This window comes from Struthio camelus, chromosome 3 (assembly GCF_040807025.1).
Source record: "Struthio camelus isolate bStrCam1 chromosome 3, bStrCam1.hap1, whole genome shotgun sequence".
NCBI classification, from domain to species: domain Eukaryota; kingdom Metazoa; phylum Chordata; class Aves; order Struthioniformes; family Struthionidae; genus Struthio; species Struthio camelus.
This window is the reverse complement of record NC_090944.1, coordinates 118,279,793-118,351,881: the sequence shown is the minus strand read 5'-3', so window position 1 is coordinate 118,351,881 and position 72,089 is coordinate 118,279,793. Positions and strand designations below refer to the sequence as shown.

Genomic DNA, 72,089 nt, shown 5'->3' with positions numbered 1-72,089 from the left:
GAAACCCCCTCTCCCTTCACAGAGCAGAGCAGTCCTCCCTTGGGACTCACCTCCTGAAGGACAGAGCAGCCAGCATGGGTGCTCAAAGCACATCTCCTTGGCCTCGCACCCTCAGGGCTGATTCTTGAGCTGGAGCTTATATCCACAGTGTCCTTAACATGCCAGCTACAAACAAACATAGGAAAGAAACAGTGAAAGAGGGAGATGAAGCAAGCTGCGTATCTCCAGCTGACACCTAACAGAAGAGCCGATTATCTTTGTAAGGCTGCTTCAGGACGGTTACATTTCAGACCTGACTTTACAGGGCTAGATAACTTTACATAGTGCAGTGGAAGGCTTATGTGTAGGAAGCGTGAAGGAGCATGGAAAGGAGAGAGAATAAATATATATGAAGGACAGAAAGGAATGAGAAGATGAATGTTGAATGTAGAGACTAAGGAAAAAGAGATGGGACCTAGGGTAAGAGGGGATAGAGATTTGGGGGAGGCAGGAGGGAGGAACTAAGGCAAGGTCATTAGAAAACAGGTCAACAGCAGCTGAGGTGAATCAAAGGGAAAAGGGAAATTGGGTAGTGAGGGGAGAGGAAGACAAAGGGGCCAGGAAAAAGCGGAGAGATGTAACACTGAGGGTAGAAAGTGTGGGGCTAGTTTCGTTCCCCCCAGGTCCGTCCCCGTGAACAGCCCCGTGGGGTGAGGTGGGCTCAGGGGTGGCAACAGGCGCAGAGTCAGGCCCTGGCTTCCGTTTTATTTGTGACACTGGCCATTTGTTGCTGTTTTTAAGGCAAACAAACAATTTTTAATTCGTACATTTTATTGCTGTCCTTTTTCTTCTTTTGGAGATTGTCTGGGAAATGAGCATACCTAAAATCTGCCTGTAATTGCCTGTACGTGACTGGGCTGCATGAGTTCCCTACATCGAGTGTTCTGTGATAATTCCTGACTGCATGAGATAAAGTTTTGGTGGCAATGTTTTGGCTTGGTCAGGGATGTAGCCCTCAGGGCATTTAACAACCTGGAAGCTTGATTAACACTGAAGGGAACACTGAGGACCTTTAGCTCACTACAATTTTCAGTTCTCATGCATCAAATGCGTGGAGACGTGGCGTGAGTGCACAGAGAGGAATATTTAATATCGATGATGTAATAATGTGGTATTGGTTCAGTGGCTCTCTAGCATTATTCAACACATCTTTCTCAGCAGAATGATCTTGATGAAATGAGATTTTAATAAAAGCAAGCAGTACAGTGTATCGTTAAGCATTCAGAGCAACATCCACATTTCCTTTCTAATGCTGTGGTGCTGAAAACACATCCCATTTCAAAAGTGAATGTTTAACTACAGACGTAATTTGCAAGAAAAGAAATCTTGTATTTATTTATTTATTTCTGAAATCTGCTGAAAGCATGCATATTAGCAGAACAGCCTTTCTTGCAAGGTTTTAATTTTCTTTTTTTTCAAAGAAGCTGCATAAGAAAGTTGTTCAAGTGATTTCTCCCTAGCTATTCTGCTGAGTGATTCCTAATTACCCTCAGCATTTGAAAGGTGAGCGGTACTCTTATATAATCAACATTAATAATTCAGCTTAGTCCAAGAAAGCTTATTGCAGCTAGTTCTTTGATGCCAGAAAATCTCCACTGAAGTATTCATTCTCAATTTAATACATAAGCTCCTGATAAAGCGAGGCCAGTCGAAGTTTTTTAACTTGGCTCCTACAGTTAAAAATGTTGCTGAAATTATTTCAGGTAGGCAGTGGTAAAAGGGTGTTGTAAATTTTAGCAGAAATCTACTTCTCCATTCTGTTTCTGATTCTCAGGGTTGTCATCTTTGGGCTTATGGAAGGTTTCCTAGAAATTTTGTGTATGTACATACGCTTTCTCTTTCCTTTCTTCCTGTATGCCTTCTTTCTTTCTGAATGGCCTCCCTGGCAGAAATGCTGCTGTATCACAAGTGATCAGCATAAAGGGAGGTGAACAGTGGTGTTCTTTATAACACAAGCTTGCAAGGTCACAAGAGATTTCCAGAGTGACTTCCCATCACACTGAGCCACCACAATCTACTATTACAAAATCAACACAGTTACTGGAAGATAATGATCTTGTGCTCTTTTATTAATGACAATAACAGGAAGAATGCACTAACAGACTGATCCTGTCAAAACTAGAGCACGAAGAAACTCCAAAGAAACAGAAGTATTTTACTAGTCTCCCCTATTTTATATTGGAAAAGATTTTCCATAAGAGTGGGTTTTATGAGGTCTATTAGTAATATGCAGAAACGTAGACGTTTGTCTCAACACAGTCCATGTGATCTAGTATGAAGACAGATCCTCTGAAGGCAGTTATTTCTTTGACATCACTGTGCTTTCTAAGAGCTGCTACTAGAGAGGGATGGATGGATTTCTGTCAATCACCAGTCGAAGTTTTCATGTTCTAACTTATTTCCTTCTACAGAAGCTATTTTTAAAAGGATGAGGGAGGACAGTTATGTCCTGGGGGCAAAACAAGGAGATGGGAATGTAGCATGAAGATGAAGATACCGAGTGTGACAGGCAAGAGTCCTTAAAGGTCCAACCACACATTTGCAATGGGACCGTATTTTACACGGACCTATCTTAGAGATGCTAGCTGGCTGGAGAAACAAAAGTAGCTCCCTTCTCTCATTCTATTATGTTTAATTATTGCTGAGATTTACGGTTGAGAAAATGAGTCAAGAGTGATATTTGCTGTTTGAACACCTGAAAAAAAAGTCACTCTGTCTCCAACATGACTAATAAAAAACATCTCAGGGAATTATTTTTCAAGAAAAATAAAAAGGTGCCTCTGTTTAAAATGCCTAACACTGCAAATGTGTTCTGTAGAAGTGCCATCATTTCTTAAAGGTATCATAGAACCCATCTGTTTAAAGCATTTTTGATTTATCCATGGAGAATGAGCATTCTGGTGAATGTTTCTTCACACTTTCCGTTTCAAGACTGAACATATCCACTTATGCTGGCTGAAAGAAGTCATTTCTAATAGGTAGGAACATAGTCCTTGCACTTCTCACTTTTTCCATCTGTCGGATGGGCATAATATTTGCAAACCCTGCAGGTGAATTGAGAAGATCACTGGGTCGTGAGGTTTTTTTGATACGTTGGGATGTAAGTTGCTCCAGAAGAACAAAATACTCCAGATGAGACAATGAAATTCTTCACCTGGCCCAACTACTTTTTTTCCTTTTTTTTGTTCAAGAATTGTCATTAAGTTTTTGAGAGTTTATTAATCACGATGTAACAGTTCAGGTATTAAAATATTACTATGAATGTATGGCTTTTAAAAGAGTCCAGAAAACTTGTTTGGAACAAAATGTTTATTATAGGCTATTTAAAGGAGTTCATTTCATGCTAGCCGATTCAGCAGTATGCTTTACCAGCTGTGGGCTTGTCATATGATGATGTGTAATCAATCAATCATGTACCATTTGTGGTTATTCTGCACATGAAGCCAGATTTATTTGTTTCAGTGTCCAAACTGGGATGCGTTTTTGTCGCACTTTTCCAATGCTGAACTGTGGATGAGACCTGTAGTTAGTCTCTGAGATGTCTGTCTGCTCAGGAAATTGTGCAAAGAAAACAAACAGCCTCCTTAATTAGAAGGCTATATCTGCTCCTGATTTGAATGAACTAAAAGTCCCTTTTCCCTCAAATTAATGTGTTACTACTCACATGAGAACTGAGATCATTGTCAGTGGGGATTACTGGTTAGTGCTGTGAGGGAGGACCCAGCAGAAAATCCTGTGACTATCCCTTGTTATCTTTGTGAAGAAGTAATCTTCGTGAAGGTTCAGTGGCCTAGAGGGCTACCAATATGGAAGAGGCAAACTGTGGTTTGGAGCCATGTTTATGGTACTGGTGAAGCCTTGGGAACCCTAAATCCGCTGTGCTTTTGAAGCGATAGTGCTGTATGCCCCTTTTTAAAGAAGAAACATTAGTCATTTCCTATAACTACTTCTCATGAATGATTTATAAAAGTTATGGCTATCGGGAAAAGAACTGTGCAGCACAAATTTCAGGAGGCAAGAAAGAGGAACGATAAGATTATACGCAGAAAAGATGTAATTAGGAAAATTGCTGTTACTCAAAGAAGTCCCTCTGCCCCATGGAAGATGTGACAGTTTTACCTACTCCTTTGCATTGTGCATTTATTTCTCTGAGTGCATGACATTTTTAAGGGTTGGAAAATATGAGTGTGGATTGGAAAGGAAACTATGGAGTTCACTGCAACAGTCAAAACCAAAGGTAATTATTAGTTGTGTATGAACATGAGCTAACGCGGAGCCTGTGCTTCATACCATTTCTTACTGGCCAGAAGCAACTGTGAATAGACAGAAAATGATATAGTGCTGCAGCCAGTGATCTAGTTATACGGGTAAATTAATCATCAGTTTACAGAAAGCTGCTCTTCTTCCATGTGGTTGCATTCTTAGCACTGTGCTTTCCAATCTTGTGACTTTCTCTTTGAGCTGAATAACAGTTAATTATTTTGTTAAGTCCAAGTGGAGATGTGTTGATTCCTCACTACGCAAGAGTCATATGATGCTTAGCAAAATGCTAACGTTTTTGCATCTAGAGAGTGGGGCTGTGAAATACAGCATTATAATCTCAGGCAAACAGACCCACTGGTTTCTATTTATGTCTGTGTACATATGACCTCTGTTGACTTTGAAGTGTAGCAGGAAAGTGAAATTCATTTGCTATTTGAGTTTCGGTAGTGCCCACAGAGAGAGAAAAGAGTCCCTTTGAGATGAACCTGTAATAAAAAGGCAGTCACTCTGCCTAAAAAATAAAATAAAAGTAGTAGTGAAGTTAAATGGGAACTGGTGAATGAATGGAGTTGCTCAAGGTCATAGAAAAGAGATGAGATAAGCAAGGCCTCCTGAGTTATGCTTGGTAGACCATCACACTTGCTAGTCCATCATGCTTCCTTAACATTAGAGTCATCCTCTTGTGCAGCCAAGTCATAGATTCTCTCTTAGTGTATGAAGACAAGTTTCTGCTCCAAATCCAAAGGCAAGCCTTTGAACAGTCCTCTCTTGCATGCAAGAGAAGCATCACATGCAGTAGTCTCTGGGACACAAGCATTCTCTTATCCTTGATTTCCTTAGTCAAGATGCATCCAGTTTAGCCATGCTCCAGCCATTTGGCAGATTTGAACCGTGCTGATGAGCACAACACAGGAATATCTCATCTGAGAATCTTACTTTGGGGAGGGAGAAGAGGGGATACGGGAGTTTGATTCAAACTACAATTCAGCGTCCTCGGTTGCTTTCTTTTAAACTCTGGTATGGTATTTACACCTGTGGGCTGGTGGAAATGGCAGCTCCTCTAGGCTTAAGCAGCAGCTGTCTGCTAGTTTTGATAAATCATTGGTGTCTACAGTGGTAGATAGGTATATAAGTAATCCTAGCACTGGGATCCATTGGCTATCCATCTGAATAAGGGAAATACTCGATTTTATCCATAGATATGTTAGTTTACACAGGAACTCAGTTGTTCAAAGAGCAGCCGTTGCCTCATCTGTGTGAACAAAATCTGTTTGGGCAACTGTTGTCTTCAGCAGAAAACAAGTAGTAGCATGAGCATGGTCAGGAGACCAGAAGATGTGAGAGTTAGGATGAATGGACATCTCTGTGTGCTCACACAGATGCATGCTCACACACCACTTTCTTCAACGCTTGACTATCTCTAATAATGTAAGCTGACCACAAGTGAATGTGACAAAACGTTTGGCTCTCTCTGTGTGCATTTTGCTCGGCTCCACTGGAGCGGCTCCTAAAAGCAATTTGTTGCTAATCATTCTGAAGTAATGAATGAATGGAAAAGTATCTTATTAGAATGATTTACTGTTCATTGTGCATAATAAATGAGTAGAGTTATTCACTGGCAGTCACATATCTCTGGCTAATGCTTTTCAAGGTCATTCGTACCAGTCACCAGTCTCTCATCACATATACTGCAGTAGGAAGCCACGTGCCGAGGACATGGCATTGTTTAAAGAAGTAGGATCAGGTCAGTCCGTTGGTCTGGGTTTGTTATTCACCCTGGTCCCTAAACAGCACATCACCAAGGGCTAGAAAAGGGAAGATCAAGAACAGATGGAAATGTAATGAGACTGTTTAAGTTATTAAACCATCTCAGCCTAAAAGAGATGAGCCGTCAGTGTTAGTTGGTCTCTTGGGGAAATCAGAGCGGAACAGTTTGTTCTGGGGTGTCCTCTCGTGCCTAGATATTACATTACCCAGGTTGCATGGCATCTGCAACAGTTTCCTCTTGGTGCAAAACCATCTGACTGGAGGAGAATTGGATTGCAAAATATTATTAGCATTTTTATTATGTGCTACTTCAAGTTCTTCAAAAAATCCCCCAATTTGGGTTTTGTGTTGTAATTTCCTCCCTTAGTTCCAGAGTCAGACAACACCAGAGCAGAACAGCAATGTGCCATGTGACCTCAGCAACAAGAAACGTCCAAGGGAATTAGACTATTGTAATGATCTGGAAGGTATACTTGCACGCTGCTTGCTCCCTGGGGCTGGAAGAGACTTTAACTGTGCATCACCCGTCCAGCACAGCTATGGAAGAGTCTGCTGGTGGCTCTGTTCCCTGCCTAGGTGGGTCTGAGCACCATGAGAAGTGCCAAATAAACACAGATCATTTGAAATGTATTAAAAAATATGCTTTGTGCTTTGCTGAAGAAAACACAGACTGTATCACCCGATAGAATACTGCATGCAAAGGAGTCGCTGAGGTCAAAAGCTGTGGGTAGGAGCACAAGTGAGTAACATGTTGTCCCAACTTGAGAAGATTTTTCCCTGGCAAGGGGTCTGTGAGTCAGCTGATGTAGACAGGTACAGACCTGATGGAAAAGGCAATATTTCTTGCTCATTTCCCATAGGCATGGGACGACTACCACCTGGAAGACAGGAAGTGGTTAGAGAGCAACAGAAAAAACTGCTTTCCCAATGCTCCTTTCTCTCCTCCTTCCATGACTTTGGAAAATCACTCCTTTTTGGTTCATTGCACCTGGCCCTTGTCTTGCTTCTTCGGTGTCCTTGCAAAGGCCGCAGTTTTGAATGACTGTGTTGCTGCCATGGTTAGGAATCTGTGTTCTGCCTTCTCCCGTCAGCTGAGCCAGGTATTGGTTCATTATTCTGAAGGATGCTGATCTTAAAGAGACAAAGTATTCCCACCTGACAGCAGACAGCTGTTTAAATATAGTCAGGAGGAGAGCTGAGTAAATTGCACCTTTTTGCAGCACACCCCATGCCCCAGTCTTTATGCAGGTTCATTGATAGTGGTCCTGTTACCTGTAGGGCCAGAAACTCAGCTTATTCGTAAGGATGAGTCTAAAGCCATGCAACTCTGTGACTGTTTATGCTAATCCATTTCTGTTTTCACTGTGGGTTCAGAGCAAATTCAGGTGAGTGCAGATTACTGTTATGACCTTGATCCATTTCAGAAGCCTTGATATACTTTCATTCTATCCTTTGGAAAGTAAACTACAGAGATGTTGACTGATCTACATTAGGGAGGGTGACTGAGTGAATCTACCTTGATAGAAATTTAAAAAAAAAAAAAAGTGCGTGCAAGGAACATAGCTTTTTTGGAGGCCATGCTTAATCCACTAACTGTCTCTCTCCGCTGGGTTAAAGTCAGCCCTCACAGCATCATATTGAATTACTTTCCTTGGAAAGTTTCCTGAATATCTCCTGTGGAGATTGCAGCCATGGGCTGCACCACAGTGGTTTCTGCACTTGCCCAGCTCCTATCCTGTGTGTGCAGATTGTGTTCGTGTCTTGGGTGCTGCAGCGGTGAGTGCAAAAGACAGGAAAATGTCAAAGGCCCATGCTGCTGCTCTGCATTAAAACCAGCTGAGGATTTATTTTTGGCAGCCTGTTAATAAATAAATGGACATTGAAAATACAGGTTATCACAGAGTACAGCAACATCCTCTCCTGCCCTTCTGCACTCAGCTCAATGGAGTGATAATAATCCAGGCTCTTTCTCCTTTCTCTACAACCTTCCACTTCTTCCAAAACAGTTCAACCTGAATTCAGATTGCAGTGAAACTGTGGGAGTTCAGTTTGCTCTCTTTGGCAGCTCTTCACCCAGAGCCCCTTTCAGAACCAAAACCAGAACCGAATCTCCTTCTCTGTTTCCTCTGAAGGATTACTGCTTTCAGTTGTGGGGAACAAACCCACGTGCACATTTTAATTTTTTCATTTTCACTCACAAAACCTTTCCTGCCCTGAAAGTCCCAGTAATACCAAAAGCAACAATGGGGGCCAATGCTACGAGTCCTACTGCATAAACATATCTCGAGTACAAAGCCAGCACCTGGGCAAAGCTGATGACTGCAGCTGTCTGTCAGAGGCTTAGCTTGTTGTTATCAGAGTCCAGCAGGCAAACTGCACCCTTGACTTGGCTGCTACTCAGCTCCAGCTCTAAAATCCACCTTCTCATCTACCTCTGGAAAAACACAGAGCTAAAACAGTGCAAGCTACATGCTAGTTAGGAGTACAAGCAGGTGTTAACGCACATGTGAGGAGGCATGAAGATGGAGTTTGAAAATATGTTAGGTCATCCCTTCTCATAAGGCTTAACTGCGTTCTGGAAGTGCCCTCCTAATGTTAAGTCACATCACTGTTGCTCAGCTTTCTCACTGCACTTGCCTCATCCTACTGCATCACTGGCACTGCCCTTCCTTCCTCTCCCCTTGGCATATTAAGTCATTGGTACTTCATTTCCTGTCATAAATTCATCTAGTGTTGCCAGTGATGGGTTTCCCTTGTCAGGTCAAGCCAGCTGAGCTTTTCTAACATGTCCTTCATCGCCCAAGTTACGCTGCTGGGGCTTGCTTTCATTTTATACCTTTGGCCAATCAGTGTCTTTGTGATGCTCTCACAGAAGAGAAAAGGCCACTGTATAAATAGAAATGGGGCTGCTTTGCCTACCTTTCCTGACTTCATTTCTGTCTTTAGCTGTTTGAGTGGACAATGTAGGTTTAGTCTCTGTTCTACATAGATGTGCCAGTAGAGGAGCGGCTCTCCATCTTCTCTGCAGCCAAACTTGCAGCTTGGGGAAGTCCGTGGTTTTCCATGCTTCTGCAGACCCAGCTCTTTCCCTTCTTTCCCACATCTGCTCAGCCTCCTTGTCCTGCTAGACTGGCCCAGAAGATGTCTTCTCTTCTTCTGGCCATCACCTCACCTTCTTCATTCCACTCCAGGAGAGCTACTGCCTCTCTTCTTCCTCCCCAGCAGCTCTGAGGCCAAGTTAATTAAGGTGAACCAGGCCCATCAAATTCTTTCCAGAGTCATCCCAGGGCTCTGAGTTTCCAGACACTGGACTGACACCCCTGGGTAGTCCAAGCTGCTGCTTAGGTACCCCGTGTTGGCTGGAAATTAGCAACAGGCAGAGCTCAGCTGTGTAGGGTGTAACTTAGATAAACAGTCATTTAGTTGCTAATTTTCAATCTGTAAATCACACAAGTCTTCAGACGGGAATGAATCTCTTGAAGATGACGAATGAAAGGGATGTTTCTGTCAGCTGTTAGATGAGGAAGAAATACCCCTGGAGTAGCTGTGGGGTGTTCTGATCATCACACTACACCAGGACAAACCTTGGCAAAGGTTATCACACTGAACAGTGATGGAGAAAAGTGAGATGACCTTTTCAGACTGTCTTACCCATTTAGCTTGAAAGTTTTTAATGAAATTCCTAGAGGAGGATCTTTATTGGATCAAAACTGTTTCATCTGGTTATCACATGATGTTTTATCATATGATGCAATAGCAGAGAGGAGAAGAGTCAAAGGAAGGAGTGAACATTGTCAGCTCCTCTCATTCTTTATACCAGACCAGTAGAAAGGGGTCATGGCAGGAGGCCAAGTGGAGGGAAAACTTCAGGACAAAAGGGAGAGAGAGGAAGTAATTGTAACCTGCTATAGCAGTAAAAGATAACAAATTCAAGTAAAGTCAGGCTTGCATTGCAGCCAATTATTCTGCCAGTAAAGATATGAAAGCAACTAATATCTTCCTTTGCCCTAGGGTCTATTTCTCCTTGCTTATAACACCATTACTGAGAGAGATATGACATTTCAGGACAACTGCTTGCTTCATTTCAAAAGCAAGAAATAGTGGGTTGCTCCATCTGCCTTAAAGAGGTAGGTAGAATAATTTCAGCTGAGGAGGCTTGATCCCGAAGTGGAATATGAAAAAACGGTATTGTAGCTTGACTGGCAGAAAAGCATAATCAAAAGAATCTGAAGGGGATGTAATAACTAATTCAAGGTAATGATGTTGAAAGAGGCAGTGTTTCTTCTTGTGATTTCTGTAATGATGGAAGTAAATCCATGTCCAGCCCTGGAATCCATAGTTAGAAATGTTCTAAATCATGAATTGCTGACAAAATTCTCATTTTCTCTTATTTTAATAAGGAATCACCCACTGAGTGGTTTAAGTTTTGTTTGTTTCCCCTTTTCTGTTTGCTGCAGAGTGATCTAGATTTTCCATACATTAAATTTTCAGTGATAGAATTATGTTTTACTTAAGCTCACTAAATAATTCCACTGCAAATTTCAGGGCTACGACTTCTATTTTGAACAGCAAGGAGTCAAGAATATTCCAAATATTTGTCTGCCCTCCCTAGGCAGGATCAAACTCCAGATTAACAATGTACTGTGGATTTTAGTGGAGAAGCCTGAGAGTGAAGACAAACCTTGTGTTCATGTCTCACACTGGACATTCAAAAGACACTTTGCAAAAATTTCAGTTCCTCTGGGATGCTGTATCTAGTGTTGTTCTTACAAAAGACTGGATCTGTTGACCAAACGAGGCCATTGAGGCTAGACCACCCATGATTCATGACTTGTGTCATTTTCAATCTTTTTATTATTTACCAGAGGGTGAATTTTACAATACTAGCATTCAGAAAGTTCATTCTTCTCCAGATGACGTTATAACTGTCTCTTTACAGAAATGATACTTGCTCCCAAGTCAGTTGTTCATGATGTGACGTGATGCTGTAAGAGAAATAATTTCAACAATTCAGCTGCACAGTTGCTGATAAACGCCTTGAAGTCAGAACAAATCCATTTATCTGTGAATTTGTATGGGCTATATAAGAAAAATAAGAGCTATAATGAATTAAAAGAAATTAAGTTCTACTAGATGTCCCCTGTATTGAGGAGAAGATGCCTACCTACGCCAAATTTTGAAGCGTGTGTCCAATTTGGGATTCTGAGCCTCAGACACTCTCATAGACTTCTAAAGGACTCCAAGACCAGGCACAGCACGCTGGGAAATTATGTACTCTTTCACTCAACAGTTTTCAAAGTTCTGACATCTGGTTTTAACGCTCAAACTTTAAAAATACTGGGAGTGCAAGAGACCACCCAGAATTGCCACCAGCTCAGTGCTTAGGAAACTCCTCTGTTTTTTCTGATATGACTCTTTGTTTCTAATTTTGAGAAGAAATTCAGCCTGAAGCTGGAAGAACTTTGTGAAATACTACTGTGATGAGCAGCAGAGCAAATACTGACATGAGAAGGGGCACCTCAGGTAGTGATGACAGTGATGAGGTCAATACCTTGCCTTTTTTGCAGGGATAGCAAAAGCCTTACCTTACTTTGTTAGCTGAAGCAATTGAAGCATCACAACTCTTCCTTGAGACACAGCATGTAAATGTTCTTGCAGCCATATTATGGATCAATAAACTGTTGCTTCCAGAAGTTAGTGGTCTAGTTTTTGAGATGGTTGGTGATCAGATTCTGGAAAACAAGCCATATACAAGATGGCCAAATTCATGCAGTGGTTCAGCAGTGGAGAGGGACTGACAAAGTTAATGCCTGTATTCTGAGATTTTACTGTATGGCTACACTAATTCTCTGTGTGCATGCCGCTACTTGATGGAGGGATGGTAAGAGGAATAAATCATTAACATTGCAACTGAGTGCAGCTTTTTAATCTATAGTCTCCTACAGTGGGAGAAACCAAATGGTTTCAAGAACCATACATTTCTAGAACCATACATCGTGGTGGAGACAAGCTAGCTCGATTGCTCCATTGTTCTTTTCTTTCTCTAATTTCACTAACCGTAAATCACTCCTGCACACTTTTTATATCTCCCCAGCACATGCAGAAATAATTAAACAGCTCTGGAGGGAAAGCGGTTCCCTTGATAAACCAGTTCTCTCCTGGTACTTAAACACTGTGGAAGACTGACAACAAATTGACTCTGACAGGATTAAAGGTCCTTAGTCAGTGATTTTCTGGAAGCTCAGCAGGCACCTGTTGCCTTTTCAATGCTCCCCCAGCACGCCAGCCTCTCTCAATGCAACTGCTTGGGTGCATTGCCTGAGCACTGGCTTTCTCATCTCAAGTAGAAGGAAACCAAATTTGCAAAACAGAATAATTATTATATGAGGCTAGAAGGACTCACCATGCAACAGCCAGTTGCTGGGCAGAGTTCAGCAGCCAAATCACTGGCTATGCCGTTGCAGCGTGAAATGTTGGACAGGAAGCGCAGCGCAGTGTAACTAGAAAAATGCTATTGAGTTGTGCTTTCTACACCGGTGGTGCTGATAGGCCTTCCCCCCCGCCACCTCCAACTCCTGCTTTCTAGGTCAAGGTGATGGGAATCTGGAGGTAACCTTACGTGAAAACCAGTGCGACTGTGTGAATGGAGAACAGCTAACTTCCTCACAGTACTAACCTCTGATCACTGGTTTATGCACTTGTGTTTCAGGTTTCTCTGACAAGCAGCAGTACTAGATTTTTTTTCTTTTAATCTTTTTTTCCCTCCCTCTCTTCAAAGAATGAGCTGCTCTAGAGCAGAGCCCCACTGCTTGTATTGAGTGCTTAGCCACTAGGCACTCAACAGTAAGGCTGGCTGTAGCAACCTTCATTAGACTGCATTATGAAATAGTTCATTCCCTCAGTAATTTTGAGTGCGTATAATGGAGTGCCAATATCTACAGCTTAACAGCTGCCACCTGAACCCACTAATCTCTAGCCACATGGGTTTGATAAGGAAATAAAGGCAAGTCTTGGATTCATGTCACAGCTGTGTTGAGCCAAGGTGTTTTAAGTGAGTATTTTAGGGAAAAGCTGCTTGCTGGTTCCTGGTGGTAAAAACAATGAGTTTGTTTGCTGTGTTTGTGGTATCTTGCTATTGTTGCTCATGGCAGTAGGCAATGAGCAGTCTGAACCATCTAAAGCTTATAGTTGGCATCAGGTAAGGCTCAGGATGTTACGTGTTTGTCATATTCATGAAGTTTGTAAGTCTGCTGGTGTGTTTGGGTTGGCTTATCCTGGGAGAGAAAAATTGATGAATGCTAATGTTCTCTGGGGTGGTTATAGGAAACCAAGCTCTACCATTTTTGGCTGAGTTCTACGTCCATGTTCCTAGCTGAAGAGGGGTGTGTGTGTGTATTCAGGTACTATGTGCTGTCATAGCTGCTGTGATGTCTCTGCAGGTGTAGAATAGCTAGGGGATTTACTTGAGGATGGTTCAGTGGGGTATTTTCTTTCCTGAAGTCAGACTGGGCCTGGTGAGTGAAACTAGGACTGGCAGCAGGATGCAGAAGCAGTTATTCCATGTAATGCCTTTGAGAGATGAGGGCCTTCTACAGATCGTTTTCTGTTTGCATTGCTATTTTGTTAAACAATTCATTAAGGCCTGTTATTCTTAACTACACACATGACTAATGTCTTAATGATGGGACACAAAAATACACATATGGAAACTCCACCTGCTTTAGTCTGTATTTTGGGTGTCTTATGTAAAGTACTGGGGTATGTGCAGTCAAATCTAGACCTTTTTTTTTTTCTCAACAGTGGGGTAAACTAATGCATTCAAGTATACTATGTTTGAGCTGTAGTTGTTTATTTTTGCCAAACATATTTTATTTTGCTTTACTTGCTCTGTAATGCTATTGTCTTGTTCTACTAGCAAATCGAAATAACCTGGGTGTAGATAATGCAGAATGTGTAGAATTGGGAGTGGACAAACCTGCCATGTTTTCCTGGGACTGTTTATCTCTTGGTTTTCGAGTTTATGGCAGAGAGAGAGATGTAAATAAAAGACAATCTCCTCTCGTTAACAGAGACTTTTGTTTCATTCTGCCTCTGAGAGCCCTGATGGCAGCAGAAACTGTTCTGAGGCTCCTAAGCTGTGGTTCCTCCATGATCTGACTTCTAATAAAATACCTGCAAATTATCAATGGAATGGATGGAAACTGGCGTTTGCGTCTTGTGGCTCTGTTCTCTGGAGTCTACCTGGGTATGGGTACCAAATGAAGCATTTCTCTTGAATGGGATTCTGTGTTCCCTCGTGAAAAGTGATCTGAGGAAGCCTTAGTGAAAGGGAGGGATCCTGCTCTATCTTGAAAAGAGCTTTTCAGATGGGGCTAGATCTTTGGGAATGAAGTGGTGCTTGCATCCCTCCCTCCAGCCATCTCCTTGGCGCCATCTGTGAATGGCTTTCTGGGACAGAAGCCTATTTCAGGAAGTGGGAAAATTGTTAACATCATCCCTGTGTACGTAAAGGGGAGTACTACTGAGCTGAAATGAATAGAAGATGTCACAAGCGTGCAATGCATTGACAAGAGTGTTGTCTGAATTCTTGTCATATTTCTTTTTGTTATATTGCACACAAATCCGATAAGGGCCATGAAACCGGAGCTTAGGTTAGAGAGAATGCCTTCTGGTGGCAGACCTCAGGTGTTCAACCTACATGAGTTCTGGGAAGATGGTGGGGAAGCTGGCAGAGGGGAGCAGTTCCTTAGGTGGAAGTGGTGAGGAAAAGGTTAACAAGAATCAGTACATGGAAGCATAATTCAACTAGCTTGAAGTGAGCACTGGGCACAAAGGCATAATATGGTAATCCATCACTGGAGCAAGCTGCCATGGAAATTGAGGCTATTTTATCTTGTTTTTAAATCATGAGTACCTGCCTAGCCTGAGGATGAATTTTAGCCTAATTTCTTTGGAGATGAAAATTGGTGCAACTCTCAGTGGAGTATGAGGGTTTGTTATCAACCTAAGGTAAATGCTATGAACTGATAGCACAGCTGGATTATTTCATGGTAGTGTGTAGCATTCATTCGGCTATTTGAGCCGGATAGCCATTCTTACTCTAAAATCCAGTTCACACTATCAGGATGTTTATGGGCCATAGCGTATGAAGTCTTTTATAAAAGAAAAAGATGCTGCTGCATTTTTACATCTGACTGCCCTTTGTTTTTGCAGGATAACAGCATTTGTACTAACATGAAATGAAACTTTAAGTTCAACAGATCTTGCCAAAAATCTGTTATTAGAAGTTAAAAACTTGTAGCGTTCTGGTCAAATTTCCAGTTGGAACAAGGCAAAGATTTTTTTGAGTATTCTGCATCTGAAAGTCCTTGTGCTTGGAGGGGGGGAAAAAAAAAAAAGGATGTTGAGTAGGACAGCTGGAGTATTCAGGTCAGTTGTCTATAATTTTTTCTCTTCCCAAAAAAGAAATTAGAAAACTTAAAATTATTATGTCAAATTATCTGAATAGCTTTATTTCTAGCTGTTGATTGCCGTAAATTTATAATGTTTTTTTTCTGATGGTTTTAAAGTAAAACGCTTAATGTAGAAAAAGCCTAATAAGAAGGAAATTTATCTTGACATATGCTACTTCTAACTCTGTAGTCCTGAAGAGTAACTTTGCAGGACATTGTTGCATTATTCACAGAACTGAGAAGAAATGTGGTCAAAGCACATACTTCTTACTTTTGGAATGAGGTTACCTGAATTCTATTTTTTTTTCCTTCTTCACCTCACCAAAAAAGAGATAAAGAATAACTTTGAGTACATCAAAATCTGTCGCTTTGCATGGTCTGGAAGAAGCATAAACATGAAGGCAATTAAGATCTGGTAGCCCTGGCTCTTTAAATAAGCTTTCCTGCCAAACTATTTTTAGATAGAGAACGCAGGGTTTGTGGTACTGCATTTGAATGATTTCAGTGCCACTTGTAATGATAGTTTCAGCAAACTGCTCCTCTTCATAAGAGTGACATGTCTGGGCAATGCCCTTTGCTTATGTTCCTCAGGATGGTAGCTCTAGAACTGATCAAGGTCATAAAGAGGTTGTGGTTGGTTTTGAGCAGCGTGCATCCCATGGCCTTTTGTAAAGCTTGCTGCTCTTCCCATGGGACTACAAGAAAAGGCAGGTCCAGTAGCTAAGGAATAGCCCTAGAGAAAAGGTCTTTGTGTGTCAAGCTCTGGGTTTAGATAAAGTCTTTCTCCTTTTGTTGAAATTCCCTTGATCAGAGTAGGCTTTCATAAGCAAGGAAAACGCTTGCTATAAATCTCATGTAATTCAAATTTCAAATGTAGGCAGGCAACAAAATAAATCACGGTGTTCAGAGATTACCGTTAGAACTAGCTGTACTGTCACTTGGAATGGCTTGTTGGTGGTGTAGTTTGACCTTAGTCAACAGGAAGCAAATGGATTGTAAAATGTTGATGCATATGAACTGATTTTTAGAGAGCCTTTCACTGAAATGACCTGTAATGCTTATTACAGTGTTTTTGCCCCCTCCTATCTACCTGCCTAGGAGCCAGGCCGGGCTGGGGTGGGGTGGGCTCAGGCTGGGCTGGCCCACAGCGCACTGGGAGCAGTTGATGTGGGGGTCTGTCAGCTGCTGCTTACTTCTTCACAAGCTGTTAGCTGCTGAGAAATTCTCTGCCTCAAGTCGTCGTCCTCAGCACAGGAAAGAACAGCTGTAAGTGCAGCATGACTTCAAATCACAACCAAAAAATTCATGAAAGTTTAAAATTTTCTATAGGGTGAAAGGGCTAGGTGATAGATTTCTCCCTATGCCACAAAGTTAATGCTGAGCTCTTTGTCTTTTGCACTTTAATTAGTGTGTGTATTGTATAGTAAGCATATGTCTGGCACTAACACCCTACTATTGGAAAGGGTAGTAGCTCTGCTGGATGGAAAAACATGCCATTAAAAAGTGCTGACAGCAGACAGTGAAAAACCACAGAAGGCAGTGTATTTATGAACCTGGGCTCCCTGCAGTGTGAAGAGGTTAAAAAGAAGGGGAGAGACCATTCATAAAAGAGCAAAGAGGTATCACTTGCTGGTAAGTCATTTCCATCTTAATTGTTTCGCATGGTGTGGTAGGGAGCAAACCAAAATGGAACAGTAAATGGATGTGTGTGACTGTGTAGATCAGGTAATAATTACTGTCTTCTCAGTTAGCTGTATTTACGAGGAACATGCACATCTAGTATAACTTAATTCAATTAACCTTATTTTTGTTAGTTAGCCTTATTAAATACCAAAGACATACAGTGAATGAGTGTTTCCTGCTACCTCCTTCATTTAGCTGAATAAGAATCAGTTTTTTGGTGGCAAAGCAATGATTATCAACTGTTTCTTGAAATCACAGCATAAGTTCAGGAAAAAGGGTCTTCAGTTACATTGCTGTACCTGCGTTCTCTCCTCACAAAGTTTGTGTCCCAAGTCACAACCTTTGTCTCTTAACATACGAGCTACTTGAAAGCTATTTGTTTATGGTTATGCTTAATAATATCATGTACTTGAAATAAGATTAATACCCCAGATGTAGAGCGCCTTGGAGGTGACAAAAGCTCAAAGCTTACTGAAGAGCTATGTTGATTATTATTTCATTTGAGACTTGAAGTGATAATTGTCATGGTCAGAGCTCAACTTTCTAGAGTGCTCTGTGCAGCTACAGAAATAAATGTGTGTCTCAGCGTGTGCACTGATTTTTATCTTGAACCACCTGTTAAGTGGTACTCCAGGGATGAGTCACTGTCATGTACTGAATGAGTTTGCTTTACGGGTCCCTGCATTGTTTGTTGCAGAATGACTGAGGAGTAGGGGGGTTTTGTCCTGTAACATCCTGCCTCATTCACCCTACAACACCCACAAGAAGATTCTTGAAAATACCTCAAAGAGCAAGTTAGGGAGTGGCAGGTCACTTAGCAGCAAGCTGAAAATGTCACAGTATAACTGAGGCTGGAAGGGATTTTGGAGATCATCTAATCCAGCTTGCCTGCTCAAGCAGGGTCACCTAGAGCAGGCTGCCTGGGACCATGTCCAGATGCTTTTGAATACCTCCAAGGGTGGAGATTCCACAACCTCTCTGGGCAACCTGTTTTGGTGTTCAACCACCCTCACAGTATTTTATGTTAAGATGGAGTTTTCTGAGTTCCAATTTGTGCCCATTGCCTCTTGTCCTGTCATTGGGCACCATTGAGAAGGTTTGCTCTATCTTCTTTATAGATACCTGATGGGAGAGTGTATATATTAAGACTCCCCCTAAGCCTTCCCTTCTTAAGGCTAAGGATCTCATCAATGTGTACAGGTATCTGCGGGGAGGGTGTCAAGAGGATGAGGCCAGTCTCTTCTCTGTGGTGCCCAGTGACAGGACAAGAGGCAACAGGCACAAACTGAGCCACAGGAAGTTCCATCTGAACCTGAGAAAAAACTTCTTCAGTGTGAGGGTGACAGAGCATTGGAACAGGTTGCCCAGAGAGGTGGTGGAGTCTCCTTCCCTGGAGATATTCAAAACCTGTCGGGATGTGATCCTGGGAAACGTGCTCTAGGTGACCCTGCTTGAGCAGGGAGGTTGGACTAGATGATCTCCAGAGGTCCCTTCCAACCTCAACCATCCTGTGATTCTGTAAACAGGCCCAGCTCTTAGCCTCTCCTTGTATGAGAGATGTTCCAGTTCTCTAATCATCTTGGTGATCCTTCGCTGGATCTGCACTAGTATGTCCACATCTCGTATACTAGGGAGCTCAGAACTGGACATGGCACTGTCCCAGCTGTGACTTCACCGGTGCTGAGTAGAGAGGAAGTATCACTTCCCTTGACAGACACTGTTGTTCCCAATGCTGGCAAAGAGGCTGCTGGCTGCCTTTGCCGCAAGGGCTCTTGGCTAGCCCTTGTTCAACTTGTCTATCAGGGCCGTCAGCTCCTCTCCTGCAAAGCTGCTTTCAGCAGGTCTGATAGATACTCCAGTCCCTTAGTAGCCCTTTGCTGGATTCGCTCCAGCACCTTCACGTCTCTGTTCTACATGGAGCCTGGAAGTGAACACAGCACTTCAGGTATGGCCTCACCAGGGCTCAGTACAGAAGAATCACCTCCATATCATTGACCTTGGCCACCAGGGCACGTTGCTGGCTCACGTTCAACTTGTCCGTGACAGCCCCGGGTGCTTATCTGCAGAGCTGTTTTCCAGCAGCTTGGCCACCAAGCTGTGCTGGTGCATGGGGTTATTCCTCTCTACAGATAACACTTGGTGTTATTTCCTTTTTCTGAACTTCATGAGGTTCCTGTCTGCTTGTTGAGGTCCCTCAGAATGGCAGCACAGCCCTCAGATGTATCAGCCGCTACTTCCAGTCTTGTATTGTCAGCACGCTTGCTGAGGGTATGCTCTATCCCCTCATCTAAGTCTTTGATGAAGACACTAAACAGTACTGGCCCCAGTATTGACCCCTGGAGGACATCACTAATGACTGACCTCAAGCTGGACTTTATGCTGCTGATTATAACCCTCTGAGCATGACAGTTCAGCCCATTTTCAATCCACCCATCAATTCGTCATGGTCTGGTTATCTAACTTGTCCTTCATCACTTGTCTGGGGATGCTATGGGAGACAGTGTCAAAAGCCTTTCTGAAATCAGGGTAGACAATATCCTCTGTTCTTCCCTCATCCACCGAGCCAGTCATCTCATTATAGAAGACTATCAATTGGTTAAGTATGATTTCCCCCTTTGTGAATCCATGCTAACTACTCCTGATCAGCTTCTTGTCCTTTATCTGCTTGGAAATGGTATCCAGGATTAGCTGCTCCATCACCTTTTGAGGGATCAAGCTGAGGCTGATTGGCCTGTATTTCCCTGGGTCCTCCTCCTTGCCCCTTTTCAAGGGAGGGGTGATGTTTGCTTTCTTTCAGCCTTCAATAACCTCCTCTGATCACCACAACCTTTCAATGATAACTAAGAGCGGCCTGGCAGTGACATCAGCCAGCTCCCTCGGCACTTGTGGTGCTTCACATCAGGTTCCATGTGCTTGTGTATGTCCAGTTTATTTAAATATTCCCTAAATTTATCCTCCTCTGCTGAGGGTAAGTTTTTCTTGCTCCAGACTTTCCCACTGATTTCAGGAGCCTGGACTGCTGAAGACCAGACTTGCTAGTAAAGACTGAGGTGAAGAAGACATTGACTACCTTTGCCTTTTCTGTGTCCTCTGTAACCAGGGCCCTGGTCCATTCAGCAGCAGGCCCACATTTTTCCTAGTCGTCTTTTTGCTGTTCATGTACCTGTAGAAGCCTGCCTCGTTGCTCTTCATGTCTCTTGCCGGATTCAACTTCAGATGAACTTTAGCATTTCTAACCCCATCCCTCCATGCTTGGACAGTGTCTCTATTTCCCTCCTCAGCCACCTGACTCTGCTTCCACCTCTTGCATGCTTTCTCCTTAAATTTGAGACTAGTCAGTCAGAAGCTTCTCGTTCATCCATGTAGGCCTCCTGCTGCTTTTGCTTGATTTTCTGCTTGTTGGGATTGACCCTCTCTGAGCTTAGAGGGAGCGATCCTTCAATGTCAAGAAGCTTTCTTGGACACCTCTTCTTTCTAGGATGCTTGCATTTGAGTAAGCAAAAAGTCACTGCGGTTGTAGAGAGGCTTGTGCTGAATGCCTGCAGTTCTGCCCTCTGACCTTGTGCTAGTTGGCTAAAGTAGCTCCTTGCCATTTTTGGAAAACTTCAGGGGGGAGGGCCTGATGGTGGCATTTCTCCGCGGTGTAGATGTATTTGCCTGTACTTGTGGTTCAGGCTTCCATTGTGGTGTTCTAATTCTCAGTCTTCATGCCACAGATAGCATCTATATTTCTGCTTCTACTGTTTGTTTCTAGGATTTTTTTTTTCCTTCCCCTCTTGGTCACCTACATTCCCTTGATCCTGTTCTAAGTTAGCCTCTGTTTAAGTAGTGATTTGTCCTTGAATATTGCGTGACCTGTTTTGTCAAGGTGTTTATCTTCTGCATTGCAGATACTGAACTTCTCAGCCACCAAACTGCCTCAGGAAACATTGAACTGAGGCAGTGCTTGGGGATGTTGCATAGGAAGTGTTTGCCTTCCCTGATGCATCCAGAGATTTGGAAGAAAGTCAAGGGGTGCAGAAAATCTCACTGGGAGGTATGTGGGGAGGGAAGAAACAGACATAATTTCTGTACTAGCAACAGGCACTACAGATGCCCGCTTCTCCATGAGATTTGACATGAATTTAAGTGAATATTTATTGGCGCTTTCCTGGAAAGGAAAGCGAAAAGGTGCCTCCCCTCAGCCCAGCTCTTAGGCTGAAAAATCCCAGGTGACTTAGAAATTGAATCATTTGCATCTAGTGGTGACTTTGAACTGGAAGGGGAGACTCTTATTCCATGGGATATGGCTGTGAAAGGGTCTTGGAACCTGCAGTTTGTTTCTTGCAGTAGCTTTTTTAGCTGTATACAGAGATACAGCCCCCTGCTCCATAATATCATTCCTCCTTTTGGAAAAAGGTTACAATGAAATGGCAGCAAATGATATGGCACTTCTGTAAACCATTGATCTGAGTTGTTTCAATTCCATTTGCTGTTCCATCACTCAGCACTCCTTTTATGTAATTCCCGTTTTCTTTACTGCTGTTTATGATAGGAGATCTCAGACCAGCAGCTAATGCTGGTGCCAAGAACACCTAATCAAGTGTAGTCATGCAGATTTCAGTCCCCCGTCCGTGGGCTGGGCGAACTGCAGAGCGTTTCAGGGCTGCAGCAAAACTGGACTCACTGTCCTCTCTGCTGTCCTTTGACAGCAGCCAGAGGAAATAGACCCTCAAACGCATTGCGTCTGCTGGTAACCCTTTTCTCACAGGACATTAATAGTGATGGCCCAAGCAGAGCCACCTACATACTGAGATTGTTTCTTCTTTTATTCCCACTCCTGACTTGAAGTGCTCATCAGACTGAAATGGAGGAGTTAGGTTTACTACCTCACTCTTCTTTACACCATAATTCTTCCTACCTTGCTGTGTGTGTTAGTGACTGAGTGCTCAAGGATTTCTGCCAGGCTTGGAAGTGGATATGTGAAAATAGTCAGATGTGCATTTCCAAACTGTCAATAAGCAATGGGGTCTTGAGACTTCCTGAACTGAGGTGCCTCAGCTGGGCTGAACTCATCTTGTGAGTGCTGGGTAGATCTACCCTGAGATCCCTGATCTTGTATCTTCAGAGTGAGGAACAGAAGTGCTAGCTCCTGCAGCTGGGGCTCTGTGCCTTGGCTGTGTGCTGCAGGGGTGGCTTTCTCAGAAGTGCCTATCAGCTAGACAGGCATGAAAGGAGTGCCATTTTTCCTTTCCAAATCTTGTGGGGTTTTGGTAAAAAGGGGCAAATAGAATATATGGTTCTGGGTTTATCTCACTGCTTCAAAGCTTTTACTTGCACCGTTCTAAAGGCCCTTTCTGAGGCAAGGAAGGGTTGCTCTGTTTACCGCTTAGGAGACCTGAGTTATACTCTTTCTTTTGTCCCTGATACTCTTTTAGAGAGAGTAAAGATATCTGTCTCTTAACCAGTCAATGCTCCATTTCTCTGTAGAGCACTACAGAAATTACAGATTTTTTTAAGGGCATCTAAGCCACTAAAGTGCAGCAGCGATAAGCAGCAAGCAGAAGCCTACACAAAGCTCTAACTTTTTCTTTGCATGCTTTGCTTGCTGAGTGAAAGCCAGCTCCTTGGGGCTCTAAGGCATTTGTGAGCCCCCTTCAAATCACAGCTCTGGCTCACAGTCATTTGGAAACTTGCTGCTCCTCAAGATTTCACCTTGTATCAAACTTCCACACAAAGGAACTGATCTGTACTAAATACTCTGTGCTGCTGACAGCACAACGTGGGTGACAGACTTGAGGAGATGGAAAGGGATGCTGCCTAGCCCTCAATGTGCTCATGACACACATCTTGCCTAGCCATGACTGCTTCATACTCCAGGTTGCTGTTGCAATTTTAACCCAGGCTCTTCCTGCCAAAGTTTTCTTCTGAGCGCTTGGCCATGCCCTGCCCCAGCCTCATCATCTTTGCACACTTCTGTCTTGCTTTCCACATACTGGCAGCAAGGTAATTTGGTGAGAGAGGCACCAGTCCAGTGCTGGGAGCTGCAGAGTTGCATGTGACAAGGACACTGTGGGTGCGTGTGTGCGCATATCTGTGTAAAAAAAACGTGCTGTCATAGCTGGGTAACTCCTAGAGACATATTTAAAAGTGAAACTTGTTGGTTTCATTTTGTTGCACAGATTACTAGATGTTGGAGCTGTGATGTGTGTATGACATCTTGCCTCCAAGACAAACTACGCCTGATGCCTGGAGCAAGGCATTAAAGGTGTAACTACCAGGTGTGCTACTCTTATCAAATATGGTAATTGCATATATGATGCTCCTTAAATATATCTCTCTATATAAAACGTGCAGATTTTGTGTGTGCAGAGGTAGTTTTATGCTCAAAGGCATATTTTATGTCAAAGGTATTTTTTTTTAGAGAAAAAACTTGGCATATACTTTAAGGCCATAAACAGAAGAATTCTCAGACAAGGTACATGAGGCCGTGCTGTCTGTCTAGGCATTCATATCACCTTCATCTGCCTTGCTTTGCCAAATTCATTTGTTGCTCTTTGCTGTCAGTGGAATAAAAACGTGTTAACTCGATCCACAATATTTTTTCATTCTAGCAGTGTGGAGTCAAATGTGCTGCTCGGATAAATCAGCACTCACTTTAGTCATTGACCAAGGCAGCCATGGAATAAGCCTCTGCATCAGGCGAATTATGGCTGTCCTGCACCAGCACCATGTCTGGCCTGTGAAATTAGAAAGTGAGGCATGAAATTAGCAGCTGTTACAATTGTTGCTCATCCTGCTGACAACAATGTTGTATGAAATTAGTGTGGGTGTTTCCTGCAGCCCAGTGTGAGAACTCGTAGACTAGTTTCCATTCTGGTTTAACATTTAGATTTAATATCACACAGAACGGCAGAAGCACGGCAGCAAGATGTGACTTCATGTCTAGGTTCCTGCACAGTCTCAGAAAACTAAAAAGTTTTTAAATATGCACACCCCCACCCACCCACCCCTTCTCTGTCACTCCACTATAGGAGCAAGGCACAGATTTAGTTTAGTTGATTACCCAATCTGATTGGAGGAAAAAAATGTCTTTTCTCCTCCCTCCAATATGAACTTTCTTTGCTGGGAAAAAAATCTCAGTTGAGCCACTTTCTTGTTTTGTTTTCTCAGCTGCATATGTATGGCTAAGAAACACCCCTAAGAGGTGGAGAATAACTTCCATCCTGCTTGCTGAGATAAGGAAACTGAAGCATGGGGGAGATGTAACCTTGGAGAAAACCAGTGACACAGCAGTCAAGGCTGCAGTTGGGAAATTGACCTAAACCCCTTGAATTGCTTTTTTGTTCTTACTGTTTTACCATTTTTTTGTCACTTCACTGATAGCTATTACCCAATCCTGCCATTTCAACAGAGCTGAAGTTTTCAAAGTGAGAGAAAAAAGGAGGTAGAAAGGGTGTTAAAGATGCCAAGTAGAGTTGTGGACATTCTTTCACATGCAATGCATGGGTTGGGTAGGAAGAAATATTTCTCCTTCTTTCACCTTTGGGCCATTGATCTAGGCACTATTTTGCCTGTGGGTAAAGGGCCTGCCTGGGGCGAGGGCGTGGGCTGTGCCGAGTGCAGTCTGGCTGGGGAGGAGGAGTTTCTCCTGACTGGTTTTGAATGCTTTTGCTTCCAAGAGCATGCGCTGCATGACCACCACGGTTTCCTGCTCAAAACACGCCCAGCTTGCTAATTCTCCTTTCAATACAGTTGAAATGAAAATTTGACTTTGTACTGTCAGGAACGAGCGTCGGCTCTGATGCGTTTTGTGCCTGAAAGGTGTTAGCTGTGGGTGTGTGACTTTGGATTAGATTCCCAGTGCTGGGATTTCCCCAAGTATGGAAACACACATATAGTTCCCATATGTTCCCCTGCACCAGCTGTTGCTGGCATCCCAGCATAGCGGGCGTTCCAGCACGGGGGCGTGAGGTGGGCGCGTGGGGAATGCCGGGGAGGAGAGGGGCACCAAAATACGGCTGGGGAGAGCGGAACATGTGTCTGACTGACTTCTGGGGTGTGTGGGGGGGGGGGGCATAGGGGTGCAGAAAGCAGTTGCATGTCAGCCAGAAGCCTTTGCTAGTCAAATGTGGCTAGCTGTTTGAATTAGTGTTTGAACTTTCCCAAGAGAAGTTTAATTCAACCTTTTAAGCAAAGCTCTGTTTCTCAATGGCTTTTGCTCAGGAGCTGAACTAACTCTAATTACAAATGTAAAAAGGCGGGGGGGGGGGGAAGCGTATTTCCAACAGATGTTGAATTTCTAGTCAAATGAATGTGAAGGGTTTGAGAGGGAGATGGTGTTTTGGGTTAGGAATGATGCAAACTGAGTCTTCCCTTCAGGTATTTTCTTTGTTTCTGGTTCTTTCACTAAATTGAAAAAAATTCTTATTTTCTATGAGCAGCAACGTTGGTTCAGAGATAACTTATACGAGTCAGGATTTGTCAGAGAAAATGAGAAAAGCCCTATGACTTCCTTAACTTATGCCAGGGCTTTGCCTGACTTCCATCATGGAAGATAATGAATGTTTTTTCTTGTAGTTCCTTGGAGATGAATTTTCCACCACCTGCTTCTAATATGTGGTGAGGTTTTCGATGTGGTATAAGTACATAGCTTATTCAGGCTTTTAACTAAATACTCAGGCTGTGCAAATATTGCAGATGATGAGCAGCTAATTTTAATTTCATTGAGAGATATATATATATATATATTTTTTTTTTTTTTCCCCTTCCAGGTATGGGGAACTATTACTCTTGCATCTGGCTCATTTTGAATATATGGCAGAGAGATCCAGGTGCTACTGAGGTGGTTACTGATCAGATCAGTTAACAGATAAATGGCTCATGTCTGTTTTGCTTTCTTATTTTTCCAGATTTGTTTGCAAAATTCCACTTTCTAATCTGCCACTTGAATCCAAGCTCATCATTTTATTTCAGACTGGCTCCTGATTCTCTGAATGATCAAGTAGGCTTCCTCTCATTTTTTACCCTGCTATAAATACAAGCCATTCAACGAAGCTGCAATTAATATTTTCCTTTCATAGTGTGCTTTTCTTTATCAAGCCTTCAGATCTAAATACCTATTTTTAATCTGAGAAGGGCACCACCTTGTGATTTTACTCTTTCTGCTTGGTGGTAGCTGGGCAGAAAAGAAAGTCCCTCAAAAGGAAAAAATTGATACTGATATAATGTTAGCAAATTTCTTGATTTCAGAATGTATTTTTGATAAGAAATCTGAACTTTTGGAAGCTTTTATTTCCAGAGAAGATGAGAATTAGCCCTCTACAGGAAAATTCATTCTTAGACAAGTTAAAGGAGGAATCTGAGCTGATTAATAATATTACTGTGCTGTAATTGAAGTCATGTCTAGGCAGACTAGGTTTCAATTGTGACTGATTTAACACATCCTTATTGTAGCTGGTCTTGAGGAACCTTTCCTGCCATGGAATAAAGTTATTAATAAGCTCTGCTATATTGTTGTTTCTTGGCTAGTGCAGAGCTACTGTTTTCCCACTTTAATTTGGCCCTATTGTATCTTGTGGTGATATATTCTGCAAATTGGGTACTGTCATTGAGAAAACAGCAACCGTTACTTCTGTCGTAGATGGCAACCATAGATTTTTGTTTGTTTTCCCTGCCCTGTGCATCCAGACAGGCTAATGTGCAAAATTAAACGTTTGATTCAATGTAGTGATTTCCAGGGTGGCTGATGTATTTGACACATCTGCATTTTTGTCCCTGTCCAGTCCCTGGCAATTTGCAATCAGGTCTGCCTGTTTCCTATGAAAAAAGCAAAGCCTGTGAAACTCTCCATGCAGTTTCCTCTTGGAGATTTTTTCCTCCTCCTGGAGGGAAAAGGGTTGTGCATGTGAAGGGGTAGGAGGAAGGGAGGAAAGAAGACTCACCTGGCACCTTGAAGAGCTCCATGATAAAGGAGCACCCCCCTCTGCCAAGCTGTGAGGTGTGGGGGTGACTCCTGCGCTGCCTGTGCTTTCCCTCTTGCCTGGCAGGCTGTAATAGTGTCCTGCTGCTGGCTGGGCAGCCTGGACCCGCTCAGCAGGAGGGACCTGGAAGGCAATATTTCTGTGGGACATCCCTGCCAGGAGCAGCAGCTCCTCTACCCATAACTTGCTGTCACAGAAGAGCTCCAAAAAGGAGGAAGCCTGGAGGCCTACAGCCTGCTGTAGCCTACTTCCCTCACCAGAGAAGGGTTTATTTAACTGTGGTGTACCCACTTATAATAATGCTAGTATGTGGTGCAGCTGGGACCCTCTGAAGGTAGCTTTCCAGGTGTGTTTAGCTTCAGTACCTTTCCTCTGCTCCTCTTTGCACTCTTTATGCCCATATTGACTTCATCGGGACTGGTTTCACCGAAAGCAATGGAGTTTTAATTAAAAATCAGGGTTAAAAAAGGTCAAAACTTAGTGATCCCCATAAAAGCTACGTAAGAGTTATTCACCTTCCCATACTTCACATCCTGCTGGAGCACAAGACACTACAGCTTATCAGATCAGTTAAGCTATTTTCTCATGTTGAATTGCATTAATTTTAGTTTATAACTGAAGTCTAAATACCAGCTACAGCCATAACAAATTTCCTCTGACTGGTCCACATCTTAAACTTTAAGATCAAGGAGTCTTTTCAGCAAACCCATTACTGATTCAAGAGCAATAGATATTAAAATGTCATCAGTTTCTTTTAATTAAGTCCGTAACAATCTGGGAGAGCTGCTGATTTCATTATGACAATGCTATGACTTTTTGACAGAGTAAAAAACCCTGGGCTGTTGAGACACCTGATTTGCAAATGAACCACGATGAGGGTAGATTTGTTGGAATTAAACTGACTTTTAACCCCTTTAGTTTATTGGTCCTGGCCCAGACAAGGAATAGTGATTTAGGTGAAAGCATCTATTGATGTCACCTGAAAATACACAGCCTAGTTATAAAGACTTGTGCTACCTTTCATTGTGAGAGATGTGCTGTGCAGTTATGGGTTCAACCCAATTCACCTCTGCTCAGGGTGACTGCATGTGCTGCTCCACTTCAGGCAGCTTCTGTTGCTGCTGATAAATGTAGGCTGTGCAGGCAGGCAGCTCCATGCTTAGGTGGATGCCACCTGGCTGGCTGTGCAGAACAGCTCTGACCCAGGACGCAGGGTCTGCTGGCCTCTATTCTCCCTTGAAGTACTGAATATGGAAAACATCCATTCAACAACTTCTGCATAGCTGTCAGCCAGCATGTACTGTAGGTTGCCAATTTAAGATTGCATGGAGAACTTGCTTTACATTGCTTTATTTGAGGGGAAGGCTGGGTGTGCAGCAGAGACCTCTGGCTTTGGTTGTGAAAATCTGTGTTCTCTTGATCTTCCCGTGTAGCACTGGACAAGTCATTGCAGTGCTGTAAAATGCTGTCTGATCTCAAAAGTGTGCTCTTCATTAGCTAGTTGCTTTAAGACCTTGCTGAAACTCAATTTCATTTTCCAAGCAAGTGAGCTTTGGTTTCTCACAATGTAAGACAGCAGACAAATTGTACTGGGATCCTGTCTTGTGTAAAGAAAGCATTAGAAATGAATCCTCCTAGTCCATGGGAACCTCACTGACTTCAATGGGTTTAAGATTCAGCTCTGTGTCTAAGCTCTGACGCACCTTGTGCTGGCAGATATGGAGAAAGATTTTGCTTGCACACATGATGAATTTGCACTGCTTGGCTACACATCATTTATACTCATTCCTATTCCAGCTGTCACAGGGCTCTTATGCTGTGCCACTTGTACCAGCTCTTTAGTATACTTCTCCATCATCCCTACTGAGGGACTCGCATCTGTCTCCCTCCCTTTTGCATTGGCTTTTGTTTCATTTGTAATGATAGTAAATGAAAAACATGAGAGTGCCGAGCCACGGGGTAATGATAACAAAAACACCATTTGTGCTGCACAAATTAATTCTGTGTTGCCTATAGCATGATGACTGACCTCTTGTCCAAAGGTCTGTCAAAGATGGTCTGTAAAAGTTCTGCATGCTGATGTCATCTCCCCCTCTGCAAGTGTGTGCTGCAGCATCAGCTTGCTGCACTCATACCTGAGGTCATTTTAACCAGCTGATTCAGGCTCTGATAGCAGGGGAGCTGTGGCAGTGCAAAGCTCACATAGGCTCACTGCTGTGGTATTTACTCAGCCTTGTTGACGGGTGCTGTGACCTCTGGCATGTTTGTGCTGCCCTCATCTGCCTCTGTCTCAAGGGAAGGCATCTTACAGCCTCTGTTGCACTAGAGTTGCACAGTGAAATATGTGGGACTTTGTGCTTATCATTCTGAGTAGATGCAGAAGAACGGTGGAAAGAAGGTGCGAGACTACCAGCATTCAAATGACATAGCTTATGTTTTTTTGTGAAAATGGGCTGGCTTCAGATGCTTACCACCAACTTGGTGCAGAGGTAAAGTATCTCAAAGCACAGAGGATACTAATCGGTGTTCTGGGGCTCACCTCTAGTTCAGCTCCTCAAATCTTGATACTAAATAACTTGATGACTCCAGTGATGGAGAACTGATTTTATAGACATAGAGGGTTAGAATAGCTCAGAAATGGATCATCTTGTACACAAGTGCAGTGGAGACCCAAACACTTGCATGGAGCCACTCGGGCTCTGTCAGCGTGTACTTATGGTGCAGTAGAGCCAGCTGCCTGGTCACCACTGCACGACTCATCCCAGCATGCAGGTTTCCAAGAGGACACATGGGCTGGGAAGGGGGACATTTAGAGGATGAAGGTGTGGGGAAGTAGAAGATAAGGGCAGGGGGGATTTGCCTCGAAGCAGCAGAGAAGGTTGGCACATAAGTTCTGGGCATTTCCTGTAAGGGTATGGGGAAGCGAGATGCTGCAGATGGGAGAAGGTCAGAGTTAGGGGGACATGAACTTGTGCCACTGCTGAGAGAAGCCTGCCCTCAGCCATAGTTTGGGGGTTAATGCAGTGCAGAAGTGGAGCTGACAGACCTTGCCTAACCAGAGAAGACCCACCTTGGGCATAGATTATTAGGTCTGGTGAAATGGGGATGGATAAAACTAGTGCCCTCAAGGATGGGAGCCAGGTGAATGTTATTCCATAGTGAGGTACAAGGGCCAAGCTCTGTCCCACCTCATATATTCCTGGCTTGCCCAGCTCAGGTCAGGTGCTGTGGCAGACCTGCTGGCTGTCCAAAAGGACTCAGACTGGCTCCTGCAGTGGTGATCAAATATGTCCTCTGGGCTCCGGGTTCCCACCACAGCACCAGGCAAGAACAGACTGTGCACATTGCATAGCACAAAGCACAGGTAATGAGGCCTGGCCAGGTTTCTGGCGCAGATCCCTGTGGGTGTGGGCAAGGCTTAGCTCTCACACCAGGGAGGCAGGACAGAGTGGGCCACCTACCCTGGTGTCTGGCCTTGCTCACAAGCTGTTTCACAGGACCTGAGAACATCCAGTCTCCCTGGCCTTGGGGCAGCTCTCCCCCTCTCCTGCCGTGCTACAGTTGGTTTGGTCTCCTAACTTGCCCTGTACATATGCTGACGGGCTTGGACCCTTTTCGCAGGGAAGGAGGACAAGGCTGTGGGAGCTGGCTTTGGCCCTCAGACTACCCACTGGTCATCTCTGAAATACATCAGTACCAATCTCTCGTTGAGAAGCAAATCCTAAGTGCAATAGCAGTGCAGGGCGGACAGCCCAGGTGGATTGCATGACTGTCCATAGCATCTTAGGAGGTTGGATGGTCACGTAGAGCTTTCAGGGTGAGTTCTGCAGCAAAGCTGAGGGTGAATTAGCTGTTGAATTCTCGTAGTTTCTTGTTCCTTTCTGTGGGTCTTCATTACACTTGTTTAGCTGATCAGTTTGGAAAGTCTTCCCCTGGGCTGGGACATGGCCTGGTGACAGAGCTATTTCTGAGGTCACTCATCTTAGAGTAGGCTTAACTGCTTGTTCACCTTCAGTGTATTCAGGTGCAGAAATATGTGGGGGATTTCCTTGTTCCACCCGAGCTCGGAAACCAGGTTTGTGTTTTATACTCACACAAACAGTAAACATGCCTCATGTGGGTATTCAGATAAAGAAAAAACAGCATTAGTAAGAAGTTCTTATGAAAGGTCTGACAGTGCTAAAATGTTTAAATTGTGCATGTGAACTGGGAGAGGTTTAAGTCAGACTGAAATCAGAGCTCAATATTTGTGAAAACTTAGTCATGGTATTGATCACAAGTCATTAAAAAAAAAAAAATTGCAGAGGTCCCAGGAAAAGTAGACTACTTAGTGTGTGTTTTTTTTCTGGCCTACCTCCCAGCTCCAGGTTTCGCTCATGTGAAATATCCCTGGCAGCCTGCTTTCTCCTTCTGTTCGGCAATGAGAAAGGTTATGTTGCCCCAGAACTTACTCTCTTTCAATGGAGGATGGAAGGATTTCTGTGATATTTGGTTCATCTGTACTTGGAGAAACATTTGGGAGGGAAAAAAACAAAGGAGTAGGACCGTAGCTTTGTTCTTCTATGTCAGTGAACTGGCAATGGTTTGTTTCCCTTATACTTACCTGACTCTTGAAATAATTCTCTAAATCTAACGAGAGCTTTTACATTGTATTTTTGTCAGCAACAACAACAAAAAAAACCTAAAAAACAACCTTCTAGTTTCTGTTGGTTAAACAAATATATATCAAAGGATGGAGTCAAAAAATCTATCTGCTCCCTTCATATGCTTGTTTACCCCACCTGAGTTTTGGAAACATCCTATGTTCCCAGAAGCCTTAAGGATGTGAAATCCCTGAAGGTGTTTTGGTTCAACCTACTTTTTTTTTTTTTTTTTTTAGCAGGCTTACTTAGCAGTTATGTGCTGTAACTTTCAGTGTAGCTGTGCCCCGGATTTCCCAGTGCTGGGGGGGGAGGTTTTCTACATGAATTGTTCTGTATAAATAAACCCATGACAACAGTGATGAAAAATGCAGGCTTTTGCTGTAAAAGTGCATCATCTACTTCTTATTCTTAAAGAATTCTTCTACCAAATCATCACAAATCATCATTCCTTCCTCATTACTGTGTTGTCTGACAGCAATATTTTTTCTTATAGGGACAAAAAGATGCATATAGAAAAAGCAATAACTATACAGTATTCTAAAAGTCTGAGCAATTGTCCCCTGGGAAACGTAGCTTTATGGCATATGCACATGAGTTAACTTATGGCTATTATTTAAACTAAGTTAGTTATCCAGAATCTTTCTGGCTTTTTTGCCTGGTTCTCGGATGCTGAAGATCAGCTTTTATTTAACTGTAGCCTACCTAAGTGCAAGCTGCTTCATTGTGCCCTAGAATAAGAGGGAAATGCTGAGGATGGAGGGCTGTTAAGCTGGGCCTAGAAACTGAGATGATATTGGTAGTGCTCCTGGGCTGAGAGTGGTAGACACAGAGCAGGATTCTGGTACTAAGTGAAAACTACGCACAAAGGTGGTGTCTACCAGAGGTGTCTATTAAACTGGGGGTCCGTGCCCCCTAATGCAACAGCCCAGAGGGGGCTGATATGCTGTATCTGTGACTTCTCTCAGAGCCCTTAAGCCTCAGCATTGTTTGGTTTGAGGGAATAAAGCTGCCGTTCCCCAGGCACCTTCTTGAGTGGGTTGGGTGTTCTGGGGGGAGGGATTCGTGACAGTGGTCTGGGTGAGGGTAACAGCATCAGGTGGGCACATCAACAGCAGCAAGCAGCAGAGTGAGGATCTGGTATTGCCCACGATTGTGTGCATACAGCGTGCAGCTGTTTTTCACTGCTGAGAGCCTGAGACTCCGCTCTCGGCACTTGGCAAGAGGTGTTTACGCCTTCCTTTCTGGCCTTGCCTCCATTCAGCATTCTTCATTAGTCCTGTCTCAGCACCCAGAGGATGCTATCACACCACGCGGTTTCTCCAGTCAAGCTGTTGTAGGATTTACTAGCCCTCCAGCTGCTGTTAATAATGATATATTTATCATGTGCCATTTAATTAGTATGGGGTATGAATCACAGTAAAGGAGAGAGAGAGAGATGAGGTAAATGTCAGTTGATATATTAACAACATTGCTGTGAACATAAAATACCTTCATGTACTAGCCACACAATACCAGGGTCCCTATTAACATAATGTATGGCTGAATAAGCATGGGGAGAGCAAGGCTGTGCTGAGATTAACCCGACCTTGAAGGGACATCTCTTTTTTTTCCAGACTTGACGCCCACACGGCATTTGATACCTGTTATCGCAAAAGAGCAAATAAAGAGCACACGTTGCCTGTCTCGCAAAAGCCAAGCCAAGAGTAAAGCCTGCCGTCATCTTCAGTGATGTGCGTTGGCAGTGTTTGACACTGGCTGGATTAGCTTGTTTAATTTGCTTGCTGTGTGGCTTTCTAAGTGAAACTGCATTGAAATGACCAGGGTTTGGCTAATAGTGACGTGCTTGCTATTCTTAGGCGTTGGTTTGGGACGCAGTTGCTCTGAGAGGTGCAGACCAACCTTATATTAGCAGCTGGGCTTCCTTCTGGCCAAATACGCAGTTAGAGGAGGTCCCTGCCTGCTGTTTTTCAGGCAAAGGCAAAGAAATATTATACCCCTACGTTCTGGAGATGAAGGCACGTAGGTGAATGCCCTAATGCCACATGGCAGATCTGTGGCAGCCATCTTCCAAGTCCCCTTTGATACCAGGTCATACTTTCTTTCCCCATCATGACTTCTTCTGGGACAGATCCTTTTATAAGCAAATCCAAGCCTGTCTGCTTAGGCCCAGTGAACAGGTTGCTGAAAAGCAGTTGGGTGGATCAAGGGGGCAGATTTTGCATGGTGGAGGTTAGGAGGCCTGGAAAGACTCCAGTGATGAGGGTTTGACTTGCTGAGGAAAAGGCCTTGGGCTGCTGGAGCCCTTTAGGCTACCTTCAGCCTCTATCACCCACAGAGTCTATGCTGTTCCCAGGCTCTCCAGGACCTGTCCTGCAGCTGTTGTGCCTTGCAAGCACCTGCTCGTAGGGCAGGTCCAGGCCCAGGGTCCCTGGTGGGGGTGCACCCTGAGGCACCAGAGGATCATCACCTCGGTACTAGTGTGCATGGCTAGGGCTGCTGTGCCAGCTGCCTCCCTCACAGGAGACTCTGGGGACCTGGCCTCTGCCCTGCCCAGGGCAGGGTGATCCAGCTGCCTCTTAATAAGAGGAAGTGCAAGTCTAGGGGGTGCACTGTCTCATTGTGCCACACTGAATATCTGCTCCAAGAGCAGGGAAAGTTTCCATCTAGCCATAGAGAGGCAGGGACGGAGTGCTTTGTGCTGTGGGCGTCCTGCCACTGACTTCCTGGAGCTGGGTCTGGGTGCAGGTGCTGGGTAGCTGGAGGCTGAGCAAGCTGAGGTGGGCAATGGGAAAAGATCAGGCAGGGGTGGCAGGAGGTACAGGAGGAAGCAGGATGAAGTCAGTGGTAGCAGCATTTGTGGCTGGCTGCGGCAGGAGTGAAGGAACAAGGGGGTGAGGCGTGAGGAAAAGAAAATCCCTCAATTCAGCAGGTGAAGAGCTAAGTGCCAATTGATCTTTGTGCTGTGATGTGTCAAATTTATACTAAAAAATAGACTTATCCAAAAAAATGTTCTGGTAAGAGCTGTGTTGATTAGATTTTTCACAGTAGCATCAACCTGCACGTTAAATGTCTGCCTGCAGTTTTGCTTGCGTATGCAAATCTTAATATCGCAGAGATGCTGGATTTGCATACAAAGGAAGAGTAACAGTGCTGCTGCCTAGCTTCATGCTTTAAAGGACAGTAGAAAACATTACCTCTTAAAATGATAGAAAAATACTCTTCTGTAGCATGGTAAATAAACTAGCAATATTTCAAAAAGGAGTCTGAGTAAATGACAGCTAAATATTGTCAGAGTATCTGGCTGGCTGCTGATCTTCTCTGCTAAGTAGTGCACTATTGTACTTCCACTGCATTAGTAAATTCATGGAGGCTTGATCTTGCCTTTTCTAAGAGTTAGTATGCCAAATATTGCCCTTCTGTCTTAGCTGTAATACTACAGCCATTTTCTTCAGTAAATTATTCCCTGCTTCAGCTTTGTACTGCATGGTTTAAGGCTTTTCTTACCAAGGTAAGAGGTTAGGAGTGACTCCACTGGAAAACCACAGTACTTTACACATGCTATTCTTTTAGATAATCTGTATCTACTACCCATTAAATAGATCAGTGCTTTCTTTCTGGCGCCCTAAGCAAAAGAGTAGCCTATCTGGTTTTTTTTTCTCTCATTGCTTAGCCTGGCTTAAGACCTTAAGCTTAAGTTGGTGTGAATTTGAATTAATTTGATAAGAGAGATTGTTATATCTGTTCTAATCCAACTTCTGCCCTGTCATAATGACAATTTGATGTGTCTGTGGTTTTAGCAAGCCTTCCTGTGAGCACCAGAATGAATGAAGTCTAGCTTCCTGTGTCTGGACTCTCCTGGAGACTGGGGAGCTCCTTGGAGATTCCAACCACAGGAAGAGCATGAGAGACTAGGTGTGAATTCTTTGTCGACTATGATGTGAGCATGACTACAGCCTTCACCTCAATCAGCAAGCTCTCAGATAGCAGCTAAAGGGTCTTTCTCCTCCCATATGTCACCTGTCCTCATGAAACATGTAGGAACACAACTTCCTTGAAGGCACCTACTTTCTCTGTCAAAGCTGGCTGAAATTAGCCAATGAGGAGAGCTGGAGGAAAGCAACATGAGTATATTGCCTGTACTAACTCAGTGCAACTATATAACCCGTGTATCTTAGCAAGCCAGGTAACAAAATATGAAGGAATGTAGCATCACCCACTGCAGTGAAGTCACTGTGCACCTAGCTCCCTTTTCGACATGCAGAAAACTGTCCTAATTCAACTGATCATGACAAAATGGCATTGGTTTCAAAGGAATGTCTTTAAGTAGCTGTAAGTCAAGTTCCCAATGCACTGCTACACCCACGGCCCTCAAATCAGGAGTACATACAACCACGGAGCTTTGCCTATGAACCACTCAGGGAAGCAGAACTGCCTGTCCTGCAGTGGTATGCATGAAGAACATGATGGGTCATTTTCCTCTTTTTGGGACTTGATGTCCTGCCAGCTGTGATTAGGAATCTCAGTAGGTAGTTCTGGGATGGGTCTCCTGGTACAGCTCTAACTTTGCAAGAGAATATTTTGCCTTTTTTGTTGCAGTGCCAACAGGACACCCAATTCCTTAAGACAATGTTCTCCGCGGTTTTTGGTGGTGGTAAACACTGAACCCAGCCTGAATAGTTCAAATACTATAGCATGCTGCAGAGCACTTGAAAAATGACATCACATGAAAAACAGCTGCCAAACTGGGAAAGTTAGACTTTGCTTTTGGCAGGCAAACAGGGCAATGAGACAAAGTGTAGAAATGTGCTTTTAAAGAATTTTCTAAGCAGGACTGGCTAGGCAGCCAGTTTTGCAGGAGGAATTAGCTATAGCATTGGGTACCAGGGAAGACCTTTGAAGTGCTTATGCTTGAAGTATTAAACAAACTGGTTTTATAAATAGAATTATATTTTACTTCTCTGGATCACATTGTTTTCTGTTCTTTTAAGGCCATCGGTAGTGGGAGAGAAAACTAAACCTGCTCCATCGTAAGTTTCTCATCTAGGTTGTGTCTGGTATAGCAGCCCTGAGACTCCTCAGCAGGCTCTGCAGGGGCATGCTGGCACTGTTCTGCTCGCTGATCTGTGCTTGCTTAGTCACTTGCTGAAGGATGTCACAAGCGAGCCCTGTTACAGCTATTCTTTAGCTGCTAAACCCTACCCATCAGGACCCCCAGCTCCAGCCACCACTCAACAGCAAGCCAGGGGAGGACAGAACCTGTGCCTCTCTTCTAAAAGAAATATTAGTTCTCTTATTTATGCTGCATTTTTCATGCTTTGTTTCTCATGCAGAAGAAGTTTGGATATATTTATCAAAACAGCTTTCTTTCTAAGCCTTTGTGGTATCAATATGGCACAAAGAAAAAGCTTACAAAGAGAAAGGATGAAAAGTGAGGTTGAGAGGTATTTCTAAAGGGTATGTCTGGGTGACGTGTTTTCCTATTTTACCCTGGACTGCCATGCCTGCATTACTGACTATCAAGGTACTGGCTGCCTTCATAACCATGTGTGAAGCATTAAATCTTTGTCTCTGATTCCTCATTTTCAGAAGACGACTACTGATAATTTGGCGATGGCATGTTTCTTGCTTGGCAGTTATGATTTGCAAGTGCTTTCTTGTCCTGCATACTTCCAGTTAATGATCATTATTCATATATAGAGCATGTGCACACACACAAACTACTTAATATATTTAGTTGAATTATGCCAGGCATATGGCTATATAGTCATATTCTGTCATTGCCATAACCCTTTCTTTCCTCGAGTTTCTTCGCCTCAGTTTTCTTCTTTCTGTTATGTGAGAAAGTTGGGAGAGGGAGCATATGTACTTTTTCTGCCTCAGGAGCCACTTAACACATCAGTGAATGCTGAAAAATGGTAAATGTCAAGTAATATGTAACAAGGATCACTGAGACAGACCGTGGGGATTACAGAAGTGTTTGGCCTCTTTTTTCCTTGGGAGCAGTAATTTGCAACAGGTCTTTCCGGGAATAAGACCCTTCCCTCGCAGAGGGCTGGCTTCAATGCTATGAGCATCTGGCCTGTGGCTCATGAGCGCCCAGGGAGGAGGGCTGAGCTGCAGGTAGCTGTAATGTGGCTGGTGACGGGCTAGGTTGGTAATAGGGCTGATAGCTCTGCTGGCATTTTGCATGAGGGAGGTGAGGTTCCTTCAGCAGCCCAGCTGTTCCAGGTGTGACACATCAGTCACTAGAGGCAGAATTTCTCAAGGCAGCAGGTGTTTCTTTTTTCAAAACAAGTGGCTTGATTAGGTTGGTGCTGCACAAGCGAGGGTAACCAGCTTCTGGAGTCCAAAAGGAATCATCAGTCCTTAACTCCATTTCTCTTGCACACAGAGTCTGTCAGTGTCCAGCTGCCTCTCAGTTCTCTCGGGGGTGTTAGACCGCCAAAATCTGTTCTGGGAGCCACTGTCCATTAAGCATTATACTTTCCTGATCTACTTTCCTGCTGCTAGGCATTAATGTCTTTAATTAAACATGGATCAAAGTCTGACATGCTTGCTGTGAATTTCTGAGGTTCTGGGCTCAGCTGTTCTGGCACTGTGCAAGCTCTGAGAGCCCAGCTGAGTGAGTTTATTTCTTTGAAGAGTAAGCTTTTGTAGGATTTGGTAAAATTCAGTTTCTGGAAAAACCCTTACAACAGTTAATGCTTTACCAGGTGGATATTGATGCTGAGGATTTAACTGGGATCTGTTAGTATTCAAACAAACAAAAACCCAAATCAGAAAAACCTGAACATCTACCCCCAAAACAGATAACGTCAGAAGGGGGGAAAAAAAATCCCTTCTTTATTATCAAAACTACATTTCCCCTTTCTTTATTGTCTTTTGTGTTGTCCTGCCAAGAGCTGTTCTGTGACTCATTGCCCGTTCTGTTGGGAAAGGCATGACTGAATATGTGATCTCCTGATCAAGTCACCAGGCCAAGGCAAGTAGTGGCGCTGTGATAAGTGGTGCAATGATCTCTGATCTTTATATTAGCCTTAATTTGTCACTTGATGTTAAAGGCTACTTCCAGATTTTGCTCGACTTCATGGGAGTCATTCTGGGATGAGAGACTGGCCATAAATCCCCTAAGATGTTTTAGTGCTTGTGGATGGATTAAGGGGAAAGGAGGAAGTCGGACAAAAATATTCATTACTATGGGAAAAGTTACAGGACAAAATTTGCACTACAGTTAGGCATCTCAGTTTCAGCAATTCAAATGCCTCTCTTCCCACTCTGCAGATTCTCTTTAGCTTATGGGCACAGACGTGGTAAATGAGAGATGCTGTATTTACAGCTCACTCTGCAGTCTTTGATGCTACAATTAAGGCCATGTGACTCACTGACACATCTCACAAGTAGGAATCTCTCAACAGACATGCTGTTTTTAGTATGAAAATATAAATACTTTAATGGAAGGGATGTAAAGAGAAATACAGAGAAGCTGACTGGCGTGAGCACCCTGCCAAGGAGTCCTTGCCCAGAGCAAAGCTGCCCCCTGCCCCTCCATGACGAGAGCAGCAGGATGTGATTCACTCTGGACCTTTCACTCTCGCTTTTGTTTGCAGTGCTCAAGTCACAGATGTCAAAAGTGGGAAAGCCCTTGCAAAGGCACTGTATTTGCTTCCCCTGCTGGATGTCTGTTAGTACTAAAAAAAAAAAAAAAAAAAAAAAAAAAAAGCTTGGCTGAAAGGTACAGAGGATAGGCAATGCGGGAGCCTGAGTTTTGTGGCTCTGCTATTGAAAGTGCATACTTACTGCTGGCACAGTCATTGCTTTTATTGGTGGAGCTCTGTAGTGGGCATTGTAATGCCACCATCCAAGACTTGAGTAAGATCTTGTATACGATTGTTTCATTGCAACTTTTTTGCTGGGGCTTTGCATCAGGTAGGCAATCTTGAGTTTAAAAGCTGCTGAAATCACTAATGTTACCTATATTCTTTCTCTCCCAGTCTCTCTTTTCAAGCTTTCCTTTTCATCCCAAGGACAAAATAAAATAGATATTCAGAGGATAAAGAAGGTGCTTAGAAAAATCCCACTCTGCTGGGGATGTGACTGCCATAGGCAACCTCAGAGGGAGGCTTTGGGCTACTCATCTGGGACATGCAGCCAATTTTCTGCCCAGTGAGGTGAAGGAGGAAATATAGCCCTGACAGAGCTGCTGTTTTCTTGTGAAGCGACTGCTTTGGGAGGATGGCTGGAGTCCTTGCAAGTAGCTGGAGCCCGCTGCAGGGGAAGAAGCGTCAGGACTGCAGGTAGCTCCATCAGCAAGGTGATGGAGGGCAGGGCTCCTTTCTGGCACGGTATTTTTCACGTCCTGCCTTTGCAGAGGTTGTCCACAGGGCCGGCCGGCTGGTGGCCCCGTGCTGTTCACCTGCAGCCCTGTGGTCACTGCGCCGCGTGCAGGGCTCCCCGTGCGGCTCGCCTGGGTGAGGAGGGGGAGTGAGGCATCGCCAACAGGGGGGGTGGGGGCTGAGGGAGGGGGACCGTTCCTTCCCACCAAGGTTGAGGGTGAACAAGGGAAAAAGCTTCTCCTGGGTTTCACTTTCTGCCACCTTCCCAGCAGCATTGCCTACCAAGTCTGTTTTTAAGAATACACTGTGAAACAATTTATAGTCTACCTAAAAAGATAAAAGGGAAATACTATGAGTTTAGGGGCCTTAATCCTTCCATGGATCTATGAATGTACCTGTGAAAGTGACCATCCTACAATAAGTCAAAGATCATCCTCTCTTCCTGAATGCTTTCTTGCAGCACTGGCAACAATATAACATGATTTCAGGTGGAGCTGTTCCTCTTGTAAGGACTTTTCAGACAGCACTTTTTTCCAAAAAACAAACAAACAAAAACAAAGCAAAACACTTTTTTTTTTTCCTCTACATGTTATAAGGAAGGGTTTAAAATTCAGGAGTGGTAGAACCATAGGAAAGGCCAGTTTTCATGTTTCTTTAAAACCTGCTCCAGTGCTAGTCATGAAGATAGTGGTCTCATTTTTTTTATGGCAATGCTATCATATTTAAAAATAACAGTATAAAACTGTGTATTGAACTTAAGAACTCGGGCTTATTTCATTTTATATAGCTCTTTGCTTTTTATGATTTCATGGACCATATAGCAAATTCAGTTTGACTACCTACTAAATATAAGTAGGCCTATAGGAATTGTATTATTTCACTGTGTGGTACATATATTTCAGGGAGATTTTTCAGAAGTAATCTGTTTTGGCCTGACTTGGTTCCTGCTGGTGTCAACAACAGAAACCCCCTCTGGATTTCAGCAGCCGAGGGGAGCGGGCTCTTCAGTGCTTTCTAAATCCTGTCCTTAAAACAATGACAAAGAGTGAGCATCCTTGTAACTAAGGCTTTTTAAATGTGCGTTGTGACTACAATGCAGCTCACTTGCGAGAACTCACTGTAAAGCGTTTCCATTCTCCAGCCTGTTTACCCAAAGTATCACAGTACTTTTTTTTCCCCTCCTCCTCTGTCTTAACTCATATCTTGCTCTCTTAAGTCAAGCACAGTTTTCTCCAAACCACACAGCCGCAATACTGGTCTGGTAACTTTATTTTCTTTCATATTTTCTCCTTTGATTTCACTGAGGGGTTGAATAGTTGACACCTAATACATGGCACTACTCTGTCAGGAATTGCATAATTAATACAAATATGACTTAGAGGTCGAAGCTAAAGTCAACTTATAGAGGCGTAAATCAATAGACATTAGGAGATAAGTAGCATGTGTTATAACTACCCAGGACCCTTTATTTCTACTTCACGAATTTACATACAATAATGGTAAAAATCATTTTAGAAAATCTCTCTCCCTTCCCATGTTAGGTTAATATTATTTCAGATAGAGCACTGCAGATCTGGATTTTAGAAGGAAGTGAGTACAGATTTGAGGGATATTTCTGAGTAAGGACAAAGGTCCTCTTTTATCCCACAGAAATATTTGTACCAGCCTTTAGAAGGACCCTTCTTCTTGCTCATAGTTTACACATAGAAAGCCAAGCTAAGTTCCTGATGTAACTGTTCTGGAAGACACGGTGCAGATGGTGCCTCTCAAGTGAGTGGTCTCCCCCTGCTCAGCGCAGTGTCCTCAGTAACTCGGAGCCGCTGTCCCAGAGCGTGCTACAAAGCCATGCTGTGCACAGGGACATAGCACAGCTGTTGGGAGGGCATTACATAAGCCTGGCCTTTTAAAGAGTCCAGAACCAAGTTCACAATGTTTGTTTTTTTGATGTATTTGAGATAAGGTTACCTTTAACTTCAGGCTGTGTTCCCTCAGTGGAAGCCAGTGCTGGCCAACCTGAGAGTATAGACGCGTAAGACACCCTGAAGATGGGCAGTCCCATGGTGTTACATGGTTTGTCCTGTCGTGTGAATGTGGAGCTTTTGCTCCTGCCTGGACACACACTTGTTAAAGCTGGGAGTCAAACAGGCTGACTGAGGGCATGGTGAGTGAATGGGAACCAGCTTCATTCCTCCCAATAGTGTAGCTGCAAGTGAACACAGCCACTGCCCTGCTGGCTCAGACCATTTTGCCCAGTGTTTGGTTTCCAGCAGTGGCAACAGGAGAAGCTATTTAGGGAAGCCACAAGAGCTTGGCCAGTATTTGCATTCCCACCCATTGTACTCTCCCAACGTGCACAATTGTTGGATTAGAACTGTTTAATCTATTGATCCCTTTAAGATCTAATATCAGTCTCTTGGCTCTGTAAACCAGAGCTCGGTTACCTTCGCCGATATAGACATAGCTCTGCACAGTCACGCCTTATGCAACTGGTCTTGAGGTCTCTCGATGTAGAAGCCAGAGCTGTGGTTTTGCATTCAGGACTTGCATCTTATTCGTGTTAGTGTATCCTCACAGCAAGTGTTATCTGGTGTTAACAATCCACTTCTCTCTCTTCTGTGGTAAATTGCTGACAAGTCCTCTTGCTGGTCTTTCAAGAGAAATAGAAGAGATTATACTCTAAGTATTTTAAAATAGCAGTCTCAAAGTATGAGAGGTGGCAGCATGGTTGCAGAACACGGATTCAACAGATGTGAAAGTGTTTTGTGCAGGCTCTTTTATTTGCTACATTTGATCTGAGAGGTGACAAGGGGTAAGAAGAGTGTTATTGGCAAGCACTTGTGAAGACAGAACTGGCATAGCTCTTGCTGTTTCATTTCTCATGGGTAATGAAAACGCTCACAGATATTTGTCCCCTTTCTGCCACGTTCTCACCTCCTGCATGAACCCACTTCTGTGACTTTTTCCTTTTCAGGCAGAGCAGCTCCCCTGTGCTGTCTTGGGGGGCTGCGGCTGCGGTAATCCACCATGCACAGCCCCTGGGAGCGACCCTGGAGCGACACCGCATAAAACACTGGCTAAGGTATTTAGGTAAGCAGGGAGGTTCATGGTGGAGTTTCTTATGTGTTTGGCATCTAGGATTGAGTTTTACTTAGTACATAGAGAAGCACCAGCTCAGGACTTGAATCCTGGCTACCGTTTTATGGACTCTGGGCTTGAGCACGGGTTCAGTGTACTCAGAGGGGCAGAGTTTAGATGTATGACTGTGGTTTAAGCAGTTTAGAGACTTACCTATGGCTATGGGTTGTGTTAAGGACTTTTTGGAGTTTGAATACCAGGTTCACATAGATACAGCCTTTCTGTTTGTTTTCTTGTCACATCAACAGGGTCCAGAAATGGTACCATGTGCCTTTTGCCATTCTTGCAAATTTGTTTCTTTAATCTTTCTCATCTCGGGTCTGTCGGAAAGGATTGTCAGGGACTCTCTCTGACTTTGGCCAGCTTTAGATCACCATTAACCCTGCCTCTGCCTATGAGTACCAGGGAGCGCATGGAAGCCATAAATGTGCTGGAGGCTCCACTGTGCACACATGGATAAAAATGTAGTGAGGGGCCATCAGAAGCTCTAAAAGTTGATAATCAAAACAGACAACATGGAGGTTGTTACCTTTCTCTAGCAGAGAGCAAGCAACTAGCCCAGCATACATCTGTGGCAAAGCTGTGGCTTTGCTGTAGTTATTCTGAGTATCATCTCTCTTTGGAGAGGAAGGTTGATTTTTTTGCAAGTTAGTGATCTTCCTGCCTGTGACAATTAACCGCAAGGGCTGTGTGCTTGGGCATTCATATCCTGAATGGCTACCATCTAACAGGCCCTGCTTCCTTTAGTCCGTCAAAAACGGAATAGAGGAGTGTTTCTCATCCATATTCATTAGCAGGGTTGATGCTTACTGCTCAAGGGTAAGCTGCTGTTGCTGTAGGGGGAGAGCGCGAGAAAGAATATTCTAGAGAGGAGGAGTAGAGAAAGGGAGAGTTCTAAAAACATCTCAAAAAAAAATTACAAAATGAGTTCTTCTGCCCTACAGAATGCAATTCCACTGGAAGTATTGATAGAATAATTCATGGTCTTGCCCAATCCTTATTGCATCTGCTATATGGTAGAGTTATGTACGTCAAAATCCATGCCTGCCTAGCTTCTATGCCTGTGCTCAAAACAGAGGCACTTAGAACCACTCCAAATAGTCTTCTCTTTGAAAAAAAGTTAGATACTGTCAATAATTCTGGTGTCTTTTCTGAATGTCAAGATATTACTATAAATTGACAAGCCCTCATTCTTGACCAAAATACTAATTTATGTTGGTGGAGAATACAACTAAGCATTATCATACTGAGCACCGAGTTCTCCTTTCAGGAATATTAATGAGAAGACAGAATTAGAAGGGTAAATAGGAAGAAGCAGCATAGGATTTCCCACTTGCTGATGGTCCACAGAGTTGGCGTAGCTTTTCGAGCTGGCTCAACTCCTTGTCTCCAGCTGCTAAACTACATTCAAAACAGATTAAAAATATATTAGAGATGTTCCTTGTGCTACTCTTCATATAAACAATGGCTGTTTTCCAGTGAGAAGCTGCTGACAACAAAAAGATTGGTATAGGAGCAAGCGATGGAGCTGTGGAGAAAGGTAATTCCCTTTCAGTTAGGACTCGGAGACTTCGAAACCTGGTCTCATTGCAGTTTGGAGGAGTTGGAACTTTCCAGTCTGGAATGACGTCTCATAACACTTTCCAAGCAGGAGAATGGAGGTGAAGACCCCTGGAAGCCATATGGCTCTATCTCTGAGGTACTGTGCCTAGTTTCTACTACAACTTTGAAACAATTGTTTCCCCAAAACATTTTGCTTAAGGAAATTCCAAGGGGAAAAAGTGCTGAACTGGAACTTTCCTGAGTAGCGCTAGTAAATTATACCGAAGACTTTTCAGCTATGCTGAACAATGAGAATTGTCTGTTTCGTTTGCCTTAATCAAACAAAGCGTGTTTTACAGCCGTATGCAAAGTAACGAATAGGGAGGAGGAAAGTGCAGACAAGCCTTATAAAAAGAGTAACAGTACTGTAGAAAGTAGCAACCTTTAAAAGGATTTAGGGATGACTGACTGAACACCAGCCCCGGCGTGATAATGTGTTAGAAAGCCTAATGGGGCTCTTCCCTGCCTAAACAGGGAGGTTAAAGAGCAGCAAGTGGCAGCTTACAATACAGCAGCGAGCAACACTGAAACAGTCTGTCCAGTTCTGTTCTTCATATGGAAAGAAAATATGTGGAAAAATGAAATAAAAAATTAGCTGAAAACACCACAGAAAATGCTCTCCAAGGAGAGCAATCAAGGTACTTTTAACTCATTGAAAATGAGACCAAGAGGTGCCTTGGTTGCAATGTATAAACGCAATAGTCAGCGAATGTAGCAGGTACTAAAGAGCTCTTGAATCTAGTGGAAAAAATCTGTAACAGAAACCACTGTTTGGGAGCTGAGGACAGTTAATGTAAGCTAAAAGTTCAGAAAATGTTTTTTGCCAGCAAGTGTTGTTCAGCCACTGGGCAGACTGCTAACTGTTGAAATGGATTCTCATCCCTTGAAGGCTTCATATCAGGATGGTCCCTCTCTTAGGAGGGGGGAAGAAAAAAGAAAACACACTCACACCCACCAATTGCTCTTTAGCCAGAGAGAGACCAGTGGCTTCAGCAGAAGAGTAAACATGTGAATCTGAAGGAGCTGTGATATGTAGGAAGCTGGTTTAAGTGATCAGATGTCTTCATTACTCTTAAATTCTAAGAATTATGAGATGGGATCACAAGCTGTACAAGATATATCTGAGGCCATATTCTACTAAGATTTGTCATGATCGTATCTAACAGCCATTGTGCGGGAAAATAGAATAACAGAAAAATAACATAAATTGTCTGCCTAGGTGTGAAGATCAGGGAACGTTTTTCTGAAGGATTCCCCGACTTTGGAGTCATAGTCCCTTTGAAGACTGGTGTAAAGTGAGGCCCAAAGCTCTGGCCAACCTTTAGGGAGGGGTTGTGGAGCCCCCAAGGACTTGCAGCTCTGTCCCTGTGACCCTGTGCCTGATGTTGCATGGCACTGAGGGGCCTTGTTTGGTGTCACCACAGCTAGTGGCTACTCTTAAAGCAGTTAGTATGTGAGAACAGTAGGAAGATGTCCTGTCCTTGTGTAGCCTCAAGACACAGCAGATGCTTTTGCTCATAAGCCTCCATAGTCTGACTGCTGCTGGTTAAACAGTAAGCACTGAGACAAATCAATTTTAGACAATAGTGGATGATGGAGATCTAGCCACAGTGACCTTGAGACTCGCAAATAAGCTAACAGAGTCAGGAAAAGTGCTTCTGTCTCTTGGGGAAAGGACATAGATATGCTGCTTTTATGTCCCTTGATGACTTGTCAATGAGTCCTATTAACATCAGCCTCGCAACAAGGTCAATCAATCTGTATATTTGCAGGCATATTTACAAGAAATACCTCAAAGCATTTTCAAAAAATAAAGTCCCTGTGAAATGTTTAAAAAATAGGACACAGGAGGGAGCAACCCATATAATTCTTTATAAATGTATTTATATTTTATATTTCATGTTATATATTACTCATACATTTGATTTATACAATCATATTTTGCATAATTACATATATAACCTTATCTAAAAATATGGTTAGAGTGCTAAAGAAATGGCAAGCAGGGGACTGTATGTGCTAAAAGATCGTTCTTTAAATGCTGGACTAGACAAATTATGCTTGCTCTGGGCTGGAGAAAGCAGTGGAACCCTTTCTTTGTGAGCCTCCTGATGATAATGGTGCAGTAGAGCGCCTATTAGTTTTTTTTAAAATGCTAGTCAAATGGACAAACTAAAGCGTCAGACTGCTATGCAATAGAAACCTTTAGAACTCCAATCTATAGAGTGGTACTGTGCTTGGTCTTTTACCAAGGCAGACAGCCTTTGGGGAAATCAGCCAACCGAAAATTGCAACAATTCTGTTTCTCGGAAAATGGTGAACTGTCATACAGAAATGAAACAGAGCAAAGGAAGAGGAGTGGATCCAGACACAGTACGGCTATCTTTCTTGTGTGGTCTTATTAATATCTATCATCGTGCATACCTAGATTTTTGAAAGCTGCAGTAGATAATTGAGCCATATGTAATGCTAGCAGGGAGCCGAATAATAAATTCTATGCTCAGTCAACCATTGCTTAGTTTCTGTTTGAGTTTCATTTCCAGCAATTGCTAGACAGTCAAGACTGAACTTCAGACAAGCAGAGGTAGGACCTGGATTGCATCAGGAATTAGGTATTAGTCATGAGAATTACAGCGTGATCTATTATTAGAGCATCAGAAAATAGCCTTGTGAAGCAGGGGAGAGACCAAAAGGCATAGAAACAAGAGCTGAGAGGCATCTTACCATGTCAAAATTAAAGCAAAACAGCAGTCTTCCTTGCTGAGATAACTAAACAACACTTCACAAATAGGGAGGCTGACATATGTCCAGGTGTCAGCAGGTAGACTTCCTTTTCTGTCAGGAGCATCGAGGCCCTGAATGTGTCTTGTCCTACAGCTGGCTGCTGGGATCAGCTCTCGGGCCTTGGGCTGAGCTCCTCGGGGAAGCTCTACCCTCGATCCCCAAGCGGCCCTGACCAGCTCCACAGGCTGCAGCGGGGCCCTGCTCCCCTTTGCGTGGGAGCGACTTTTGGGCAGCTCTTGCCATCTGCCCCACTTAAGTAACGTCACAGAGAAATCACTAGATCTGCCAACGTTTATACTCCAACATTTACGCTGGCATAGCTCGGCACAGATTTTTTGCCTCCTGAGCGCCTTCCCATGTTATCACACGCGCAGACTGCACCGCTCCCTAACTCCCTTCCAGTTCTAACACAACTGGTCGGTGGGTTTACTTCAGGCCTGCAGTGTCATGGTTACGTTCATGCTCCTTGAAGACTAAACAGAAAACCTTAACTTTGAGTTCAGCATTCTGTGAGTTTAAGTCATGCATTACAATGGTACAGCTATATATCCCCTTTCTTATTGGGCAGACAGTTACAAAATTAAAGGTTGACCTGGCAAAAGGGACTTCCGTAGTGTAGCTTCATAACACAAATGAGTGTGCTCACTTGTAGATCTATAAAGGAAAATAAAAGAGAAAAGGCTACAAAGCCTTTTCTTACTTAGGGGGACTTGTAAATTGTTCTTTGACAGCTTATACAACCTACATAGATTTTGTGACTGAAATAATATCTCAATCCACGGCAAAAACAAATTAGGAAAGGTAATTTTCTAAAGCCATAACACAAATCTCATTGAAGTCATTAAAAATTCCCATTGATTTCAAAGGCTTGGTTCCAATAGTCCTTATTTAACTAACGAAATGGACTGACTTTCACAAATGTAGGGAATGCAGCTGCTGCAGAGGGCTTCGCTTGGCTTTGATCAGGCCCTAATTAGTTGTACTTGTTTAAAATGTTTCTAAAATATTTTAAAATTTGTCATGTTCCCCTCCATCAACAAACTTGGTAATTCCTGTGGGGGTATGGTTTAAACTTTCCCCAGACCTCAAGCTTTTATATAGAATATATATTATTAAATAGTACAGATTAGGAAATGAGAGATGAGGGAATGACTGGAGATTGGGAAAGAACCACTGAATTCCCCTCTCCAACAACTGGCAGCTGCATGGGAGACAACTCCAGCAGTGGATGTTTTTGCCTTCTACTTAGTGAGCAGGATGCCTACGCGGTAGGAAGGCCTTAACATGAGGACTCTTCTTAAGGACTAGCAGTGAGAGGCCTGAAAGATTATGTGCAATCTATATGTTTTTATTAATTTTAAAATACTGCACCTCAGCAGGGAAACTCTTACTAAGCACCAGTGGTTTCCTGGCAGATGTCTGAGTGTCTGTATTGCAGGACCACAAAAGAAACTAACTTTTACCTAGGAAAGATGACTGTCATAAGCAAAGTATTAGTAAACTTGGCTTTCCTGGGAGCTCTCAGATACCTGCTACGGTACATGTGTATAGGCCATGGTACGTGTGTACTTCTGACCTTCAGAAAAAGCACTGATGATGATAGTGCATGGATGAAGGTATAAGGATTAACTGTAGTCTGATGGCCCAAGAAGCCTGTGAATCAAAAACCTTCAATAAACAACTAGGCTCACACATGTAAAATGAAAATATGGAAAAAATGGACTTTCTCAGACTTGCTTAGCGGCAGCTAGAGGACAAGACCCTGTTTATGGAGCTGTGCCATACCCATTGCGTAGGAGTTTGATACATATGTTCTTTCTATTCCCATTTTGTATCTCTTTACCTTTATCTATTTATGAGAGACCTCTCCATTTCTGCTCCATCTTGATTTTGAGGTATACTGATTTGAATGCTTATGTTGCAGCAGGTAGTTTTGCTGATCTGTCCTGAGGAGCAGGTATTTATTACACGACGATTGCCACACTTCAGCATGGATGGAGTAAGCTCCTTCCTGAATTTTACAGTCTCTACACATTTACTGTAAATTTCAGTCAAGATGTTTCTGAAAAATTTTGATAATATAATATCTTAGGCTGATTGAAGATCTGAGATTCATTATTGAAAATCTCAAATGGGAATGCTGAAACTGTTTTCTGGACACTGGAAAGCTGGGATGCCAGAGGGAAAGTGATAGTAGTGACATTCTGGTGAAATGTTCATCAGCTATTGTCATACTCTATTAAAATCAATGAACTAGATACCATCCCTTCTCCCAACAAACATGTCATTGTTGTTAACATTCTATGAAAGTCTAAATCACATTCCTAAAGGGCACCTGGGTGACATTTCCTATGCTGCTATTAACATGTGTGATTTTTTATAAATTATAGTGCTGTTCTATAACTGATATTATCTATTAGGAAAATGGTTATAAGTCTTCTAGTTCACATAGATATACTGTTATCAGCTGTACTGAGGTTGCTACTAGGAGCTTAAGGTTTTTCCTGCACAAGTGCAAGATGTCATTACTTTTTTTTTTTTAAACTTTATGCTTCTATATTGTATTTCAAATGAGTACCACATCTTAAGGTTGATATGACCAGAACATTTTTGTCTGGTGTAACTTCATTAGAAGTGTTGTTGGTACATGTGACTTCTGTTTTTCTGCCCTGATACGAAAGCAAGAAAAAAGTTATCTGACTGATGCATGTAACTGGGGGGGAAGAAAAAGGGGAAATATGCCCTCTGGGTAAGGGCAAACTACAGGTATCAAACCAGACCGCTGGCTAGGCAGACAGCTAGATAAAAAAAGATAGGGATGAGCAAAAAGTATACTAAGACTAGCTCAGATGGCCAAAGTCACTGAAGAAGTCACGTCTCGTGAAGGCACTTCAATGTGAAAGAAATAGCACGAGATAGAAGTGTGTATCTGTTCACTGTAACCCTGTTCTACTCTCCTGGTGAAAACTCGGCGTTTAAAGAGTCTTAAATGAATACTCATGTTTTTCTGCTATAGTAGTAGTAACTCAAAGTGCCAAAAGAGGAAAAGGTTGGTTCTTTAATTGGTCAAGACAGACTCTAGCGGCGACTCAAAGGGACCAGCTAGAAGGGCTGTGAGCAACACTTAACGCTTCCTCTGCTCCAGGGTAGACCACTGCCATTATAGAGCTGTGCCATCAGCCCAGTGAGCTAATAACCAAACGGACTTGCAACCCCCCTTGAGCCCATGTGCAGCAGCACAATGAAACCCAATATAATTTGTTCACATAGCTTTAAAAATACCTCCTGAACCTCCTTAAGAGAAAGCATATTTTTCTAGGAGATGGTTCTTGCTTCTTGAATGAAAAAGACAAAATTCCAGCATTCATTATTTCCAACATTGTAAACTCCCCTGAAGTTATACATATTTCAAATTTACATGAATGTAAAAAAGAGAAAGATTCAGACCATGCACCTCAAATTTTTGGCTCACAAACTTTAAGCTTATTGTGAAGGCGCAGATACAGTGACTGATAAAAACTGAAGCCTACGCTTTCTTGCTTTGCTATGCAGGAGAGGAAGTGGTTTTTCATTTAAAATGTGATACCACAAAGAGCTAACTTTTTCCATGTCTGAGTTGTACAGTTTTCTTTGTAGCTAGATTCTTGGCACTCACCAAATATGACTAATAAAAAGACTGCACTTGAGAGAGATGCAGGATCCTGCTATTAAAATGGAGTCTCCTTCATCTTCGTGTGGGCACTTTTTACCAGGGTGCATACTGGCCTCTCAGTATGTTTTTCATCCTGCATACCTGGATTTAACCGCTGATGCGGTGCAATTGAGAGACACTACTATGTAAGACAGCTGTCACTGTATTTAGGTGAAAGGAATATGAGAATCAGTGGGGTAAATGTCTGCTCCTGTGAATGTCCATGTGTTTTTGTACCTGTTCATCCCAACCAAAGGCTTGATCATAACTATCATTCTTTCTTTCAGAGGGCAATTGGGAAGTCTTCTAAGATGAAGCTCTTGAATTTCAGGCAGAAAGCAGATGCTGTGCCAGATATTAGTTATGCAAGATTACGCCAGATATTTTTGCTACGATCCTGCACCTGAAGGGAGTAGAGTACTGAGGAAAATTTCCTACCAAGGATGGACTCTGAGCCATGGGCTAAGGCTTACTTTCTTCCCTTTGGCTTAGGGAAGGGATTGGGGTTGCATGCAAGCTGGTGAGGGGACTGCAGAGCTGTGATTGCTGTGGGCCTTCTCACAGCACCCAGAAACAGGGTGCTTCACCTCGAATGCTCACAGCAATCACTATACTACAATCTGTGTAGTTAACAGGCCATTGAGAAGGAGCGGGAGAAGAAATCCTACACGCTTGGGCCCCTTCCAGCATGGACATGGGTCATGGCCCGATTTATGGACCTGCAAGCTCCCAGGTCCCACAGTTTATATGATGCCAAAGGGTAGTTAATGTTTAAATCTTTTATTTAGTTTACCAAAAACCTATTGGGTCTAATTTTAATTGCAGTAAAGCTTCATTGCACTAATCTGAAAGGGTAAAGGCAACTTTAATGCTATCAATTATTTAGTTTTAATTTTAAAGCACTGCTTTAATTCATTCTTCAGTGTTAAACTGTGAAGAATAATTGCACTGGCTTCTTGTTATCACTGTTTGATGTATTCAGACCATCTGTGTGTGTGCTGGTATGTCTTGGCCATTCTGGAGGGAATTAGTGCATGCTGTAGAGCTGTGGAACTGACTTGAGGTTTCCAGAGGGTTCTGCAATTATAGTTCTGTCTCTGAACATTGTATAAATTATGAAAGGTGCTGATGAAAGGTGAAGAGGATCTCGCCTTCCTTGCACAGAAAGAATACAGTCCGCCAGGACTGTACTTTCCCATCTTACCTAAGTATCTTATTCCCATGGCCCATCTAGGATGTAACAAAAGGTGATTTTCACCCCGTGCCACTGTGCAAGGCTGGGAGAGTAGGCACACTTATTACTACACCTGACTGTATCAGAGAAGCTGTAACAGAAAGAAGAAAAACTCTTCCATCTGCAGGGTTTGCGCAGATAGGTGACTTCCTCTGCTAGAGCAAGGCAAGAATGAAGGACTGCTGGTAGCTGAATTGCCGTAGTCTGATGCCTTATCTGGTACCAACACATCCTTTACAGATGTGTTGCTGTCTACTTCAGTTTTGTGTCAATACTATGGGTGCCCCCCTGCTGTGTAATGTTGTCTATGTATGTCAACAGCTGGAACTGCAGCAGGTCTGCCATATATTTGGAGGGAGGGCTTTCATTTGAGCAGAAAAGGTGTGGAAATGGCACATATTGAAGACATACAGTGACAGCTGAAAATAGGCCAGTGGACTAACCACTGCTAGTGTCAGTGTGTGCATCAGACCTTCCTCATATTAGAGAAGGATCTAGAGCTGATGGGAGAACGCAGAGTAGTTGGAGACAGGTTACTTACTTGGGTGCCTCAAACGATAATCAAGAGACCAAAGGGTTACCTGAATTTCTGTTGATTTTTGATTTTGAGCAAGTCAGGGTAGTTGGATGGACATGCTGAGGACTAGATTTTTTTCCCATTGCTCTGGGGTGAGTGTGCTCAAACAACCATGGAAAACGCATGCTCCAAGAGTATAAAGGATATAAAATACCGCTATTTAAATGGGAGAGACTTCTCCATCAGACTTTTCTTTCCATCCCAGATTACAGATGACTACATCCAAGGTAAGAATGTGGGAAATAAGTCATTAGAACTAGATTATCTTCTTGCAGAGAAAGAATGAACACAGATTTAGGAGGTACCTATGCACTGTGTCATGGTTAACCACATCCAGTGAGTATAAGTTTAGGTAAAAGTCCCCTTGCCTATACTAACAGCAAAATGGTGCTTAGCATCCTACTTGATAAAGCATATTTCACTAAGCACGTTTTCTGTTTTAGTCTTAAAAGAAATTTAATTTCTTAATTAAATTTCTTAATTAAGAAATTTGTTTTCTGTTTCAGTCTTAACAAGAAATATTCACCCTTGAATACACAATACACAGAAATCCCACTCTGCCTGCTGTAGCCTTGGGCCCTTTCACACTGGGGCGAAAAGCACAGCGTGGGTACCCACCTGCCATGAGTGGGGCAGCTGCTGGGTTCTGGGTTCTCCAAAGTCCCTTGACTTTTGGTGCTCTGAGGATTTTGCTATTTGCTAACTTTTCTGCCCATGTCTCTAAACATAATAGCCTTTATAATGTCTGACATGGGTAATATGCTGTACATAGTATACAGCAACCGTTCACTTTCCTGCACTGGAAAGCAGCCATCACTTAGGATGGAGGGGACTGTTATTTAATAGCCCGTGGAAGTATAGCAGTTTGAAAAGAAGTAAATAAGGAAATGGGAAATGAAACTTCTACAAAAACTGAAGAGAAAGGAGTATGAATTAACATTTAGGGATGCGGTCTGTCCTTGAGGATGCTCCTCTGGGGTCTTCCGAAACTAAGGACAGCTTTTCCATTCATTTTAACAAAGGCTGGATGGGCTCCTACACGCTTAGTCCCTGCTGGCATTAGCAAAGGCTACATAGGCATGTCAAGGAAGACATCACAAAATGGCATTTTTAGCGATCGTGCCTGATTTTTTTTAAAGCTGGGAACACACTTATACAATGGGAAGAGAATCATTCAGATGGCTAAACTTGTACTTCCTCCTGATATATCAATACATTGTGTTAGAAACAGTCAGTCACTTATAATCCATATACGACAGCTGCAGTTTCTCCTCTCGGCCTCGCACACAGTGCCGTTATAAATAGATTGTCATATTCCTTGCAGTGCTAAATTGCTTTCTGCATTCCCAGTCTCTGGGTGGACTGATTGACTTGGGAAATCTGCCATTTTGGTAGGCCTCCAGAAAAAGTGATTACTTTTTTTTGCGTCTGTTGCCAAACCTTTATAAGTAAGTTACCATTAAAAAGTCAGTATTTAACCACAATTACCATAGAGCGGTATCTGATATGACAGTTGTTTCCTGCTGTGTTATATTTCTCTGTACACAAGGAGCAAATGGATGGTTTTAATTAGAGGAGGGCGCCTTCATAGCTGTGGGAGATGAACAAGAGGAAGAAAACAGGAGTCTGGAAAAACGTTATATATCTACACTGATTTGAACACAAAATGTGTTCTTGCTTTTCTAGCTAGTAGAGCGATTAAGGATTTAAAGGTGAAGCCCACAAAAAACAGAAGCACGGCTATTACAGGGAGTCCCCAAATACAGAGAAATTTGTGGGTATTTCAGTGACACCTTTGGCAAGTAAAAGTCACTTGCCTAAGGGTGATGCTGGAAATGGAGTTTCTGTCTGCCTGTGGGATGCTTCACTAAACAAATAACGTTCATTGCATTTATTTGCACTATGGCATAACACAGAAATGTATGTGTGGCAGTGTGCTGGGCGCTCCAGAATCAGTGATGTACCTGAGTATATAGCAAAACCTGTTGCCGTGATGACCTGATCCAGCCTTGATGAGTCAGTGGAAAACTTTCCATTGAGGTGAATGGGCTCTGGATCATACTGCAATCCTTTAAAAACCTTCCAGGACAACGTGCCTTGTGCCCAGCTCTGCAAAATAGGGCACTTTGTGCTGGATAGATCTTAATGAAGCAGTGTCTGTTGCATTTTAATAATATCCTCTTAGGCTTTGGCCCAGATTGGAGCTGCTTCAGTGGCGGTTTCTACACTTCACATTCAGTGCTCAACCCTAGGAGCAGGGATCAGGACCTAGAACACCCCCTTCCCTCCCACCCCTGACGTCCATCCTGACTAGGCTACAGACTTAGGTTCTCCTTTATGTTTTTTGTTCCATGGTGCCAGAGCTCCAAGGGGAGAGGTGAAGAGCTGTTCTTGTGTTTGTTTCCCTTCTCTACCAATCTCTTCCTAATTTGTAGTAAGTTTAGGTGATTAAATGCTTCATGACGAGGTAGGTTCGGGATGCCCCTGGGCTGAGAAAGACTCTGAATCTCCCCTTTCTGGTCAACTGCTCTAATGACATTAATATACAAAGGCTAGAGGAGGAGGTGACATCCCTACAGTTTCATTTTTGAGAGGTGATGATCACATTCGTACTTTGTGAGGACTGACATGCCTCCTGGATCCATTCCTCAAGGAGGATGGAGGAGATATCTAGTCTATAGATGAGGTTTAGGGTAGAGAGTATCAAACTGCTCATCCTAGGGCAGCTCTCGTCATGCACAGACAGAAAGCTGCTCTCTAGGAATGTGAGGAATTTGCAGTCCAACACAGATTTCATGAACTTGGGTTCCTCCAGGGCTTAAGAGCAGGTAGGGCTTGTTCTTACTTATTTTTGGCTCACAGTTTTAAATTTGGATGCCTCAAATCTGCTGAAATGCTTCTTTAAAGTAAAACCTAAATCTAGAGATCTCACAGCATGTTTTGAAATGGGTAGATATAATTATTTTATAGTATTGGATGAAGGCAGGGTTTCTAAAGATATCCAGACCTCTAACATCAGGAAAGCAATCCTTTGACATTCCCCCTCCTCCCCCGCAATTGAATAGGTAAGGTTTCAGGGTTTCAATAGAGCTTAACCTGAATCCCACTTAGTATTTATCTGTACCTTGAGTTGTCTGAATAACCTGGAAATAGAACTTTGGGGAATTTGCCCCAAGCACAGCAAAAAGTTGGTGTCAGATCTAATAGCAGAGTACAGATCGCTGGTCTACTGCTAGCTCCACAGGCATGTAAGGGCTTCTGTTCTGTAACACTCGCTTGTCTTGCTGGCTATTTGATAAGAGGAGTTTTCTTCAGTTTATATTTTAACATTGTATTATAGACCACAGGCGATTTTATTAGCCCAGTGCTTTGTGACTGAAGGTAGAGGAATAAGGGGCAGAAATCATAAATGGTGGATACCTGTAATGAGCTTTAAGTATACAAAATTCTATTGATTTGAGATAGATAGGAATTTAAAGTGACTTGATAGGGAGTCTAAATACCATTTTACATCTGGCCTTTAGAGAGTTTTAGCAGGCTCAGTCTATTTAGATTTAATAGATGCTTATTACATACTCATCAAAATAGTTACAGATTTAGTATGTGTAATAATATTTTTAATCTAGCTAATAGGAATCTACTTAGTTGTTCTTTTCCTCCATAAATATGTTTTCTAATGACTAGTGCCCTTTATTTAACATGCAAGTCCTTTCTCCTGAATCTGAAGAGTAAGATTAAATAGGACGCTTATGATATCTTGTATAAATAAATAGCTCTGCACAATTAAAAGCAGCTGGCTAGTAAGTACTGTAAAATCAGCAACTTTTTGTACTTTCAACTAGAGCATAAATGAACTTCATGGCTTAATGTGCCATCAAATCTGGGTCTGAGATAATATAAGTGCAGCTATCCTAGAGTTTGATCCCAAAACAGGAAAATAAAAGATTGCAAATCATTGCACGTCTATTGTGTTTTCCCTGAGCTACTTTATTGCTGAGCTGCAAGGCTTTCTCTGCACTTCTTTCTGTCATTCCATATTTAAGGAATTGCCAGACACCTACAAAATGCCTACAAAGCCTTCAACTTGAAGTAGGAAAGATGATGCCTATCTCCAAGTTAAGAAGATTGCTTACAATCCAAATATTTGAAGATGTTGCTAGCTGTATGGTAACTAGAACCTGTGTAACTCAGTGCTTTAATTAAAGGTTTCTGTTGACAGAAGCATCGATGATAGCCGATTTGTAAGCCACTGCTGCTGCTAGGTTTTACCTACTTCTAAAGCCCATGCCAGAATACACGTAATTCAAAGCTGATACAAATTAAAAAAAAATAGTTGCAGTCTGGTTCCTGTGCAAATGATAGTTTCTGTGCTATTGGTAGCCCGGCATGATGGGAAGAATATCTATCATGGGGAAAACTACACCCTCCAGGAAACCCTACTTCTTTTGTTTTCTTTCATTTTGTGGCTCTTTAATGTTTTCCATCTCTCCCACGACTCTTAATGGAAAATGCCATCCGAACAACCTTCTATGGGCTGCTTACAGCTTCTGACCTCCTCTGTGGTCTGGCCAATATTGATGTTAGTGGTATTGGATTTGTAGATTTGAATATTTTTGTTAGTGAGAACTGGTGTGGGCAAATAGGTAATGAAGGACTTAGGTTGGCAGTGCAAGGAAATATGCTCAAACTTTACCGTAATCTTTGTTCCTAATAAGTATGAGTGGAAGTCTCCCATGAGGGAGATTTTAGAAAGGCATTGTCCCCTCTGGAGATGTGTCCAAACCTCTGGACCTTTTGAGGTTCACCCATCACTTCTTACGTTTAGGAAAGAAATGCATGACTCCGTGAGGAAGGTATTTTAAGCTTATTTTCTTTAATCTGCTGGGTTCTGTGGTTGTGACTCCCCTGAGGTCAGACAGATATTTTTAAATGAGTTCTCACTGCTTGAATAATAGGGAAATAATGTCTTGGTTTTTAACTTCTGTATTCTGTAGCTTCATAACTTTGTGCACTCCTCAAGTGAAGCTGAAGTCTTTGGGCTGTTTCAAGAGTCCTTTTGTATTTACATTAATAACAAACCTTCCCCCTTGAAGAACATTTGTAATACTTCAAATGTTTATTGTTCGGCTGAGCTAGTTAACAGCTGTATTGAGCAAAGCACCATGTGACAACCGGTGCATTCCTGGGTGATTATATTATGCTGCCAATGGCTATTTAGTGTGTACGTTGCAGTAGTCTCCACGCAGCCCAGAGCGCAGCTAAGAAAAAGAACTTGCAATCTGAGTACGTGCGAGGAAACTGCTACCTAGGGACATGAAAAACAAGAGCGAGACTCTTGCACCCATCGTAAAAAGCAGCCTAGTCTTCTGTTGCACACTTGCCTTGAATTTGTACCCGTTTTCTGACAGGACAGTGGTCAGCCTTTGCGTATGTGTGTGGTGATGTGGATCTTCTAAAGCTATTTTCCCTGGAGCTGGCTCCAAGCTTTTTCTCTGAGCCAAATTTGCATCAGAAAATGGAGTCTGTCAAAATGGAAATATTTTGTGAGAGCACAGCCACGTTAAAGGGGCGGGAGGAGGGAAGTGCAGTCACTTCAATATCCTCGTTGTGTTTTGATCAATGCCAAACTACTTTGTTTTGATGAGATGAAGGCATTATATGATATCTTTACAGAAGCAAGATATTTCTATGCTTCTGAAGTGATTTTTTTAAAAGAAAATTTCCAGCTCTTCGGAAATTTTGAAATTTGGGCTTTTTTTTTTTTTTTCCAATACACAGACAAGCTTTTAAACACTGGAAGTAACTACAGCTTTCTAGCTAACTTGAATGTGCTCCAGTATATGCACCTTCCCTTGTACTAATCAGTACCAGATGTCAATGTCCAGAAAAACACATTTCCAGACCAAAGAGGCCTAGAAAGTTTTATTTACTGAATTTGGTAGCTTCTGTCTTTTTTTAATTTTCCTTATAGAGGTTACGTAAGCCTCTGGATTCGTTTATGGTAGTGAGTCACTTGAACACAGTTTGACAGGTGCAGGCTGTGAGAAAAACACACCTGAGATGACGACTGCTGGTGCCTTTTCTGCTTTTACTGCAAATCTCACGCTATTTGGTACATTCAGGACGTCATATGGAGAGAAGAAAAATAAAGTTCCATTTTAAAACAATGTAATTAAAGCCACTCAAGAACTCATTTAACAACAGTGCCCGAGAGCAGACAGTGTGATTTAGGGGGAATGGGCTGGCGTGTGCTGAACGCGCAGGTCGGCCGTGCAGCCGCAGTGTAACAGCCTGGTGAACAACGTACCAGAGCTCCAGCTCTAGAGACAGTATCTGGGGTTTGCAAGAGGCTGGGAGAAGAGGGGAGCATTTTTCCCCACCTGGCATAACACAGATTTCCAGGAGACACCTGGTCCTGCAGTGCAGTGGCTCTCCGGAGGGCCCCGGTGCTCGTGCACTGGAGTGGATTCATTTATTGACTTTCCTAATAATAAGAATTTTAAAAAATCATACATTAGTGTTTAGATCCACTGGTTTATGTGCTCTGTTTAATACATCAGGGAGAGCCCAGTACTCTTTGAGTTACTTTCTCACAAATGTCATCTAACAGACATGCAGGGAAGAATGTACTACTACTATGACTTGTTAAAATATTTTCAGTGCTTGGGATTGTTTCAAATATATTCTGTTCTGATGGATTTTCATACTAAGAATAATGTTTCGTCCTTGCCTCAAAACTTCTAAAATAAAAAAATAAAAGGGTGATATAGCTATTGATTATCTTTTAGCAGTTCCCTAATAGGGAAGCAAATTATGTTCAGGCAGGCCTTTTAAATCGATTCTGAAATCCCTTTTTTGCTTGTCTTAAGTAGAAGGACACCTTCTACTTCTCTAGCCCTTTGTCACAGTGCAAGTTGGTTATTCTCCTCAAATAGACAAATAATAATCTCAAACATGGATTAAACCGACAATTAGTTTGTTATAAAAAGCCTTTTTTTGATGGCTGTATGAGAAGGAACATTTTCAAGTCCAAGTCCACAGAACGTTGCAGGCAAGTTTGATCTGAAATTAGCTCCTTCTAATTCACTCTTGTGCAGAAGGCTGTCACAGTGCCATGCAGATCCTTCCTGCTAATGAGACTTATTTAAGGTGCCAAATAATGAAAATCTTGCAATACCTAGTTCTGTAACCTTTTCAGTATAATTTTGGCAGCTCAGAATTATCAAATACGATTTTTTTTAACATTGAATTTGGTCATTACCTGCCACCATGCCTTCCCAGGTTATTAAAGATTTTAAACATTTGCATAATAATACTTAAGTTAGGAAATGGAAAATAAGACTTTGTAGGCTGTCACACTGCAGAAATTTGGTGCAGGTTTTGATTTCCGTGTTTTTAATCTGATTTTCTACAAAACATAAATTATTACTTAAAGGAAAGTTTTTGTTTATTTAGTACTAGAAAAAGGTTTCCGTTTCAGAGAAGAATTTCTCCAAACTCTAAATTAAACTGTGCCCTGGACACAGCTAAACACCTGTTTTTGTTTGGGAGCAGTTAGCTCGAATCAGGTTCTTTGGGTTCTTTTTGGTTTTCACTAGATGGAGAAATTGAGAATCCAGCTGGCATCCTTGGTGCAGTCCACTTCCCTGAACCCAAGAGGAATAAAACATCAAACCAGCTAAGTGTTCAGAAACGCAAGAAATGCCATTCATTTCTTTGCACATAGCTCCAGGTTGCTTTTGGCCAAAGTTTCCTGGACTTTGCCTCACCACCTTGCTTTCAACCGGAGGTCTTTTGAATGCCCCTTTGCTTTCCTGGGCTTTCTCCTGCTGTTTGTGTTGCCCATCGCCCCTCAACATGGTGAGCTGGAAAGCAGTGTCACAGTCTGCCAGTGCTGAGGGCTGGAAGCCAACAGTTTCCTTGCAGAGCAGAGAGAAAGTGAGGTGGGAGTTGTCTGGGAGAGTCCCCGGGCTCGGACTGTTGTCCGACCTCCTCACTCAGAGAGGCAACCTGAAGCTATCATCTGACCTCTGTAGGGATTTTCAGGATCCAGGCCTCTAATTCTGCAGAGATTTGCCCGTCAGTTGTACAAAACCAGCTGCACTTTTTTTTTTTCTTTTTTTGCCCGAAGGGGATGAGTTTGGAGGACGTCCTCTCTGGGACAGTAGGGAATATGATACAATGTTTCCCTGAATTGCTTTCCTTTTCTGTTACCATCTAGCCTTAATTAGCTCGGAAGGATCAAAGGAATTGTCATTTGTGTTTCCAAATCGGATAGGATGCAGTCCATAACGACAAGGAGGTTGTTGCCTGTGTAACTAATGCTTCTAATGCAGAGCAGGGAGACAAGAGATAAAAATCACTGTGAGCTGAAAATCAATCTTTGAAAGTTTGGAAAAGAGTTTTCAGGCCCTTTATGAAAACTTCCCCAACCGCGATATTGTTTTGATATAAATGAGTCCATCAGGCCTTTGTTTCAGTGAGAAAATGCTGCTGTTTGGTGAAAACGCTCCACTGCAGCAGAGCCACAAGGCAACGCGCAACCCCGACACAGGGGGAAGGGAAGGGAGCAGGGAGCAGCAGTCGCCGCCGCAGGTGCTGAGGGTGCTGGAGGGAGCCCAAGGTATGACCAGGGGAGATGCACCTGGATGGTCCCACCGGTCTTCCCTGAGGCTGCTACAGAGGATGAGCAGCTGAACCAGGGTCTCAGTTCTGAGCCCGGACGAGGGCAGAGCCCTTGTCTCCACAAACCTCACAGCTTGTGTGTATGTTCTAGCCATAACGCTACTGGGAAGTGTGATCTGCTGATAGCAACGGAATACAGGAAAATGAAGTGGATAAATCTGTTTGAACCTGCAGTATATTTCAACTCTGACTTCTGATAGCTTTTTGCTCCCCTAATCTGATGCCTGCCTTTATTAGAGGATTTCAGTCTCATGATAATTTCAAGATGGGGGTTATGGGCCTTGGGCAAATATTCACTGGAGATTAGGAAGAGACTTCAATGAATGCAGCTCAGCAGAAACGCTCACAAGACAGTGGCTCTTGAAAAGCCTTTCCCAGGGCAGTTGCAGAAAATCTGGGCCATGCCGTGATTTCGTTCACTTGAGATGCCAGCTGCAAGGCATATTGTTCCATGTGGATTTTCTTTTGCATTCCACCTGCTCAAAATATCTACTCTATAACTACTGAGGGCCTGAAATTAATTTGGGAACGTGTCCAAAAATGATGGGGGCGTGTATTTTGTGATTGAAAGCTACTGGATGAAAATTCCTGTCAAGCAAGGAGATATGAGGAAAAGAGAAACCCAGTATACACCCCAGCCAGTGCCATGACAAAGAGAGGGAGGGATGACCTGTTTCCATGGGGTGCGTCAAGATCCTGACTCTGACTCGTGATGCTGTACTGGTGGGTTTTACACAGAACTGACTGCACATGTTGGGATGCAGCAGGAAACAGTTTGTACAGCACAAGCACAAATGCTTCATCACATCCCTTCCAGGGTGGGCAGCTGGCAACCTGGACGTCCCATACGGCTTGATGGCCGTATTTGGAATAGCCTCCCCGCTCCTTCACCCCTTTACAATGGTAAAACTCTGCAGAAGAAGCTGAGCAATCCGATGCGACTGCAAGGTCGGGTGCAACTTTGGGGCTGGCCCTGCTGTGAGTAGGAGGCTGCGCCATGTGACCCCCCCCAGAGATCTCTGCCAACCTGAATGACCTTCTGATTCTCTGAAATTAGTGTGGTTGTGATGGTGTGACAGTGGTATAGGAGACTCAGGCCCCCTGGGAAGGTACAAACTACACAGAGCTGGCTAGCAGGCGTGTCTGACTGCCCGTAAACAGCCTCATTCACAATTTATCCCTTTCGTGTGCATCCTAATTAGTTGCTGAATGACCAGTAAATGATTGCTGCTTAATCTTAGCTTTTCTCCACCATCAGTCTGATAAAACTATCAGTATTATCTTGTCCCTAATATAATTCTTAAAAGGAAACAGTGCTATTCAATGACCCGTATGATGCAGAAACTGATTGGATATAGAGCTTTTTAATAAAGGATTTTTTTGTTGAATGCTAGCTGCCTCTTTCTGCTAGAGTTACAAGACCACAACTACCTTTCACTTCCCCTTTTCTTCACAGATCCAGACCCAAACCTGCAGGAAGCACCAGAGAAAAGAGGAAGGATGGGCCTGCTGCTAAGGCGAAGGGTCTAACTCTGGCCTTCTGAGTCCCATTTCCAGCTCTGTGTCAACTTAACTGGCACGGATTTAAGCAACGATGCTTGTCATCGTTGCCCCATTTTCTCCCTCTAGAAAGTAGGAATGAAAATACTTGCCTATCTCATCAAAACATCAGATAGCTTAATTAGTTGAGGATTAGAAAGAGCTCTGAGAGTGGCAGATGTGAAGTACAAAATGTGGTAGCATGGTGTAGTCCTCAAGGAGCTCACGTTTGTTGTATCCCACAGCAAGGCCATTGGGAAGATCATGGAAGCAGTAGGATGGGAATTTAGATTTTCACTCTTAAAGCGCAGATTTTTTCCACAAGGATTTGAAGAGAAACTCTTCAGCAGCTGCTCTGACTGCTACCTCAGCAGTTTGCAAATGGTGCAAACCCTTGGGTCTGCAAATCAGCCTGCATGCATCCATGGAACAGCAATTTTTCTGATATTCCAGATTTTTTCTGTTTCCATTTCTGATGGAATAGCAAGACAGTGCCATTGGTGTGGCAGTAAAATAGATGATGGGCCTAGATATTTTAGAATTTGGTTGTAATTTAACTTCACTCAAATGTGCTAATCAGGATACATCTGATGGGGAAGCAGTTAGTGTTTGATGGAAGTAGTATCTTAAGGTGAGCACACTTGCGGGTGCAACCCCAGGGTCCGCAGAACAGTCATGGGGTAACGTAGTATTGTTTGCCTCACAAATTCTTAATGATCCACAGCTCATTAGATAGACATCTGTCGTCTAGGGGACTTCTGAGCATCATCTGATAACCCGTTGCCACTTCTTACTCTCCTTCTGGCCAAGTTTACTTCTGCCTGAGCAGAAAAATGTCACTTCTCTTCTAATTCTGGCCAGTGAGTCATGACTGATACTGTCCTAAATGAAAATTGCTTCTCCTCACATCCCATTAAGAGCCCGAATGGAAAGTTTCCTGTGGAACTGCTTCTGTAGGAACTAAGCCTGTGGAGGAGTCTGGGAGATTCTCACGTGAGGAAGCTCTAGGCTGGCATTAGAGATATGTTTTTTGGCACTATGCAGGGGTGGGGGAGGGAGCTCTGTGCATGAGATCACATCAGTTCAACCCTTGCGACGCCCTAGAAAATGCTCAGTGTGGCTGCCAATATTGATTTTATTAAAGGGAAGCCCTCGGTTTATCAGGCCAAATTCATTTTTGTGCCAAAATCTGCTTGGCACAGGGGAGAGGGGCATTTGTCAGGGACTATAGCTATCCATGAGGGTTTGGGTTGTTTTTACAGCTGCCTTGGCCTCTGAATGGCCATGGGGCTTGACTCAACTGCTGCAGCTGACCAGGTCACCAGAGACATAGTCCTCTTACCCTGGCACTGGGCGACTGCTGCTGTGCTCTTGTCCAGCCTGCCCTGCCCTCTCCCTTCCCTGGCTGGGCAGCAGGACTGGGGTGTGACCCTCTCTGCTCTACACTGGTTATGACTTCCTTGCCATAGTGGAGTGCTTAATGCAAGCCTGTGGCCAGGATGTGTCCCCTCTGCATGACCTGGACTGCAGAAGGGTCTGGAGAATGGGGAAGAGGTGGATCTCTCTCATTTAATTCTCCTGTTTGCTGCCTCTTTAATCTGATCTTCCCCCTGCTCTCAGTAGGACACTAAATGGCAACTGAAGCATGCCTAATTCTTCCCTGTCTTTCTCAGCCCTTGCTTCTTTCCTTATCTGAGTGACCAAAAATAACCTCTGCCTCCTCTTCTTTTCAAATCTTGTTCATGCAAGATTGGCCTTGCAGTACAGGCATACAAGAGTAAAGCACATATCTTGGGTTTTATCCATAGACAAAAGGGATTAAACTGCAATGAGCAGGGAATTTCCAGAGGTGGGATTCATCTGCAATTACTAGGGATTTTCCAAGATGGATGATCCAAAGTGAAAGCCTTGTGCAGATTTCACAGTATCTATGTGATTAGGTTGCATTGTATGACCGGTGTATCACAAGACATTCCAGGAAAAAGTTAGTGTTTTGGATTGAGAGACATGTAATTGCATAAAGACACAATTAAAGTACATGGGAAAAGTTTTTCCTTCGTGAAATAGATTTCTTCCTTTTGTTGTCCATCTCCTTTCTTTCATTATGGTGTACTTGCTTCTGATTGCTGGACGGTGGCATGAAGAAGGGGACTGAAGCACCATTGTAGAAATGACTTGTGTAAAAATGAGACCTCGATACAGATGAAAAGAATGGGCTAGATTCTCATCTCATCAAGATAAATGGGTGCAGAGCCCCTGACTACAAATGTAGCCAGCGCTATTTATACTTATCTAAAGACCTGCCTCAGAGAAAGTCATTTGAGATAGTGACCTAACATACTTGCTGGGGAAACGTGTTGAGCGACGTGTCCAAGGTTCCCTGCCACCTCCCACTTTCTTTCTTAACTAACTGGACTGTTCTCTAGGATGGAGAACATGAGACTGACTCAGAGGCTTACGTTTTTCCTCCTCCAAAGGTGAATCTTCACTGAGGTGACTGTTCAGACCAGGGTGGTTCAGGCCTGGTGCATCCCATGACCATGAGTGCTTCAGGAGAAGTTTGGTAGGAGTGGCTGGATTTTACTCTAGTCCATGCTCTAAACAGAAGAGACATGATGTGGTAATAGCCTGCATGATGCAAGTGCTGCAATTATTTTGTTGCATGCCTGATAGGTGAGGTATGAGGAAACACAGGCAAAATTCTTGAACTTTGGAGACAGCTTTAGTCATATCTTTCAGATAAGGATGGTGGTGGTGGTTACAGGTAAAACTCCTTCCTCTGGTTGCTGTGAGCCCCCCATTCAATTTTTTTGCTTCATACTAGCTGTACTTGAAAGCTTAAATGGGACAAAAGTGCCATGCAGACCTTGTGCTGGATATCAGCGCAACAAGGAGCTCTGTTCTCTGTGATTCTGAAATGTCTCTGTGTTGGCCAGCTGTTTACAGGAGGCGGAGGGAGATTTAGAGGAGCGTGTGAAATGAGGACTTGTATTTGTCCCTTTTGAGCCATAAATTCTCAAGGAAACTTTGCAATTAAAGAACAAAACCCCCAACTCTCCACCCTTTTAGTAGTGTGTGTGGCCATACATGTGTGTATCTGTATATAAAGAGCTTTCTAAAAAGGCTGTTCAGTCATCTCCCATCCACCATCTCTATTTCATTAAATGGGCCACGACTTCTCCTGGCATATCAGTAAAAGGGAGAATGGCAATGCAGCTCACACCCTAGGGATAATGAAAGTGTCACTAAAAAGTAAGAATTATAGCCAAGTTTTTGAGATAGCCGTCTTCCAGCGGAACACATACAAAAATTACCTTTTTGATTTGCTCTTCTAGTTCAGATATTCCGTTCAGCTGAATATCAGTGACAAAAGCTGTGGTGATTTCAGTAGGGCCAGGAAGTTTATTTCACTACCGGATCCGGAATACAGATTCTTGAATCTTGTACACCACCATTACACCATTGGGGGAATAATTCTTGTAATTTTTTCCCATGGTATTTTCTTCTCAGGATATGCATATCCTGAGCATACAGAAACTGCACTTCTAAGCTGGGGATAATGGATCTGTTGTTAGCTTCAGTAGGCAAGACTGGATCAGCAGCTGGATAGGGCCTTTGTGGAGTCAGTGCTGTTGTGCCCATTACCACTGGTTGCAGATTTGGCCCCATAGCTGGGGAAGAGGAAACTGTTCCCTGGGATCAGCAATGCCCACCAAGCATCAGAGCCCTAAGAGTAGCAGGAGAGAGTTTAGCAACATCAGAGCTGTTATTTGCTCTTCTGAGGCAACAAAATATTAAATGTTTCGTCCATCAGAAATGCTCCAGGAACACGCTCGTGTTGACCAAAGCCCTCAGTCAGTGTGTTGTTACTACTGGGTCTGGTAATAATGGAAAAATATCTGCCCTTCTTTGGGATTACGAGAGGGAGTTCTTGCTAGCTTCTTCTGTTCCTCTGTAATTAAGGACACAAACCTCAACTGGCATAAATTGGGCAAAAATCCATTGGAGTCATTGGAGCTATTCTGACTGGTAAGACAGGGGACATTGGCCTCGTTGTTACTATTGGCCTTGGTTATTCATTTATGCAGGTTTTCATGCAGAATTACTCATCTAGCTATTTCAAATAAGCTAAGTATGGTGAATAAGCAGTGCTAGTTAAGTTGAACACCCTTCGTTATATCTGATGCTAAAATGAGTTGCTATTAATTTTAATTCCCCAGTTTATAAGACATCTAAATGTTAGGAGAGAATGAGTATTTTCCTATATGTGGAGCTCTTTCCTTGTAATACCAAAAAAACTGTGAGGCAACTGATTATGACTATTTGCATGCAGCTACGCCAAGCTGGATTTAACGCTTCAGGGGGCTATGCAAAACTGTGTATCAATAGAACGTGGAGGCAAGAAGGCTTTTAAATGCGGTAGAATATTTAACTCCCGGTGATTGCATAGACAGGAGCAGTCTGAGACATTTGGCAACGCTTGTTCACAGCTATCCCCCCCAAATGCTCTGTGCTTAGTTCTTCCAGTGTGTAGTAGGTGTATTTGTGAGGATATCGCATTATGGATGGGTTATCACGTTCCTCTCTCTCTGCAGGTCTTGGACTATAAATGCCTGATTTTCCTTCCTCTCTGGTAACTGCTCTCTGGTATCTGTTGGACTCTTGAGAGCCTTCAAGACTAAAGGTTGTCCATTAGTGCAGAAGAAGCATCCAAATTCTTTATTTTTCTGTCAACAAAGAGGTATCTTGTGACAAAAAAGAAAATAAACTGGCTGATTTGGTCAAGTAGATAGGAGTCCAAATGTTAATAGAACAGCATCTTGTCTGTAAATTCATACTTATATATAGTGTGCATTCAGATCCTCCCTCTAGCTGGTTCAAGGGATTATGAAGCTGTTGTACCACTCAACCAGCAGTGGTGTTTTGTGGCTTGAGGAGTGCTTGTTCTTGAAGTCACTTGAGCCCTGCGGGTGACTACAGCAGCTGTAGGGCATGGCCATGTTCCATAACCCATTCATCTGACAGCTGTTAAACTTGCAACGTGAAACCCTTGCATACACGTTATACCTTCTGTGTGTGGCATTTCAGCAAAACCTTTCCCCCTCTCCCAACAGTTACACATAATTCTCTTGCGAAAGAAAACACTTTATATGTGGCCAGCCAGGGTGCGAGCTGCATACTGGTAGTATGGTACTCCTTCAAAGTGTTCTCTTCTTTTTTATATGCTGTGCCATGTTTCCAACGTCACTGCAACCTCTGTGTCAGTTTTGATTTCTAAATGTATGAAGCTCATGAATCACCTTCTGTTCCCCTTTTCCATGGCTTGATAATGAATAATCTTCCTATAAAGTGTTTCTTGTGCAACAAATATTTGACCATGACTGGTCAACTCTAGTCATTACTATAGTGAATGATCACAAACTGTGCAACATTGTCCCTGATGAAGACGAATGAGCTCATAATACAAAATCAGAACGTGACTCTTCTCCCAGGCATTTTTTCATTAGCAGGGGAACAAAAAGTCACAGAGGCATAGGAAGACTCCCATAATGAGAAAGATCAAAATGGAAGATTAGGAATGGCTCACTAAAACTGCATGAGATTAACACAACCCTTTTTACTCATCTAACTAACAAATGAATTAGAGAAATAAGATCACAAAATTCTTACGGTGCCTCTGGCAGCATGGGAGGAAGGAATATTCCAGAAAAGTGAAAGAAGTAAATGTACAAGGAGTAACATTCTGTTTTACAGAAGATATAAGTAACACGTGGAAATTCATTTCAGAAAGAATCTAGAGGTCAAGAGGCAAGCAGGACTGAAAGAATGAATGAAATACTGAGATGTCTAATGAGACTGCTTATAATAACTATGTTTGGGCAAATCAATAGTACTAACAATTCTTGCCTTTGGGAGCATTTGGCAGTGCTTGGACAGTGTAGTTATTCCCTAGTTGTCCACTGAGCAGTTCACTGAATATTTTGCTGAATCTATCTGGTCCTGTTCACTCTTAGCGGTTGAGTGTCAGAATACATGGGACATTCGGATCGCCTGCAACAGCAAATTGTCTGTGTAACAGAGGGAATCACTGAAAGCAGTCAAAAGCATTTTGTGTGTGTGTATATGTGTGTGTGTATATATATATATAAAACTATATATATATGAATTTATTTAGTATGCATAGTCGTTCAAACCTCACCAGGCTTTGCGGCTGAAAGTCTGAAGGCATGACGTTGTCAAGGAGAAAAGTTGCATTTATCACCTCTTTGATTGCAGGCTCCATCTTATACAGCGACCTCAGCAAATGTAGCAATGAAGACAGCAGCATCAAGAAAAAAATCAAAACAAACCCTCCCAGCTGCTTACTCATGCATGTCCTAGGTTTGAATTTTGCAAATCCTTTCTTTTATTATATGCCGAACAAGCAATTAGATTGAAACAACCTCCTTTTCCCTTCCTCTTCCCCTCTCCTGACCAAATCTGTACTGTTTTAAATCCTCACATCTAAGTTTGTACCTTGAGCTCATTTCTAAGCTCTTCCTTACTTCTAAGTTTTTTTGGAATACCTTTGTGAAATTTCTGAGTCCCAGACCTTTAAGCTCAAAGTCCTTGCTGTTCCCCACTGCGCCAAGCTGTGGGAAGTTGTTCCAGCTGAGATGACAGAATGCTTGGAAGCCTTGATTGCTCTCCTGAGCCTAAATTAAAGTTTTATTTATGCAAAGTTTGCCAGAAAAATGTTAGTCATGGATGAAATATCCATAAGATCACATAACTGTCCTCCTAAGCTTTTATTTCATCCATTTTGAAAGGATGTATAATATTATAACACAGTGCAGTCTTTTGAGAAATGATGCAACTGAAAGATGACTGCATTTTATTTGCAATGACGAATGGAACAGATAAAGAGACCTGTTGTTTATCAGTCCATCATGCCAGTTACATACATCCTTAGCCTGATGAAGCAATTTATTATTTTTGTTGAGCTTCAATTGTTCGTGTGTGCTGTGCTGTACAAAGAGGATGTTGCTCACTTCTGTGGCATTTACGATTAGTGCTCACCACAGGCAGTTGAATCAAACATACATGATATGTAAATCAAAAACCAAAAGGGTGCTGATTTTTTTAAACCTATAGGGCTGGTTGTTCAGAAGTTCTCAGGGCCAGCTCTGCTCTGATCTTATCGCAATTTGCGGGAATGTCATTATTTACTTCACTGGGAGCCGAGGGAAGTTTACACTGCTGGTTCTGAAGAGCCAGTCTGTATTTCCTTCTGAGGGCTCAGATGCTGTGCAGTGAGCAGAGCAGTCCTCAGACAGGAAGGCTTGCTTTGCTGCCTCCTCAGTATAGGCAATATGCTTGGGAGGAAGGCAGCAGTGAACCACAGCCCGAGGCTCACCCTTTCCCAGGGAAAGAAGTTGAGTCTATGTCCCGCCTTACACAGATGCCCTTTGGAGTATCTCAGCCCCTCCTGGTTATGTAGGTGTGATTTGACAATGAGGAGGGCACCAGTTAGTGGACAGGAAGAAAGAGGGGATATCCACAAACCGGGGACAGGCTGACATAATCGGTAAAGAGAGCTTTGTGCTGACGTCCGTAATTTTGTGCATTCTGTTTCCAAAGGACATTTTGTCTTCTACATAATTATGACAGACCGACCAGATTCTCACCAGTGTGGCAGAACCAAGATAAAGGATATAAATACTCTTAGAGCAGCCTGAAGGCCTCTTTACACTGCTCAGTGAAAGTGCAAACAAGGGCCATTCATGGCTGGTTGCGCTCTGTCTCTTGGAGGCCTTTGTTCTGCACTTCGCAGCACCGCGCACCTGCAGGATGACTAAATGGGGAGAAAGCCTCTCTTTGAGCCCCGCTCTGAGTTAGCTTTTTGGCTGAGCTTGATCCAGATCCAAGACTGACTTCCATCTCCGACAGCACGGAGAGTCAGTGCGCCCGGCCCAGGGAGGCGAGGAGCGCTTGCAGGAGTGCTCCAGGGCTCGTTCCCGTGGAGGATCCGGGCGAGAGGCTAGTGAGCCTCTGGAAGTGTCCTCTGGCACAGGACTCTGCCACCAACCCAGGAGCCTTTGCAGGGCCTGGGAATAGCAGGACCTCTCTCCTCTTCTGGCCTCGGTAGCCACAAACTGGCAAGAAAAGCTGCGCTCGGGCTATGCTGGGGATTAGAGATGTGTCCCCCAGCAGGGAAAGCTTTGGTGATTCATTATGGAAGCCTCTACGGATCTGAAACAATTTTGCTGTGCATTTCTCAATCCCTGTTCTGCTTGCCCTGCAGATAACTAGGCAACAGGCAAAGACTCTTTTGAGAAAAACATGTTAGAAGGGAACAGCAGCATTATAGCAGCAGCTGGCAGAGCCGCTACAGATAAGGGTTTGTGAGTATTTCCATCACCCTGTTGTTTGAGTGCTTACAGTTCAGCTATTAAAATTAGTTTGAAGCTAAAAATTGACATTCAGTTTCTCATCTCAGTAACACTGAACACACACAAGGTACATTATTTTTTATAGCATAGGTTCCCCATTCTTGGGAAAATTTATGTTAAATTCATTTGCCCCCATCTGTTAGCTGCAGGCACAAGTGTATGCATGCAGTTTACAGGTATGGTACGCATAGCCACAAGGAAAATTATCCAGATGTGTATCCACAGCTTGTTTTTTTGGTTTTCAAAATGGGCAGGCTGCTATCTAGCT

The 72,089-nt window shown here is 43.1% G+C and overlaps 1 long non-coding RNA gene across 2 annotated transcripts; it reads left to right on the top strand.

Annotated features, from left to right (window-relative positions):
• Nucleotides 1–17,034: 17,034 nt before the first annotated feature.
• Nucleotides 17,035–51,713, top strand: LOC138066594 (uncharacterized). 2 transcript variants are annotated; one of them, XR_011139907.1, is made up of 4 exons: nucleotides 17,035–17,153; nucleotides 43,114–43,229; nucleotides 44,757–44,976; nucleotides 51,642–51,713. It is a non-coding gene; the product is annotated as an uncharacterized lncRNA (long non-coding RNA). The 2 variants fall into 2 exon arrangements; XR_011139908.1 differs by lacking the exon at nucleotides 17,035–17,153 and adding an exon at nucleotides 42,940–43,024.
• The last annotated feature ends 20,376 nt before the right edge of the window (nucleotides 51,714–72,089 follow it).